Consider the following 54,442-nt stretch of genomic DNA (forward strand, 5'->3'; position numbering starts at 1 on the left):
GTCACTGTCTCTGCACCCAAGGGGGAAATGGAGCTGTCTGGACCCCAAGCCCACCCTGTAAGCAGGGGAGGGCTGTTTCTCTGCCCGACTCCTCTGGCCCCAGCAGCTTTCTGCGTGCTGGTGGCCTGGCCAGCGTGACCCCCTGTCATCATGGTGTGTCATGGCATTTGTCTTTGGCCATCTGTGAAGTCCCTTGGCATGTTGAGTGCTCTGGCCTCCATGCAGCCTGGGGGCAGGTCCTGAGGCTCTCCTTCCCTGCTCATGGCTAGGGCTGGGTCCCCAAGACATTGGCTGCACTGAGCTCTCTTTCTTCTCTGGAAAGTCATGATTGTCCCTGCCCTTGCCCCTGCCTCTGTCCTGTCCACATTGGTGTGAGTGTGTGAGCGAGTGAGCTGGTCCTTTAGGCCTCTGATCAAATTACTGCAGCTTAGCTTGAGTTTCCCAGGAGAGAAAGAAGGGCTCTGTGCAGCTACAGGGGGGTCACCTGTCAGACGGCGAGTGGAGAGAGAGTCCAGGCTTGCCCCTTCTTTCCCTAGATGGAGTGAAGCCACTTGACAGCAGTGCGGGCAAGGCGACCCGCCTGTAAGTCAGGGCCTGAGCTTCCACCTGTGTGGCCACCTGTCCTGCTGGCAACTTGCCAGCATGACAGCTCCATCCTCGAGGTGTATGTCACGAGCTGAGGAACCCTCTGTCCCCAGGAGCAGCCCGACCTCCTCCCTGTAAGTAGGGCTGGGGAAGTAAGGCTGGGGAGGCTGCAGTGCTGCAGCCGGCTGCTTTAGCCAGCCAGCAGGAACAACCCCTCCCTTGCCCTTTAGCGGGTGCAGGTTGAGGAAGTGCTGTGCTGGAGGGAGGGCGCAGGCCCACCTTCAGTGCTACTTTTCGCTAGGGCAACCTCCCCACAGCCGGGCTCGAGGTCACTCCCTGGGCTCCTGAAGATGTGGTGTTGTGCTGCAGCCAGGAGGGCCAGCCTGTAACTCGGGCATAGGCCGGAGCATCCTGCTCCATGGGGCTTGCTGGGAGTGCAGAGAGAGCAGCAGGAGGTGCTTGGAGGGACCCTCTGTAATCAGGTGGGTATCTCTGGCCCCGGCCTTTCAGGGGCATGGGGCCGAGACGTGTAGGGCTGGGTGAGCCCTCCCTGTTATCGGGGCTGGGGTCCTGGCCCCACCAGCCTTTGGCCGTGCCGCTCCACTGCCTGGCTGCCAAGAGTCATTCCTGTTGCTGTGGGGGAAGGATGAGCTCTTTGGCTCCCTGTGTGTCCACCTGCCTGCCTGTAAGCAGGCTGTGGGTCTGGGTGCCTTGGTGCTCCACTGGCAGCTCGTGCAGGGTGACTGCCCCGTTAGCGGGGTCTAGGTCAGGGTGCCCCCGAATTCGAGAGAAGGAGCCTCCTTTGGCCTTTGGGACCAGGGCTGCCCTGTAACTCAGGGCCTGGCCAGTGCGCTGCAGTCCCAGGCACTCTGCAGTCCAGGCAGTGGCTCGAGCCCCCCGTAAGCAGCCTCTGGCTGCTGCTTTGCATGCCCAGCTCCATTTGCCCAGGGTGCCTGCCTCAGAGCCCAGCCAGCTCCAGCACCGTCTGGAACCCTGCTGTGCGTCACTTTGGTGAGAAAAGCTGATGGCTAGGGGGTGGGCCAGTGCCGGTAGTGCTGTGGGGTAGTGCTCTGGGGGTCGGAGTCCCTCTGTCCTTCAGGCAAAGGAATGACGCTTCCCAGCTCTAACTGTGTCCTCCTTCCTTTGCAGCAGCTGGTGCAGAAGGAAGAGGCATCGTGTGGAACTGCGAGGCAAGAGCGAGCACGACATGTTGTTCATGGGTACCCAATAAAAAGCATTTCCAGACTCTGTCACACATACAGCAACTTGCATACCCCATTTTGCTCTAACTCATGTCAATAAAATTGCACTACACACATTATTGTAACTTTGCAACCACAGTTGCAGTCATGGCAGTCGTGAGGCTGTTGTGTCTTTGTCCTGGGTGCTTCCGAGTGGAACCTCAGGGATCATGAGGTGGTTTCCGGGCAGGAGTTTGGTGACATTGCAGTACTGCAGAAGAGGTCTTATGGTAGATTTTGGTAGTACCGCAGTGTCACCGTGGAGGTTTTATGGGAGGAGATGGTAATACTCCCGTTGAGCAGTATTAGGGCAGTATTTTGGTGGTACCGCAGTGTATTTCGGGGGTGTAAGAGTTGGAGCTGACTGGTATTGCAGGGTCCGTGGTGCTTTTACAGTCTGAATTTGGTGGTATTGCCGTGTCCAAGGGGAGGTTTTCCAGGCAGGGCTTGGTGGCACTGCAGTGTCACCGGGGAGGTTTCACAGTCCAAGTTTGGCAATAATGCGGTGTCCCTAGGGAGGTTTTACAGTCAGGGCTTGGTGGTACTGCAGCGCCACTGCGGAGGTTTTACCGTCCAAGGTTGGTGGTGTTTCAGTGTCGCTGGAGGTGTCACAGCAGGAGGCGGCTGCACAGATACCACCGACACGCAAGACGACTGAGTGGCGCCCCTCCACTCAGCTTCCAGTGGAAATCCCACCCTCTCCCAGCAACCGCAGCGGCCATTGGCTACGGAAGTTCCTGTCCTGCGCTCTGCTCTCATTGGCTGGCAGCACTGGCCACGCCTTCCAGTTTACCCATAAGTGCATTAGACCCGGGAGGCCCAACCCCTTTCCTAGATGCCGCCATTTTGTGGGGGCAGCTTTCACACGGCGGTCACAGCCGCCATGGGACGGGCTGGCCCAGGGTAGCAGAGGGTGCGCCCTACCACCGTGGGGCGCCACGGTGCCCTGCCCGCGGCCGGCTTCCCCCGTCCCGCCCCCTGGGGCCGGATTGACGGGTCGGGAATTGGTGGGGCCGGAGCCGGGCAGGGCGGGGATTGGCGGGAGGGAGCTGGGCGGGGCCGGCTGGGGGCACAGAGCGCGTGCGCGGGGTGGTGGCCGCCTCAGTCGCTGGCGGCGGGGAGCTTGGTACCGGTGTTGCTGCCGCTCCGCCGGCCGGGTAGCGGAGCGCCGGGGCGGGCGACGGGGTCGGGCCGGGGAGCAGCGCTGTCCGCAGGTCGGTCGTGGCGGGAGACCCCGTCCGCGCGGGCGGGGCAGCGCTCTGCTCCCGGGGCCGCGGCTCCGGAGCGGCGGCGGCGGCGGCAGGAGCGGACCCGGCCGGGACTCCCGGGCAAGAACCGAGTGGGGGGAGACCAGAGCCGTGTCCCGGGGCGGGGAGGTGCTGTGCAGGGCCCGCCTTGAAATTTTGGGCCTCGAAAACAATTTCTGTGGGCTGGTTTTGGGTCTCAAAAGCAGGGGCAGAAAAAGACTAAGTCCTGTGTTTTCAGAGCTTGAAAGCAGAGATTGTCTCTCATTTTTCAGGCTGGAAGACTGAGTCTAAGTCCCGTGGTTTTGGGGCTCAAAAACAGGGCAAGTGCTGCATTTCTGAAGCTCGGAAAAAGACTTAAGTCAGTCGTGTATTTTGGGGACTTGGAAACGGAGGCTCAGTTGGCAGTTTTCAGCCCCCAAAATGGAGGCGCGGGGGGGGTGGGTGGAATGGGAGGGCATTGGGGGCAGGGTGTGTGGCCCCCCCCCCACCGGAACTGGGGGTCTGGTCATATTGGTCTCTGAAGTTAGGAAAGCTGGCATGCACAAGGCTGAACTCAATATCTGAGCTAGTCTCTGGGGGTAAAGGTGCTTTTTTCCCCAAGTTTTTAGGCAAGGCTTGTACAACCACCAGAATAGTTATTAAATAAACAATATTTAGACAATGTACAATTATGACAGTAACATTCAAGTTATGACAATGATTGGTTTACAATCTTGCCGAAAGCCCAGGCTGCTTTATTTAGCTTTTAACAAGATGGAGCAGTTAAACCAGAGCTGTAATTGCATGGAGCTTCAGTTAGCTTGTAACAGGAAGGAGCTTCTACAATCCAGAGCTGGAAGCAGCAGGAGTGTCTTTTCTCCAGCATGGGCAGTAGCTGGAGCTAAAATAACTTGGGGCTTCAAATAACCTGAGCTAGAACATCCACTGTCTGGAGCTGAAATTACTTGAAGCACAAGTGTCCATCAGCCAAAGCTGTCACAAGCAGGAGCACCTCGTGTCTGGAGTATCCAGGAGCAGAAGCTGGAGCTGGAATTACCTGAAACTCAGAGAAGCCCAAGCGTCCATCTGTTGGAGCTGCAGTATAGCTGGAGTGTCTATTAGCCAGAAGTGGAGCATCTCATCCCAACTGTGCAATAGTCAGAGCCGCGATTTGGAGCAGGAGATGAAATAACTTGGAGTTTCAAATACCTGGAGCTGTGAGAACCAGGAGCATCTCTTACCCAGAGCGTCCAGTAGCTGGACTGTCAGCTGGAGCTGTAACAAGCCAGGGTGTCTGTTAGCCAGGAGCCATGCAGGTGCAGGGAGGCGAGTCATCCTTCTGTGAGCAGGGAGCCCAGCCTCTTCCCTCAGGGATTCAATCCATACCATATGCCCCCCTCTGTGTGGAGGGTCTCTCCCAGTCCTGTTCGTGAGTGCAGAAGTGAGGTGGGGGTCCTCCCAGCTCTCCTGGGGCAGCCCTGCTGTGAGGGGGTGCAGGGTGTGGGTGAAGTGGCAGCATGAAGCAGCAGAATCTCCTCCCTGTCTGAAGGGGAGAAGAAACAGAGCTCCTGGGTGCACAGCCCCAGAGACCCCACGGGAGATGCCTGTCCCCTCCTCAGCCATAAGAGTCACATTTCTCCCCAGAGGGCAGGCAAGAAAGAGCATCTTGCTCAAATCCCTCTGCTAAGCAGGGTGCATTTCAGCACAGCACAAAACAACAGGGAGCAGCACTGGGGCTATCAATGGGGTGCAGCTGGGTTGGACCCTAGCAGCTCTTGCTCCACCTTCCCTGAGCTTCCTTTGCAGCTCCCAGCCTCCCAAATGTGATGCACAAACTGCCTGGGAGGAGCTTTGGTTGGGGGGGCTGTAGGAGCTCTCTACAGAGCACTGATCATTCTTAGGCGTCACCTGCCCCACGCTTGTGTTTGTACAGTGCAGCAGGAGGCAATGGGGGCAGCCCCCCCCCCACCCCAGCCCAGCCAGCCCTGCTCCAGCAGTCCCTTAGCCCAGCTGCAGGAGCAGCCACAGAGGACCCAGTAACAGACTGGCCAAGAGGGACAAGTGCTGAGCTGGGAGCCCCAGGCATCCCTGATGAGCTCAGCAGGGAGCCGAGACCTCCTTGTGAGCCAGAACACATGAACTGCAATGACAGCAAGCTGACCTTCCAGCAACATCTGCTCTGTGGTGTCCTTCACCCACTTAACATGTCTACACTACAAAGTAAGATGGTACCTACCCAAGACAAGCTGCTCTGCAGAATCGCCCCGGACAGACAGATGCTTGCCAGGGATGCTTGGCTGACTACCCCCTCCATGATGTGGACCATCTGTGACAAGAGGCTTTTCTGTCATTGCTGCTCCTGGCAGCAGTTTGGCAAGTGTCATGCTGATAACACCTCAAATAATACATACAGGTGTGCCTGTAGGTAAGTGATCATAAGTACATACTTGCTTTACTAGTTGTGATTTGTAGTAACTTGTAGTAAATTCACAGAAGCAAAGCCTCTCTATCCTTGTGTACTACAGCATCCTACAAACCAGCTGTAGTGACATTCACACACCTGTGGATCATGTTGCCCACATATGTTGTGGCACTGCCACCTGTGCAGCCAAATCAGCCCTGGCCTGAGGCTCCAACAGGGACACATGCCCTGGAGTTGGCATCACCCAGCTCAGCCTGGTGCAGCCATGCTCACCCCACAGCCCATGCACAGATGATGGGGTCCTCAGCAGGGCCAGCCCTGCACTCAGAAGTTGCTCCCAGAGAAGGGGGAAACCTGCCCAGGGCAGTTCCACATGGCACTTGGCACCAGCCAGCCCAGGGGGAGGCACCCGTGGACCCCTGCAGTGACACCCCATGGAGTGCCCCAGGCCTCCTGCCACCCCACAAGTCCCCACGTGGCCCCCAGCCCGCTGCAGCCTGCACCTGGCCCAGGGACAGGCACCACTGCCCCCAGCAACACTTGGAGTGGTCCCCGCCCTGGTGAGCAGCAACAACCAACACCACCACCCACAGTGGGGTTTTCCTGGGCAACAGCTGGACACAGCCCTGGTGTGTCCTACCCTGCTGGACTCTGCCACAGGCACAGCACCTCCTGCAGCATGACCTCAAGACTCCCGTGTCCTGGCCAGCAGCGAGAGCCCGCTCAACCCTGATTGTGGGACTGTTTGGCCGCTGCTTTGGGCACTCACGAGGCATTGCCTGCAGCTCCTGTGCCCACCAATGTTCCTTGAACAAAGTGAGCACCGGTGCCCCTCACCCAGGCTCGGGGCTGGCTGCTCCTAGCTCCTCACTGCACTGCTGCGGCATTGCCTGCAAGGACAAGAGCCCCATGAGGACCCAGGTCCCTGCGGGGGTCAGAGCTCTGTCCCCGGTCCCAATGCCCCAACCACTGCATGTGTTGGGGGAGAAACAGCCCTGGAGAGGAGACCCCATGAGCAGGGATGGGCAAAGCCATGGGGTCCCAGCAGCCCCTGCCAGGATGGGCCAAGGGGTAGAAGGACCCTAAGCAGGAATGACTGTCAGGGGACCCCATAACAACCATCACAGTGGGAGGGGAGATGGGGGCAGGGGGTCTGCAGGAGCCCCCATGCTGGGGACACAGGGCTCACCTGTCACTGGAAAGGGGGCACCCCAGCACTCATGGGTGGCTTTGAAGACCTTGACCCTAGGTGCTTTCAGCTCATCCATGAGCTCCCAGAGCAGCAGAGCTGTCGCTGAACTGGCCATCTGAAATCCTGCAGCTGCCCGTGCCATGGGGGGAGGCTCAGACCCAGCCCCACGCCCCTGCTCCATGCCTGGTGGGCTGCAGGTGATAGGTATTTGGGTCTAGCAGCCAGGGGCGAGCAGATGTGACCCAGCACACCTGTGGGCCATGCACAGACCAGCACAGTGACATCTGTCTCCGCAGCAGACACACACACTTGTCAGCTCCCAGCTCGGGCTGTCACCATGCCACAACCACCTTCTCCTGCTTCTCTGTGCATGTTTTGAGTGTGCAAACACATGCATACGTGCTGTCAGCAAGTTCACAGCCTCACCCCTTCACGCCAGGGATGTGATGGTGCTGCAGCCACTGCGAAAAATGCAACGGGAGTTGCAGCAGGGAAAACAAAGTGGGTGGGAAAGGAATTTTTGACTAAAACCCACTCCTGTTCTGGAGGTGCCAGGGACAGAAGCACAGATGTGCCAGAGCCTGAGGGTCCTGTGCAGCCCCAGCCCACCACCATTCTGGGCAAAAGCACCTTTTTTCTGTTAAAAGCAACAAAGCTTAAACCAATCTGAGCCAGCGCTCGGCAGCTGCAGAGCAACCCCAGCCCCAGCATTACCTCTTCCCTGTTCTTTGCCATGGCAGGTAATGGATAAACCCCTGCACACCCAAGCCCCAGCGAGGTGCAGATTGTCCCAGCTCTTCCACCACAGTGTATTATACCCAACACCCACAGCTGCAGGGGTTTCACCCCACAGAGAAGCACCGCCCACGCGACAGGCTCCTAATGGGGTTTGTGAGGAGGAAGCCAAGTGGGACTGTGATTCCTACACCATCACCATCGCTCCCCCACTGCTGCCTTCTGTGTCTTGGTGCTGGGGACGGTCCAGGCAGAAATGGGGATGGGTTCAGTGCTCTCGGGCCTCTCCGAGCACAGGGTGATGCTGTCACCAGCTCTGCATGCTGCCGGTGTCCACGGAGAAGCTGAGCTGTCCACAGCAGGCTTGGCTTTTGTTTTGTTTTATCTTGTCACTGAACTTTGTGGGCTGGTCTCATTGCAGTGTGGGTCTGCAAGAGAAAGTCTCCTTTATCTGATAACCTCAGCATTGCTCTGACTGCACAGCATATGAAACTACAATGCTGTCCTCTGGTGCTGCAGGAGGACACAGAGAAACAAATAATAACACACAGGCAGGAAGACAAACTCTGCTGTTTATTGCTGGTGTTACGCAGGGAAGGGGGGGAATGAACCACAATCAAGGCAACCCCCCCCGTGATGCATTTCCCAAGGGCCAGGGCAGCGGTGACTCCTGCTCACAGCGGCTCCACAGGGTGTAGCGAGGACGGTGGCATCTGCAATGGGATGGGAGAGGAGGGTCAGGGAGCAGGGCCATGCCTTGCCACACCATGCACATGTGTGTGTATGCGTGTCTGTCTGTCCCCGTTCGCCCCCCCAGTCCTGCCTCACTGGACCCAGGTGGTGGGCCCTGAGCAGATCCCCCATCCTGCAAGAGGTTCCCAGCAACATTTTGCTGCAGGACAGGTCACTCTTGTCACCTGGCCATTGCTGTTTCAGCACCGCACCAACCCCGTGTCTTAAGTCAACCATCAATGGAAAGGGAGACTCTGGGAACTCACTTGGCTCTGTGCAGCAGTGACTTTATAAACCAGCGCCAGCACGCCCAGCTTACCAGAATATACCCAGCTCCTTCCTCCGGTTGATGTCTCTCTTCAGCTGGCAGAGCGTGCACATGGGGCAGCACATGGTGGAGGCGCAGTCACCCAGAATGGAGCCCTGCGGAGCAAGGGACATTGTATGAATAATCCCTTCCCACATCAGCTTGTAAGCGTTCCTGTTTTTCATCGTCAACACCCCTGGGCAGCTCAACCCTGGCCCCACAGCACACTGCCGCTCATGCCCAGCGAGGACTGGGATGAGGCAGTGTGCGACGGGATTACCTCCGGCTCACAGCAGGGATGCAGACGTGTCCCTGGCTCCCTGCCTGCAGGGCTGCCCATGCAGGTCCCTGCCACTGCTCTTCCCCTCGGGCACCCCTTTCTCCTTCCCTGAGCCGGCACCCCAGCACCCAGCTCATGGCTGTCGCTGCCAGCGGGGCAGGCCCCACGGTTGGTCACTGACAGGGATGTTGTATCTGGTGCGGTAGAGCGTCCTCATGGCCACGCTGGGGCCGCACAGGCAGCACTCGTTCATGTCCCCAGCCACTTGGCACCCCAGGCAGCTGAAGCAGAAGGCTCCACAAATACCTGTGGGGCAGCAAGACATGGGCTTGGCTGAGGAGTGCAAAGAAAGAGGAAAGGGGGGAAAACCGGCTGGGGATGCGGCTGTGGGAGCCATGGCTCTTGACCTCAGATGAGAGCTGCTCTGCCACTGGTACCCACAAAAATGGGGTTTGCAGCAGGGGTGATGCCACAGAAGGAGCGGGGAAAACACCAGAAACACATCGTGACCCAACACCAGGAACGAGGGGTATGTGTGTACTCACACACGCCAAAGTCGGAGCAGCAGTCCAGCAGCCCTGACTGCCACTCGCCTACCCGCGGGGCAGTTGAAAACTGGGGCTGAACTGTTATCACGTGGTGAGAAGCCATTGGCAGCACGGGGTCAGGTCCCTCCAGGCAGTTTGTGGACTGGAAGGAAAAGCCATCAGAGAAAGATGCCGCAGGTGTTTCTGAAGTGGGTGTCTTGCTCAGGCTGCTGCATTCAAAGACAGAGGGCAGCACAGGTCCTGAGGTGTCCCCACTGCCAGGGCACTGCCTGGGCAGTGGGGGGCACAGCTGTGCCAGGAGCTGCTGCTGTCCTTTGCAGCAAAGCTCTCCCCAAAACCAGCCCCCCACCAAAGGCAGCAGAACCTCATCCCCCTGCCTATGCAAGTAAAATGCCTCTGTAAGAAGAGGTCCTTCTGCTTCAGAGCCTCAGTGCTTCAACACTTCAATCCTGTCTTCTCATCCCCAGTTCATCTTTCATCATTATCTGCTTAAAATGGTAATTTTTTTTTATGTTCACAGTGTCCCAAAGCTACTACAGCTCAGTCCTAGTCTTTCCCAAGCTCTCAATAGTCACCTTAATCCTTGCTTTGTTCCCTGAACATCTCAGCCTGTTTGCCTCCCCCTCTCCCTTCCTTCTTCACCTGCTTTCTTAGCAGGCTTCAAGGCAGTGGGTTTTCCTTGTCCATCACCCTAAGCCCAGTCACCAGTTCCCATCCCTCCTCCACTTGCCTATCTGTGCCAGTGCCTCGTCCTCGTCCTCGTCCTCCTCTCCCTGAGTTCCCTGGGGCCACCATGGCCCCTGGAGCTCCACTCCTGCCCATCCTTCACCAGCAAAGGGCTGCAGCCTCTGAGAGCAGCAGCAGAGCTCCTGCCCTGCAGCACCATCCCCAACCTCACCTGACCCATGTAACGACTCCACCTGCACCTCCATCTCCACCTCCAGGTGTGGCCCCTTCCCTCCCCGCTGCCACCTGCAAGGCACAGCACCACCCTCTGCCATTCTCACTTCAGCTTCGGAGCTTTAATTTAAAAAAAAATAAAATAGAGGATGCTCTCATAGGAACTTCCATACAGACACTTCCTGCCCTGTGCCCAAGCTCGGCACCGCTCTGCTAAGCAGCACAGGGCTGAGGTGCAAAGGCTCCCGTGCTCTTACAGCTACAAGGGCGCTCTCCTGCTCCCAACGCACAGCCACACATCCTCAGCAAAGAAATCATCAGCAGGAAAGTAGCCTGAACTTTGGACCCTGTAACTGTGGGCTGCTGCTCCTTTGCCCGGGAAGGGTCCCAGGGCAGCTCCCCAGCGAGGTCCTCTCCAGCTGCCACGTCCCTGCACGGCGCATGGGCATTTCCGTGACGGGCATTACAGGTGTTTAACAGAGCACTTTTAGACAGTTCGTGTCCTGCCTGCCCCTGCCCAGCTTTAACACGTTTGTCCTGCCTGCACAGGCAGCACCGCTTCTTGTCTGGGTGACAGCCGGGGGGGGGGATGCCAGGCAGGGGCAGCATGGGGGTCCCATGCAAGGACAGGGATGCCTAGCAGCAGGCAGGACCGCAGGGACCACAGGGAGAAGTGTGTGCGGGTGCAGCAGCAGGAAAAGGTTTAGGGGCAGGACCCCACCAGCCTCCCATGCCAAAGGAGGTGCTCCCCCACCGCTAGATAACGAGACTAATAGCAGCGCACAATGAAAATGCAGATGGGCAGTGCTCACTGCCACACACACGCTGTGCCTTTTGCAGGCAGGGCTGACCACAAACTTTCCCTTCCTCTCCCCAAGTACCAGCGCACCACATCCCTGCACAGATGGAGGCTGCGGTGCAGAGCAGGCGGCAGCCTGGAGAAGCCTCCACCGCACGCTCATCTACTGAGAGGTGGCCCAGGCCCAGCACACCCAGCACATCACCCCGAGTGCCCCCAAATCTACAGCTCCATGGCACCACCAGCAGTGTTGGAGCGGCTGATGGGAACAAAATGGATCCTGAGGTGCGCGCAGCCACACTTCACCAATAACCAAGGTCATAAAGCAGCATTTTGTTATGTATAGGCACATGTATATGTGCACAAATGAACAATACAGTGCAAAAGTTGACGTCCTTTACCTCTGCTGCCCACTTCTGTTGAGATGCCTGTCAGCAGCACCCGGCATGCTCCGATTTAGCTCTGAAGTAGTTTTCCAGGTAGAAAAACCTCACCTCTGTTTCCACCCTTTCCCTTTCTCCAGCAACACCACTTCAGCCACAAGTAGTTTCCATAGTTTTGTACTGCAGCTCTTGCTGAAGCAAAGCCAAGCCATACGTACCTGCTGAGCCACCCTTGTCCCAGGAGACGCATATCCTTTTCCTGATTCTCATCCTTTATATGCTCTGGGTGCTCCCTGGCGAACGACCTCTGCTGCCTCTGACTAACAAACCAGATACCGGCTTAGGTGCTGCTTTGCACAATTGCAGCTTCCCTGCTGAAGGCAGCCAGCTGCAAGCTTGCTGCAAGCTTGCTGCTGCTTCTGCAGGGCTCCTGCTGCCCCCCCCCCACCTTTCCCCACCCCAGCATCCTGCAGGCCCAGAGCCCTGATGGGACATGCCGCTTTTGGTAGTGGTTTTCAGAGAAGGACAGTTTGCATTCAGGCTCCTGTGCTGCCTTAAGCAATCTGCTGCTGGAGCTGCAGCACCTTTCTTTAATTGAGCCTGACCATCAGCAAGAACTGACCTTAACTCCATTGGGTGACACAGGCAGTGCCTCGAGGTACAGCTAGGAAATCATACCACGCTGTGCTGGGATGAGACAGCAGCATTCTTCTCTCCCCTTCTCCACATTCCTGGCTGTCATGGTTTAACCTCAGTCGGCAACTGAGCACCACACAGCCGCTCGCTCACTCCCCCCCCGCTGGTGGGATGGGGGAGAGAATCGGAAGAGCACAAGTGAGAAAAAACTCATTGGTTGAGATAAAAACAGTTTAATAATTGAAATAAAATAATAACAATAATAATAATAATAATAATATAATATAATAATAATACACAAAGCAAGTGATGCACAGTACAATTGCTCACCACCTGCTGACCGATGCCCAGCCAGTCCCCAAGCAGCAGCCCCCCCGGCCAGCTTTCCCCAGTTTATGTACTGAGCATGACATCACATGGTATGGAATGTCCCTTTGGCCAGTTTGGCTGTGCCCCCTCCCAGCTTCTTGTGCACCTCCGGCCTTCTCAGTCGGTAGAGCACGGGAAGCTGAAAAGTCCTTGACTAGTGTAAGCACTACTTAGCAACAACTAAAACATCGGTGTGTTATCAACATTGTTCTCATCCTAAATCCAAAACAATGGTATGGAATGTCCCTTTGGCCAGTTTGGCTGTGCCCCCTCCCAGCTTCTTGTGCACCTCCAGCCTTCTCAGTCGGTAGAGCATGGGAAACTGAAAAGTCCTTGACTAGTGTAAGCACTAGTTAGCGACAACTAAAACATCGGTGTGTTATCAACATTGTTCTCACCCTAAATCCAAAACACAGCACTGTACCAGCTACTAGGAAGGAAATTAACTCTATCCCTGCCAAAACCAGGACCCTGGCTTTTACCTCTCTTAGGCTAAAAATGCAGTTTTCTGTATTTCCAGGGATCATCCACAGGACCGTCTGGGCCATCTGGGGTTTAAGCAGGTGGGAGTGCTGCTGCACGGACCTACCCCACAGCACTGACAGAGCCTCTACCTGCCCTTTACAAGGTTTGTGGTGAAAGTAAAGGCAGAGGGGAAAAAAGATACCATATTTTCCTTAGAGAGTGAGGCTGGGGGAGATTTGTAGGGATCAAAAATCCTTCAGCGTCTGAGAGTGATGGAGAGAGGGTGGATGTAACCTCTGCCTTTTGGACAGAGAACGTGTTGCTAACAGCCCAGCACAGGCAGGCATGCTCTGCCTGGCTGTGGCTGGGAGGCGGCAGGGTTTGCCCATGGAGAGGACTTGGCCAACCTATGACACAACCAGGTTTTTAATTGCAGGCAGCTGTGAATTCATGCTTAGGATCCATAGGGGAGCATGTCTCTGCAATGCAGGAGATAAGCTGGTGCCAGGCAGCCAAAAATCCCTGTGGCTTTATGTTCAGAAAGGTGGGACTGGCCAGCAGCCCAGGATGGCCACCCGGGCCACCACAGCAGAGACAACTCGGCACTCGGTGGCCTGCAGCCATCACCTGCCTGCAGGAAGCCCCAGCTCTGCCCTGGAGCAGAAGTCACTTTTCCAAATTTTACAACTTGGATGAGCAACACCGACTCCTCCTATGTATTAAATCCTTTCTAAAAGTTGAGTGAATAACAAAATACTAGTGAAAATCTTTCTCTGCAGTGGGTGCAGGGAAATCTCAGCTGCACCAGGAGCTGCTGAGACAGATGGAGCGGGAGAAGGATGGGTGTTCTCAGGCGGTGCAAGAGTGACACACACACAGGCAGGAAGGCAAGTTCTGCTGTTTATTCATGATATTACTCAGGGAAGGGGGAATCAACTGTAGCTAAGGCAAACCCCCGCCGTGGTGCATTTCCCAAGAGCCAGGGCAGCAGCAACTCCTGCCCACAGCAGCTCTGCAGGGCACAGTGAGGACAGCGGCATCTGCAATGGGATGGGAGAGGAGGGTCAGGGAGCGGGAGCCATGCCTCGCCACACCATGTATGTCCCCCCAGTCCTTCCCCCCCCGTCCTGCATGAGGTTCCCAGCAACATTTTGCTGCAGGACAGGTCACTCTTGTCACCTGTCCATGGCCATTTCCCCACTGCAGCAACCCTGTGTCTTACATCAGGCATTGGCAGAAGGAGAGACTCCAGGAAGCTGCTTGGCTGCGTGTGGCAGTGGCTTTATAAACCAGCGCCAGCACGCCCACCTTACCAGAATGCGCCCAGCTTCCTCCTCCGGTTGATGTCTCTCTTAATTTGGCAAACGGAGCACATGGGGCACCACATGGTGATACAGCAGTCAGAGCAAATGGACCCCTGTTAGAAGGAAATTGGTTAGGGACAGAGGCTTCCCAAAAGCCATGTTTCGGCCAAGAAAAGGTTAATCACATTCCACGTCGTGTGCCCTTTGTTTCCTGGCTGGCTGCAGCATCCTGAGTAGCAGACACTAAAAACCGGGGCTGGCAATCCCCCCCACAGTGGAAAGGAAGGAGGGAGTCCTTTCTGCAGTCTGCAGATAGCTACTTATCTTTTGGCTCCCAAGGTTAAGACTGGGCGGGAAAAATGCACACAGAAAGAGATAACTTGGGCAAACTGGACTTGGGCCACCATGCTTTGCACTGGGGACAGCACTAACCCCCGGTGGGAAGAAACCATTTCACATATGTACTGTATGCAGATGTCCACCTTTCTCCTGCATCTGATTATGGATGTTTATCTGTGCAATTGACTTAATCTATTCTTTAGTCTGCCCACAATTATCTCAAATCTTTCCCATCTTTCAAAGACTGGGGATGGTGTGGGGAAGCAGCAGCCGAGGCTCTGCAAGCCGCTGTGGTCAGCAGCACCTGAAGGCAGGACACGTGCCCCCGGTGAAAGGTGCTGCGAAGGAGCTATGTCCAATTAATGTGCGTTGTTGGACACCAGCCCAGGGATCAGCGCGGCGGAGGGCATCCCAACCCCTGTCCTGTGCTCCCGGCATCATGCAGGGTATGAAAGTGAAAAAAGGGCAAGCCAAGAGTGCTGCGGCCCTGTGCTCATCCCTGATGTGCAGAGCACCTCATCTTTCAGCCTCGCAGCATGGTGAGGGGGTGGGTTAACCACTGACCGGGATGTTGTATCTGGTGCGGTAGAGGGTCCTCATGGCCACACTGCTTCCACACAGGCAGCACTCGTTCATGTCCCCGGCCACTTCGCAGGTGAGGCAGGGGAAGCAGAACATCCCGCAGCAGCCTGGCAGAGGGAGAAATGCAGCAGCGGGTGAGGCTCTGCCAGCCCGCCTGGCACCGCCAGCATCTTGGGAGGAACTGGGAGGACCAGGCTACACGGCTGTAGCTACCGCACCACCAACCCAAGCGGCAGGGGTGAGAAAAGTGTCCCGAGAGGGCGTGGGACCGATCGCAGCATGTTGCTGCTGAGGGCTGAGAGATGGGACCGCCCGAGGCACTCACAGACGCCACAGTCGGTGCAGCAGTCCATCAGCCCTGTCTGCCACATGTTCCTCGAGACAGTGGGCGTGGCCATGCCGTACTGCGGCTGGATTGTCACGACGGATGGGGCGGCCATTCCTAGTTCTCTTCTGAAAGATATGGGAGGGGAATGGGACAGTTAGTGAAAAAACTGCGGTTGCTCTGATCCCCCAACCGAGCTGGTTGCCATTGCTCTTCAGCAGGTGGCCTTTCACCCAGCTCCCTTGCTGCTGCTGGAGGCGATGAAGTATAACCATATCTTACCTGCATTTGTGTCTTTTCAACGTTTTTGCATTTTCTGCCATTTTATCCAGCCTTCAAAATAGCATCAGGCCATTGACGTTCCCCACTCCACCCCAGAAAGGCTTCGCTAGTGCTTAGACACAGTTCACCGATTTCCCTTGTGCCAGGCAGGGCTGGGCAGTGAACCTAGGCTAAAGCCAGTGACTCGGGCATTTTGGTTGTTGAACTTGGCATATTTTACACAAAATTGCTTTGGCATGGGTACAAAGTATGCGGGAAGCAGCCGTGGTCTCGCATTTCCTCGTAACGAAGCCGGGCTCCACACAAGAGAGATATCGGAGAAAACTAGGATCTCAGGTTTCTTGTCGTAGAGAGCCAGAAAGGGAGAAACTCAACGCTATGTCCCAAGTCTGAACCCCAGTCCTTGCCTCCCTGTGGTTAAGCAAGCGAGTAAACCTTGAAAACCAGTAAGCCTCAGGTCTACAGAAAAAAACCCAAAACCAAAAATCTCTGTGCTCCTATTCTCCCAGCCGAGTGAAAGACAGCACAAACCATTCTCAGATAACAATTAAAAGCAAGTTTTGCCCTGAGGCCAAGTTCTTCTAGCTATGCACAAATAGAAGAAAGGGGAAGGGGAAAAAAAAAAAAGATAAACTGCCTGCTGGCTTGGGTTTTTTTTCGCTTGTTTCCGCCCCCCCCCCTCCTTCCAAATAGCAGCGTGGCAACGGCAGAACCATGCTTCTGGGTGATCAGGCTCCTCCCCGCGCAGCTCCTGAGCTCAGAAGCCAGAACAGAAACTGAGATGAAGTGTGCGATGCTGCAGGGGGGCACCATCCCTCTCCACCCTTTGGGGCAATGCACGCTCCTCCAGAAATCCCACTCCTGGCTTCACCTGGCAGCACATGCCAGCCTGCAAGCCCGGCGCGAGTGCAGCCAGAGGCAGTATCGGGTATGTGTCCAGAGGGAAACTGAGTGAGCATTGCCTCCGAGCGCTCCCCTCTGCCGACCCACAGCCATACTACCGACACATGGTAAATCTCTCTACTTTCTACACTTTTACAAATGCACAGTATTCTGCATACGAGTATCATTCACATACTTTCTTTTCTCTTAGCTGCAAATGTTAATGAAGAGATTGCAACATTAAGATGCTCTTATCACCAATCACATGCCCCACTGAAAAGGACAGCAAATACACAGGGAGACCAGGCAGCAACATACAAAACTGACCGACATCCAAGCTTCTGGCAGGACAGCAGCTACATCCAGCATATCCTTAGAGCCCACCAGAAAACACATACAGCTAAGCAGCCTTGCTAAGAGGAATTTGGGCTTGAGCATCCACGCAGACAAGAGAGAGCCCAATTTAAACAGAGAGCAAAGTACCAGCCAGATTCCTTTAACACAGTTATAAAATTCTGGTAGTAGGAGAAAGCAGCAAAAAAGAAGTAACCTCTCCATAATCCAGCTTTTGTGCATAGCTTTTTAAAAGCCTCCCCCCTTCCCCAAGTAGGATTTGCCATATAGTTTGCTTTATATTATGTGCTGAGCGGGGGGGGGGGGGAATCTCTACTTTTGCACTATTTTCCTACTCTTCCCAGGCTAACAAGTTTTTACTATTTTCATGCTTTAAGAGAACCAACCTTCTGGTGAGCTGTCTCTGTCAGTGCAGGCTTCCTTGCCAGCCGGGGTCCTGTGCAGAGAGGTTCGGGGGAAGATGAAACTAAAACTTTCTCACTCTTGGAGGCTTTTATTGGCAGCCTTGCAGTGAGCAAGTATAATGGTGGGAGGTAACTGGAGGGGGAGGTCAGGAGCTGTGCCCTGTTTATATGACTACAGGCTTAACACACATGCAGAGCACAACCTTTTTTTTTTTTCCTTCTTTTCCCAGAAATAAATCATAGACTGCTATTCATCTTTTAAAAAAATGGTTGCATGTATATCATCTTATTCCCATAATTCTGTGTACATGTGGTTGTTGTTTTGGGGAGAACAGCTCTGAATGATGTGCATTCGTTGGGATAGACATTTTTCTAACATTTTTCCCCAAAGAAAAAGCATACTTCTCGGACCCCAGACCAGGCTAAATGAAGAGCACCTCAGGATGCTTCACTCTGAGCTTTTCCCTTTCCTCAAGGAAAAGGCTTCGGACAAAGGGGTTGTGCAGATCTGCTTGCTTTCACAACCAGGCTTGGGCGACGGCAGGTGGGCAGCGTGGTGGCAAAAGGGGGCAGTGGCAGGGGCTCCTGGGTGGCCGAAATGTCCCTGCGGCAACCAGAGCAGCCCCTGCCCCAGCCTGCTGACGCAGGGGGCAGAACAGGACACTCTCAGTCAAAGCCAGCAACAGCTAAACCCATCTGCATCAGGGGGTGGCTCCCTGTGGGTCAGCACCCTGTGCCATGACACTGTGATGGGGGGAAGCCCCAGCCCCGACTGAACTCCTCCACCTTCATTCAGCCCCATATACGGAGGCAGCAGGACACGATGGTACCTTTGCTTTTAATCCTCTCCTCCATCTGCAGCAAGTGTGCTCCCTGCTCCTTCTTAGGGATGCATTTGGGTTTTCATTTCTGAATTAGTAAATACACCCCACGTGAAGGTTTTCTATAAAAATTAGTCTGAGTCCCTAAGTGCCTGTCACAAAGCACATAGCCCAGCTATTGTAAAATTAACTGAGTTCTTACACGCATCCGTTTCCCTCTATGTGATACTAATATTTACTATTTCTTCATTAACATGCCCCAAATATTTAACTGCTCATGCCCTGTGCAAGTCACTGAAAGTTTTGGATGCACTTCCACATTTCGTAGAGAAGCTGTGACACCAGGACAGCAGTTTTTGTTTCCCAGCATGATGTACAGAATGTGCAGAGAGCAGAGAGTGGGTCTGAGCGGCTGCTTGCCCAGGAGCAACGCAAGTTCAAAGCATCCCACGTGAAGTATTGATGGGGTGTTCCCCTTGTCTCTCACCATCGACAAGAACAGGGGAAGGAGAAGTTTGGGTTAAACTGCAACTTACCAGCTTTGCCGGGATTTATGGTGCATTAAGTGGAGCCTTTTACCAATAGTGCTGCCGAGATGAGTGAGCTGTGCCCTGAAATGCTCCCCTTGGCTTTCAACAGCTCCAAAGTTTAACTGCGGCCGTCCCTGCTTTATGACAGGGCTGCCTGGCTGACCCCTGGCTGGATTGTACACTTTTTTTTTTTCAAAAACATTGCAAGAAGCTGCGGGAACTGAAGTTTGCAAAAAGTTGTAGTTGAGCAGATGCTTTCTAGAAGAGGAGACACCTGACATCCCACCAGCTGGCTAGACTAGGCTTATGCAAAATGCCAGCTAGCCTAGGAGTCTGCTGGAGAGGGAGGGAAATGGGAAGCTGAAATGCACGGTTGGTATGGGAGGTAACACATTAAAAAAAAAGCTCATCAAGCAAAGCTGAGAGCGAACATCCACACAGTGCTGTGGCTATGAAGCTCAGAGCGCCAGTGCTTGTAGGGCTGTGGAAGGGCTGCCTAGGGAAGGTGAGGGCCAGCAACAGCTTTCAGTCCTGGCCCCTTTCGTGTGGGAGCAGTCACTGGACTGCAAGCTGCTGGAACCCCTTGTGCCACAAACACCCAAACACAAGGTCCAGCACACAGCGGGGAGCTCACGGCTGGGGCCAAGGGCCTGCTGCAGCAGCTCACAGCCACAGCGTGTCAGACCCAAAGGAAAGTAGTAGAAGTGGTTTCACAGCCATCTGCAGTCGCATGCTAGCTTGGGCAAAGGTTTGTCACAAGATGCTTCACGCAGCCTGGCTGAACTTCTGCTTCCTGCACTCGTCGTCTGTTATTTCTCACCGTCCTTTCAATGGTGCCACTCTTCCTCTGGGTCACTCAGATTTACAGGACAAAGCCCTCTGGGAATCAAACTTCATCTCAGGAGCTTACGAGATAAAAAACAACTAAGGTAAAAATCAACAATCAGATCAACCCCCTTGTAACAGACTAGTCCAACTTGTTAATTTTGTAACCTGCTACTTCATTAATTCCCTAACTTACAAATTCACTGACTCACACCCACACACAAGCAGAAGCGCTACCAGAGGGTGCGAGTGCGGGTCTTCCTGTCCCCATCCCCATCCACACATGGTGGTGGGAAGCAGAAGAACCTCAGCAGTCTGGCTGCTCTTGGGCCAGCTCGAGGCTTTTTTGGGTAAGCTGATCTGTGTCTACCTTCCAGCTTGGACATGTGCTCTGTGGCCTCCCAAGAGTTTTATCCCAAGCTGCCAGCTGCTGCCACCACACTGCAGGGGACGATGGACCTTACCTTCTCCTGTCCCTTGTGTTTGGCATACATGATGCCCTTGCTTTAACCTGACAGCGCTGCTCCCAGCATACATGAGGAGCAGCACGTTAGCCCAACACCTAAGCAGGAGCTGAGTGAACAGCCACACGTGATGCGTCACGAAGTTAATCCAACATTAACCAAGGTATTGGCAGAATGACATCCAACACACTTTGCAACAGAATTTGACATGCGACAAGTACTTTTTAAATTTATTAATGTTACTTAGTAGAATAAGTTGTACTGTTGATGAAAAAGGGCCTTTACTACTTAATAACAAAGATGCTTTTTAAGACAGATGGGAGAAGGCAATCTGAGAGAGAGTTGGACTGGGAGAGATGATGTGCAAGAGGGGGAAGCTGTGCAGCTCCGCAACTGCTGCGTGCACGTGACAACAAGTCCTCTTCAGAGGAGAGCTTTGCTCACTTTCAGTTCAATGGCAGTCTCGTTTCTCCCCTCCATGTGCATGTGATGCCTCTTGTATATGACTGGATTTCTTCTGTGTGATTTCATCCACCCAGCACCCAACATGCTCACCCCAATAGCCTCTCATGGTAGCTCCCTATGTGTTTAACCTCCAGTTTTCTGAAGTACCTTCTGACTTACCTTGGCGTAAATAGCACTGAGCAGCTCAAACTCTTGAAGGCAACTTTTTGGTCCCCCGCAGCATTGCCCCCGATTTCTTGAACAAGGTCTGAAGACAGCAGATACAACAGTCGCCACCTTTGCACCCGTTCCATGGCAGATGGCTTCCTTGTACGGCTGTCCCAAGATCTCAGAGGACCCCTGACAGCACAGCAGCTCACGACTGGGCTGAGAGACACAGGAAGGAGTAAGAGGACACTCTCCCCATCCTACCCAGTGTACGAGAAAAAACAGGTGACTGGTCCCTGGGTTGCGCTGGCAGCAGGCCAGCTGTGGGGAGCACCCTCACCAGATGAAGACCCAACAAGGGATGAACCTGCAGGTGCCAGAGCCCTGCTTGGGGTTGAGCAACTGGGTCTTTATCACCTGTCACCTGGGAGAGGAGGTACGCACTGCGACACCAGACCGTCAGCCTCTCCTTTACCCCGCTGAGAGCAACCTCAGCCCCATCCGCTTCACAGACAACCTGCGCTTACACAGCCTTGGCTTTCTGCCCTCGGTCTTCACCCCAAGCAGGAACGAGACAGGAGACCTCCCAGCCCCTCCATCTGAAAGATATGGTCAGTGCGACACCCTTTCCAGTGACCTGTCAAATCTTCCATTTAGTGCATTACTGCATCCACTGTGTGGTGTCATTGTCGGAGATGGAGTGAGACTGCACTTCACTCTGTAAGAGAGAAGCAACAATACACTTTATTGATAGAAAACAGTGAGTTAACAAAGTTCAATGGTAAATGTGACAGTGGTTTAACAAGATTCGATGGCAAGGTACGCTTAGATTATTTACTGCATAGAGGACAGGGTCAGACAAAACTGTCAGGGAGACCCTCTCGTTGAGTCATGAGGTTCAGAAAGGACCCCCTTGCTTTCTAAACTCCTTCTCAGAGAGGAGTCTAGGTGCGGCTGGATCCAATCCTAGTCCCAGACTTAGTCAACAGTTTATGTCTAAAGGATTATATATGCACAATTAATCCTTTATATCACTTAGCTAAGATTTCAAAGTTTAGCATGCTTAGCATCCGCTTACTGAGGATCTGTTGCGGCAAGGAATCTCTCAACCTCGAGGAGTAACCTTGAGAGGCGTCCCTACTCAAGGGGAGATTCCGCTGTGCAGCCTGCTGCCGTGCAGGAGAGCTCAACGGGTCCTGGGCTGTCCACTATTTATAGAGTAACATGATTGACTTACAGTCGTACTTGTGTACCAGCAAGACGTTTGGGGCACTGGTCCAGACAGCCCTTGGCTACTGTGTTGCCATCCGTCCCCAAAGTCCAGCATAAGCTGGATGCAGCCATCACGACCTCCGCTGATGGTCACTGCTTACGTGGGGAGGGGGCAAGCACGCCGCCACAGTCATGCACGCAGAAGTGGAGGGGAAAAAAAAAGCATCATGCCAACACTAAGCAAATAAATTCTTTAAGGTCCCTTCCAACCAGTGCTTAAATAAAGCACAACAGTAATGCAGGTATTGCCAAAAAAAACCCATTATGGTGTACATAAAATCTGTGCTTTCCTTCATTTTTCTCTCAAGTACTTTTATTTCCATTTATCTATATCCTGAAAAAGTGGTTAATAGCATGACAGCATTTGGGGGAAAATAAGCTCTGATGAAGCTTGAAAATCTGTTTTACAAATATTTGGCCATGCTACAGCATGACAGCCAACACAAAATGCACACAGGTCTTTCTATTAGGCAGCCACCTAATGCTGTTGAAGTTTCTCCACAAAACGGTCCCCTCAGGCTATGCATGTACTCTTGCCTGCAGGGTTAACTTGGAGATAAAATTATTTCCCTTCAATATACTTTTCATTCAGAGATGATCAATACTTTGATGCCAGTCCAGGAAAAAAACCAAGGTGCTGTGGAATGGGCGTGCAGTTGCTTTCCCTCCCCGCCTTCACAGCTTGTTACAGGCTTGGTTCTGCTTTTTATGCAGTTGAAGCAACATATTTTATATCAGATATTTCTCCTCATTACTCTACCTGTCATAGCCAAGAAGCTCTGCAATTTGGAGGAATTGTGTTCTGCTGGTGTAAACATTCGGGGGTGGGTTTTGTCTTTTTTTTTTTTTCATTAGGGCAGAGACTTCCGCTCACTCTTCCAGAAATCAAAGCTGTATTTTTAAAAGTTTTGAACTTGGCATTTGAACACTGTTTTTTGTTGTTGGTTTTGTTTTGGTTTTTTTTAATTGTATTAGACCTCTTCCTGCTTAGCTCAGACAAAACCACGTGTGTACAACTGCCTGGCTGGGGGTAGGAGGGTGGTGGTTTTTAAATACCACCATCCAGGAAGTAAAGTGCTGTAAAACCGATGAGGATTTTTACAATTTCCTTTGTAATTCTGGTACTGTATCTAGCACACACTGTGTTAAAATTTGCTGTGGCCTTTTGCCTCGGTCACAAACTACAGGGAGGCATTGCAGGAAACTTGCTTCTCCAGTATGCCAGGAGCCTTCAGCTAGTACCGAAACTTCACATTATCCATGACCGGTCAACATCCACATTTTTTCTTGTCAGCTTTGTTTTGAAGCTTAAATGGATCTTCTCTCCTGGTATTTGCACTGTGATGTGTTTAGAAACAAATTAATGGCCCTTTCCCTGCTTTCACCAAAAGGAAAAAACAAAGAAGTGCCCACAAAATACATTCTCCCACTTCTGTTTACCACACCAGTCCTCATCACAACGGTTGTGCTTTCAGTGTCTTCCTTGAATACTGGCTAACCACAACGCCGTGCTGGCACAGGTGACCTTAGTTTTCAGCCGGCTTTTTAGTGACTTCAGCCCACAGGATGCTCTGATCTTTCCACGCGCTGACCCACCTTTCTGACTTTGAGTCGAGCTCCCTTTGTGTTCCCACATCATGCTACCAGTGGCTGGTGCTATGCCTGACCTCCTGACGGGGTGACCCCCTGCAGCTGGACTGCCTTCCAGCCACACTGGCTGTCCCATGCCCTCCGGCCCATGCTGTTTGCACACCACAGTTCCTGAGCTAGGTATGAGCAGCGCATACCTTCCTGAAATTAGAGGGAGGGAAAAATCTGATCCCCTTGCATTAACGAGACCATATTTACCAAGAAATACACGAATTGCAAAATCCAGGCACAATTCCCCTTGGATGACCCTATGGCCGAGTCCCTCCCCCTGGCAAAGGTGAGTGTGAAAGCTCCCATGTGCCACTGGCCCAAGCGGGCTTCTGAGTCAAAGATCCAGCCCCACTACAAAGGGCTGCCGATGCCTTGGCAACCCCTCCTCATATCCCCGCGGGAACTAGCACCCCTGCCTACGAACGGCTACTCCTGAACAAAGAGCTGGCGTTGCTTTGATACACCTTTCTACAAAGTACAATGGGAGCACACAAAGGAAAGCGTTTGTGTTGGTTAGAGTTTTCTGTTTTGCTGAGGAAGTGCCAGTGTTTCACATCTGCCTTTGCAAGGCACATTTGACCTTCCTGCTGCCTCCAAAAGCATTTGTTATCTCAATGTCCTGTGGAGGAACATTTTGAAAAGGAAGGGGAGGAGAAATGCAACATTTGACACTGGAGGAGAAACTTCTAGAGGACACTGTTTATTTGTGCAAAAGCACGCTAGCTAATAATGAAGCTGCTGCTTAGAGATAGGTGTATTTGAGAATTGTTTAACAGACTGTATCTAAATACAGCGGAGAGTGTCTTCGTGAAGATTTGGTATGGAATAGCTTGGGAATGGAAGGAGAAGAGAAGATATGCACATATACCTGCCAGCAGATACAAACAGGGCTTTAGCCAGGAAGTAGTTCAGCCTTTGTCTCTCTTGCACTTAAAAAGTTATTTCTTATTTCTGTGTATTAATCATAAAATGCTCATGCAAATAACACTCTTGGTATTACAGCCTAGAACCTAAACCTTTCTTCATTTTTCAGGCAATGAACCTAAAATATAGCTATGGCTTATCTTTGTAAAATGCATTTTGAGATGAATTTGGAAAACCCCCACAGAAAACATGCAATGATTTTCAAGTTTAGGACACGAGGACTGTTTTGAAACTTGAATTTCTACTCTATTTAGCTACACCTTCTTCTTCCTCTCAGTACAAGACAGACACTTGCTTGTGACCAGTTGTCATCGGACAAAGGACACCAGTAGGTTCAAAGGAACTACAAAATGTGAGCTCTTCCCCAATCTAAGCTACTTAAAGACACTTTAATATGTTAAAAACGGATTAATAACTTTTGCCACAACCTCTCTAAGGTAATATTACAAGTATTAAGAAACTGATCCATACAAATTACATCGTAAGACTTTTTTATTAGTAGTAAATGCCTTATAACCAAAGTTCAACACGAAGTTGGATGCATCCAATGCTCCCTCTACAAAATGCAACTTTGTCACAGAATTGTTCAGAAACTTATTATTCTTCATTTTTAAACTGCTTTTCTTCAACTAAATACTTCCTCCACCCCAAAATTATAAACCCTATTTAAGAACAATTTCTGTGTAAGGACCAAGGAGGCCCTAAAAGCAGTTACGCTTCCTAACATTTTCACGTATTTCTATCTTATATGCAGTCAGGCTGAAAAATCTGCTCTAATTTGCTCAAAATATATTTGACATCACTTGTTTAAATAGTAAAAGAAAAAACAAGTTTACAAGGTGTACATTAAAAACAGTAAGTGTTCAGAACCCACAGAAGTCTGTTCCAGCCCCAAATAGGATCTTCTGTGACCAAAGCCATTGACTCATTATACGCTTTCTCATTTCCCTGCAACAGGAACTTCTTCGCCTGTGCAGCATCATCGGTAATGCAAAACTACAGTTAGCAAACCCTGAACGCATGGCTCTGGACGGCAATGTCTCTCAGACATATCGGTTTAAATAACCTTAAAATATGATACCCATCCTCAGAGCTAGAGCAGTACGCAGCCGTATTTTTGGTGCGACTGCATGCACAGTTGTGCCCCACCACTCAAGGAGCAGAGCAGACATCAGGAAAGGTTGTTGGAATACCATAACGAGTTTGGCAACTAAACGCTCTGCATCACTGAACCACAGCCCCACGTGCAGGCATCTGCAAGCCACCTGTGGAGAACAGCGCGCTTGCATTGCCTACCAGTATGTAAACCGAGACAAACTCCACCGTATCATTTTCCCAGAACAGGCGTGTCCATTGCTCCTTCCACAGAAATTAATTCCAGAACGCGCCACACAAGCTCTTTAACACCATGAGTCAAAGAAAAGCGTAACTACCGTGCAAATCATGTAACTGAGAGAGCATAAACCCGTTGAAAACATGAATGGTTTGGAGCAGTGTAATTGTTATCCTGCAGTTGCTATTTTTATTGTTTATGGGCAGCCTCCTATAAACAAGTTCTTCCTGTAAGACTAGAAATAAAACCAGTAGGCATAAGTCAAAATGAATAGAATTAAAAAATAAAAATAAGAAAATGAGGATCACTTTGCATGATGAATTCGTAGCTCAGGGTCAACCACCAGTCACGCACACTTGGCAATAGCTCAGGGCTGCTCTGTTTTTAAGTCAGTAGTCTGTGTTCAAATCATTCTTGATGAACGAGCTCAGCTCACTCTATGCAGGCAACTTTGCAGAAGCCTGTTCTTTTCACACGAAGAACCACTGCCAGCAATCTCAGCAAGAGCAAAAGGTGATTTAAAATACTTCTCTGTTGACTTCTTATTCTGGACCTCACACACTCGCAGAGTCCTGGCTGCTTCTAGGCATCTCAGGATAAAAACTGTTATTGCAATTCTTTCACGCAACAAGCTCCAACTCAAACTGAAAATTATTCAAGTAATAAATAAGAACACCAAACATGTCCAGCCAGATTTTATTTACATCCTGAAATTACTTTGCATTTTCCAATGTGCCGTCACTAAGAGACATCTGTTGCATGTAAAATCTTGGGCTCACAGTCTTGAGAGGTTGACAGAAGTTTGCTTGTACTACACAGGACCAGCAGAGCAGCTTCACTTGTTGAAGCTTCTATGGAGGTTGAAGTCATTTAAGGATAATCTCAACTTACATTGTAGGATAATCTCATTTGCATGTTTTTAGAAACAAGAATGGTTTCACCAGCTTTTATAAATAAACAGTATAAAGCAGCTATAGTTATGTTAAATGTGTTTTCCTTCTTACAGTACTTACATTTTAGCTGGACTAAAATATCAGTATTTATAGTAATTTCAACTACTTGTTTTCTAAAGGCTCTTCTACATTTTTTGAGTCTTTTTGTTTCCACAGATTTCCAAGCACAATCCCTATGAAGAGCAGAACTCCTACGGTACGATTTGAAGCAAATTTCTTCCAACAGTCTTCAGGTTTGTCTATGTCCAAAGTGTAAATCTGCAAAAGCACAGTATAACATTCTAGCATTATTATTCCACAGACTCATACACATTTGACACATCACAAAAAGACACAAAAAGGTCTGTAACTTCAAAAACTGAATCTCAAATTCTGAAGTCTACCCTTGCCTCCACAAGAAACAGGAATACTCTGCTTACAAAGGATTTTTAGCATAACTGGCATCTATGTTTACTTGACAGATTTATTCAACATACAGCAGAAAAGTCAAGGATCACATACGAACACGATTCCTGGACCCTCTCAATGAAGGACCGTATAAACAGCCTGGATACTGGTGTGTCTGGTTTGATATTTTAAAATGTAAAAATATCTGGGCATGTAAATAAGTCTTTTTGAGATTTTCCTTGGTAGGTAGCCACCTAATTGTTCAATGGGAACTTTAAATAAAAATACCCCCCCCCCCCCCCCCCAAACCTGCCTGCATCTTTAAATCTCTGCTGCAAGGTGTTGCTCCGTGTTTCAGTAGAGACAAGGCACTGGAGAGCCAGCAGTGAACCAAGCTAACTGGAATGCACCGGAAGGTGCCCAGCCCTGCCTCGCCACACAGGGCTGGTTTAGTCCAGTCACTCTTAGCCATGTCCGTTCAACCCTCTTGCAAAGAAGAACCAGGACACCTGCAACAACAGCTAGAAGCAAGGCTTGCCCAGCTTGGCAACTGTCTGCTGTGAGTCACAACTAAGGATAATAAAAACTACACAGTGCAGCAAGAGCAAAGTTACTGAAAAACATTCCTGGAAACAAAAGTTGGTGCAAAAGTCTTTAGAAGGATGACAAGAGGAAATGTTAAGCAGAACAAGTGAAAGAATTAACAGAGAAGTACCCCCCAAAACCTCAAACCTTGCAATTCAGCCTCTGAAGAAGTCAAAACAGAAAGTATCCAACTAAAAGAAGTGAAACCTTCCCTGGGAAACCTGTTCCTCTGCTATTTGCGGTTGTACAGAGGCGACAGGGCTGGGTTCTGATCAAATAATCTGAAACGTTGTCCACAAGCTTCTAAAACGTGGTGTTATCAACACTCTTGAAAACCTCTCAGCCCCTCAAGCACAGGGGACTGAAAACACTGAAATGACAAATAAAACCCAAAAGCAGCCAAGCCATGAGATATACCATCAGAAATGCAAACCAAATAAAATATGTTATTTTTCTATCAGTGAACTTCTTGCGTGGGATAGAAATTTGACATCTTCATGACCCAAATTCCTCTGTCTCAGGCACAAATTCAATGAATTAAGGAAAATCTACCTGTGGCTTACTAAATGCGCCTTACTCAGCTTTCTAAACTCAGTTAGTTAAGCACACATTCAGAAATATTGAACAAGAAGATAAGCATGAGAATGTTTAGGCAGAACTAATATTAAAATAATCACTCAAAAAGAAGCTACTCTGTGGTACATAGAACAATGCTGCTTTTGTGACTTTGACAATCTACACAACCGTTGTGCGCTCTTCACCACTTACATTCAATAGGTCTGCATTCTCACTTATTTATAAGAACCCTCCCTGCAGGCAAGTAATTTCCATTTGTGCCAAAACTACAATGTAAGGCCTCTCTGATAATTCAAACTGTAAATGATTATGCAGCGGAACGTAGTATTCTTTCCCTCATAGATTTCCAAGCACAATTGCTATGAAAAGCAGTGGCTGACAAGTACCAGACTACATCACCACAAGAATTCTTTTACTCACAGGTATGTTTAATATCCATCGCCTGCATCAGCTCCCCCCATTAAAGTGTAACCTAAGTCTAATGTGCTTTAAAAAGTTTCACGATAACCACAAACTTAACTTCTCAGACTGTTGACGGTTTTACTACTTGCAACGCACAAACCTCATTGCTATCACTCACCTATCAAGACCAGCAATTAATTTTCATATAGACTGACTTGTCACTACAAGACTGTGCAATGCATTTGTTGGGATTCAGAAAGAACAGGGTAACAAGATCCTATCTGCTTCCTTTACTGACAAAGCTAATTTCTTTCTTTCTGTTATTCATTAAAATTTATAAACTAATACAACTACAAGACTGAACTGGATTGTTCTCTGCTATAAAAAGAACTGTGAATTAGAACTGACAATTACCATAAAATTATAGTAGTAACATCTGCTACAGGTGGTAGTGAACAAGCCATAGAAAATTTTGTTATACTGTCAGATCCCAGATGAAGCTCCAGACCACACTACAGAATAATTATTTAGATGTAGAATTAACCATCTCTGAGAGACAGAACATGCAACTTTCATTTTCATATAGCTACTGTACAGCATGTTATTAAAAAAAAAAAGCCTGCGTGTGTCCTTGATGCTGTAGACCATATAATCTTTTAAAGTAAGTGAACGATCATAATATACATCAATTGCAGTCTCAGATCATATGTGCCAGACATAGCAAGAACTGTATCAGAACAGTAAAAACTGCACAATCTTGCAGGATATTGAGGTGGATCTAGCTGCAGCTGCTACTGGAAGCGAGAAGAAAACCGTTCCCTTGAGATCACAGCTTAACGCGAGGCAGTTCTTTTGGTTAGGAACATATTGAAAACCAATGCTCTACAGTCTGTGGACACTGGAAGTCTCTTCAAACAAAAGGTCTGCAAAAGGTACTTAAGAGAAGCAAGCTTATTGTCAGAAGACTTCAGTTCTCTTTACAGGAATTGGGTTTTTTTAGGTAGTTGGCGAATTGATGGGGGTTGAAAAGCACTCTGATTTCTTATCAAGAACTTCCACATGGAAAAAGTATAAATAAATCCATCAAACCTGGTGCGCTAGGTGAGCCCCTGTGGCAGCCACCATTGAGTAATACGGGAATGTCTGGTTACAATTCATTCCTGCCACACACAAACTCAGGAGCATTGCAAGGCTGAAGCCACTGAGCCACTGCTTCGTATCCTCCTTGAACTGTAATGCTGTTGACTTCACACCGATAATGATGTCGTCCCTCTTATCCTAGAAGAAAGGATGAATTAGCAAAAAACCCACAATCCAACTGCCACTTCATAAGGAAAATAAAAAGGGGGGCCTTGCTTAAGTTTCCAACGCTTATTAGGAACCCAATTTAAGTGCATTTGTAGGTCCCTGCATTAAAATTTAAATTAGAAGGTTGGTCCTTAGAGCTGCTTTAGCAGCCAAGAGCTAATACCAACGTCAAAGTTATTTACACAATGCAAATGCACAAGCACACAAACTGCATTATACCTCCAGCTTTCTACCTGATATGTAAAACATTTACAAACAGCAATAAAGGTCCAAGGGCTGGGGTTTCTTTGGTGCTGTTTTAGCTCAGCTGAGGGTGAAGAACTGCAACAGATTAGTACTGCTCTTTGACAACAAAGTTGTAAATTAAACACACAAACATACACAGCTATCTAAAATTTCCCACTGTTACTCTACCTGATGTGCGTAAATGGTATCGTATACCAGCGTCCACATTACTCCAGCTAAGTACAAGGGCAAACACACAGACCACTCACATGACCCTTTGATGGCAGACCAGCCAAGAAGAGCTCCCCAATTAAATGTAAATCCTAAAAACATAAAGAGAGTAAAAAAAAGAAAAAAAGTTACAAGATTGCCAGGAGCAATCTAAATTACATGTATAGAATTAAGTATTTGTTCAAGTGCACAAAAAGCTGCTGATATGATATACAATACTGGCATCTCTATTTTTCTACCATTTATTTTCACTCAGGTAATAAACACAAGTAATTTGACATTAAGTACTCTGGACATACAAGGAGAAATATGTATATCCACACATTTTTCCCCAATTTAAATTTGACTTCACTAGCATAGGGAAACATTTGCACAGAACTATTCCAGTGTACCCAAACAACGGGTCTAAAGTTAAAACACAAACAACGGGTCTAAAGTTAAAACACTTAAATGTCAGTATAATAAAAGTTGTCAGTATAACCGACTGCAAAAGAGTGCACAGCAGCCAACTATGGTACTTCAAGGCCGAAAATGACAATTTTGGTTGAAAAAGCTGAAGGCAGCTGGAATGTGAAGGCCAAGATACAAAGATATGTTTTAGTAGCTGAACGTGAAATACAACCACCATCAGTTTCTGCACAGGAGTTATTTTAGAGGCTGAAGACTGAAATGCAGGACAAATGCATGTTTAAGAAAGGTTTCGAGATAACCCCGAAACTAAAGCTGATTCTCAAATGACAAATATTTACTTTCTCCCTCCCTTTCTCCCTCCCCTCACCCTGTCAAAATAAGGAGCTGATTTTTAACAAAAAAAACCCAAACCCAAACATCAACTCTTATAGGTGTTATAAATTGTTTAAGAAGCTTCTGGCACAGCAGAACTTTGTCTATAAGGTATTTTTATTTTAATATAAAGTTATAAAAAAATGAGATCGCTGAAGTTCAATTACTAATTTGTAAAACACCCCAAAAACCACACCTGAAGAAAAAAATAGTAAAAATATTTCCAGCTCACCCAAAACTAACTGTGGCCAATATGTTATTCTCTTCATCAGAGGGTAGGTGATCACAAGAGACAAAGAGGCTGCTCCCAGAACGATACTGTAAAAATCATAGAATCATAGAATAGTTTGGGTTGGAAGGGACCTCTAAAGGTCATCTAGTCCAACCCCCCTGCTGTGGGCAGGGACATCTTCAACTAAATCAGATTGCTCAGAGCCCCGTCCAACCTGACCTTGAATGTTTCCAGGGATGGAAACTCTTGGTAAACGTACCAAGAGGTTTATTGTTTGCCAGTCCGAAGATCACAAGATATAGTGGAGCATTACAGGAGCTGTACATAGTACTGAACTAATTCTTTTACTTTCAAATACAATTCCATGACTAATAACCTCCTCCCTCTGCCCCCAACATCTTTTCTGCTGAAAATCTCTGTGCTTAACTCTGGACCTGGAATGAAATTTTAAAAAACAAAAGATAACTTATACGTCACCTATAGTAATTCAGACACATAAGCACACAAAGTGCCAAGCTAAGCTGTCCCCCAAGAAAAATGAAGGAGTGAAAAGTGGAGATATCTCCAGCTGCCAGGGGCCTACTTGCTGTCCTCGCAACCTAAAAATGGAAAGAATAATGTTAATACGAAATCCAACATAACACATTCTAATGTATCTTAAAACTAAAAGTCACGCCATTGGTATATAAGCGGAAAAATAAACAGAAACAGGTCACAGAATGTATGAGACGGGGTTCCTTCAACGATACAAACCTAGCATATCATCACGGACACGAGCTGTATTTCTAAGCAGCAGCGCTTATCATAGAAGCATGCAAGCTTTAAAAACTACAGCAGAAATAACGTGCCACTTGTGTGCAATGAGACTGATTAGAAACAGTGTAGACATCTTGTATATGAACTTTATTAGCTTAGGAAAAAAAAAAATCAGACTTAAAAAGTTGTGAGCTAACTATCCCACTTTCGAGCAGCACTTCTGTGCTTACATGCTTTAAAGTGATTGCCATGTAAAATATTGTAAAGATGCAGGGCTTCTCTAGCACACATAACCATTGTTAATAACAGTGAAAGGACAATTACTTTAATCCTAGTCGGGATACAATGGAGTTTAGAAACTCTGTCTGGAACAAGAAATCATACAAGGCAAACTGAAGGAAGAAACAACTATCAGAAAAAAGTTAAACTGAAATGTATGGTGAGTTACTTGCCAAAGGTGACCATTGCCAAAAAAAAAAAACAAACCCAGACAAAAGTTTTGCATGTTGATGAAAGTGGTGTAAAGTCTATTCGAAGAGGTTCATAAGCCAACTTTTTACAGAATACTATGTATGTATAAAGTGTTCTGCATATGCTTTAATAACGTGAATTTAAATGAACTCTTAGTTTGTTCTCCTCCCCCAATCAGGTTATGTTAAATGTCAAATACCACTTTTGCAGTTTGAACATGCACTTAACATATTTGTGACCAATTCCACTGCACATCGTAACCCAACATGGGATGTTTCATTTAAAGAAAAGGAAAGAAAACATTTACCAAATAATCAGTAACATAAAATCTAAAACCCCAAACCACCGTCACCAACACAAGTCAACATCCTGCTACTGACTCGGCCTCTATCGCACTTGTTTTGAAGATGTCTTTTTAAAGTATGTAATAAAGAGCTGCGATGGGAATTTTTAAAACTTTACATCCAACCACATCACATTAATGCATAAATGAATTTATTATATTGAAAATTCCATCTTACTAATCACACACCCCACCCTGTCAAATATTTTTAGTATATGTAGTTGTTAATAACCTCTGAACCCTAAACCATCCCAAGCTGCCACAAAACTTGTACTGATTCATCGCCTTCCCAATAGCACAAATACAACAGTGCTTAAGAAGAACTTCACATATCGGATCGGCTCATTATCTTGCCTCTTGCCAGCACCGAAACCCAAAACCAGAGGAACAATATAGGAACAGAAAACAGGACAAGCAGTGACACATCACCAGGCTACTCCCCTCCAAGCCAGCAACTGTGCACATTTCAGCATCTGACACTGGGCACTGCCTTTTGCTTATTTACCTCTTCTGAACAAAAGGGCGATGAAAAATACAACATAATAGAAGAGGATTAGCTCAGGGTTGGGCATGATATTCTTAACAGCCATTCTCATGAAGAAATTAACAATACTCAAGGAAACCCTGCTCCTGAAAATTAAAAAAAAAAAAAAAAAAAAAAGTGGTTCTTGGGTAGATCATAACTAGCAAGTGTAGCAAAAAAGTGTTATTTTCTTCTGTCATGCAAAACAAAGTTGAAAAATAAGCTTGTTCAAGTACTACCTACAGCTGACAAGAACATATATTTTATTTTACACAGAGGTAAGTACTCTAGAAGACTTATTACAGTCCTAGACAGAGAAATGTTATACAAAATAAAATGATTTCTACTATTCTAGGAGGAAACGCAGACAAGTTAATTGCATGCGTCTCAGATAGAAACACAGAGGAATTTCTGAACCTGGAGCCCTCTGCCTGCACTCAGCAAGGAATCAGTGGTGACGCTGGAAATGAGCAGACATGTACTTGGTTAATTAACCAGCAATTCACTTCCCTAGGTCTCTGCAAGCGCACGGGGGTTTCGCCACCTGTTTGTCATAGTCACGATCCCACATGTCATTGATCGTGCAGCCGGCTCCGCGCATGAGCACCGCTCCGACGCCGAACAGGGACAGCATGTGCCAGTCCGGGAGGCAGCCCGGCTCGGCCGCCAAGCCGATGCTCCAGGTGCACGGCAGGTACAGCAGCCACGTCCCTGAGAGATGACAAAATCCGCGGGTGGGGTGAGGGGGGAAACGAGGAGCGGGGGGCCGCGGGGCAGGACGGCAGCTCGCTGCTGAGAACGGCGCTGCCGAGCAGACACGCGCTTCTTCGGCAAAACCGGCTGCCGGAAGAGAGCGCGTGCGGCCGGGGAGGGGCGCTACGGCCACCGGCACGGGACCCCCGCCCTCCCCGCCACTCCCCGGCCGCCCCTCGGGGCCGGCACCAGCGGCGCCCCCCGGCCCGCAGCGGCCGCCGCAGCCCCGCGCGTCGCCATGGCTACGGCCCCGCCCCGCTCACCGGTGGGCTGGTGCAGCCGCATGAGGCGCAGGTAGGGCTGCAGCGGGCCCGGCGCGGCGCGCACCAGCTCGGCCGCCGAAAAGCTGAGCGGCCGCGGGGGTCCCGGCGGCGCGGAGGGGCGGCGCAGCGGCGGGGCAGCGGCGGCGGCAAGGGGCAGGCGGAGGCAGGGGGCGCCCCGACAGAGCCGCGCCAGGAGGGCCGCCATCTTGCTGCCGCGCCGGCGCGCTTCCGGCGTGGCCGTGGCACGCGGCGCCGCGCATGCGCAGCGCCCCCGTCCTCCCCGTCCGAAGGAGGGGGGCCGGGGGCCTGGCGTCCCAGCCTCCGGGTCCCGGGGGCGTGTGCCGCCTGGTGCCTCACTCCCCGGAATCGAATCTGCGGGTTAGGCTGGGCGGAGCCCGCCCCAGCGGCTCTGGAGCAGCCGTTTCCCCGTAGGTCGCGGGGCCCGGCAGGTACCAGCAGGAATCGGTCTGCCGTGGTGCTGGCGCAGGTACGGAGGACGGCAGGCGAGTCTCCTGGCATGGGATGTGAGGGAGGCTGGAGCTTCGCCTGCCGTCGGCTTTGAGCAGCGAATGCTGACAGAGCACCCGAGGGGGACCGATGGCAAAACAACAGAATGCACAGATTTAGTAACTTCTGTAATCTTTAGTTACAGTACCTCAGCACCTCACTAAAAGTATGCGTGCTGGTTTTACTACTAAATTTCTTCAAGGTCTTCCATGCTATTTGTTGAAATCCCATAGGTGACTGTGTATCATCAAACATATCAAGATATATGTGTTCATGCGTCAGCATATGTCTCATCTCCCAAACCTCTCCAGACTGTAGTTAATAAAAATTTCTGATTTTATATATGGCCTTTGGATCTCTGTCCTCGTTCACTCAGTTCTCCCACCATCTTACATGAGTTATTGCATAAACCGGGGAGGTAGGAGAGCTTCGGACAAAGCCATAAAAGCTTTGCGTTGCATGGCATGGTTTCAGTGATAAAATGTCCCCAGATTTGCTGCTGAAAGATTTCTTGGAGAATTCGGTGTCCATGTAGTGTATAACTTCCGTCTCATTCCACACTTCCTTCGGCTTGAACAACTGACACACTGACAAAAACAAGGGAAACCATTTTGAACTTCAATTTCCCAAAATGTTGACTACCAGGAGAAAGTAAAAAACCAATGTGATGGAGAAGTGACTTTCACATTTTTCCATTCACTGTTTTAATGAGCAGTTCTCCACAGCAGTGAAACGATTTGCACAGGACCATGAAACAAACAGTTGCTCAACTCTGATGAAAGTGGTTTTTTTTTCTGAAATTTTTTTTTTTGTGACCTTGGCTCTTTCACACTGGCAAGGTCAGTCATTGTGGACTTTATTCAGGTACAGACAAGTGCCCGAGGCGTGTTTGAACAGTGCATCCTGGAGAGCAGCGAGCAAGTCCTGGCAATGCGCGCCCACAGCCTTTGTGCCTGCTGTGTCCATAGGAACTCCGATACTCACCGGGTGGGCGCAGACACTGTGGGCGGGGCTTTTTTATGTGTGATGTGGAAAACAAACCCTAGACCGTCTGCAGACAATTTTTAAGGAGCTCATGAAAGTAAAGCAGAAAAGCAAACTTCTTGTCACTAGGTTTATATTCACTATAAGGTGGCCTGGCCCCTCGCTGAAAAAAAATCTAGGGAATAGTACACTTCAGACTTTGAAAAAGCACCAAAACCTGTTAAGGCCCCATTTTCTTGTTTGACTCAAATCTGAGTTGATGGTCAAATTGCCCCTGTTTCTAAGGAGATTATCAGTTTCCTTATTTTCACATACGTTAAATGATCTCCTATATAAAGGTTTCATAGTGCAATTTACTCCACCTTCCAGGAACTGATTTACAGTAAATCCAAGGTGGGTAATCCAAGCTCGAGAGTCAAAAATGCAAAAGTAAATTGGAACGTGTGTGAGGTATAATCGTTGTTCCCGGACTCAGATAAGTGTGTGTATATATGTTTTTTGACATTCAAGATTGAAACCCCAAGGTTTACAACATTCACATGGGAAAAAAGCCCTTGAGATAAGGTGCCCGTGGGGCAGGCGTTGCTGCTGCAGATGGGTCCTGCGAGGGCGATGTTCGCCTCTGGTTCTGACCGTACCTGTCTTGGTGTACTGGGATCCAGTGTCTCGTTTCCTATGCTCCTGTCCCTCCTGCTTTGTTTGTACAGACCTAACAGTAGCTATCAGCTTAATATACACCACTTTGTAAAGAGAAGTCATCTGGGTGTGTGTAGAGCTTTTTAAGTTGAAAGCAGTTACGTGAGCTGTAAATCATACCTCTCCCCACCCTGCCGTGTGAAGAACCAGGCCGTGTGCTCAGAGAAGGAGGTGTGGCTGGGAGGTAAAGCCAGAGCAGCTGTCATTTGCGCACCCGGACATGCCTGTACCCCTCCCAGTAGTTCCTGCGTGCTGATCATCAGCCCGTGTATTGTGTCCGAGTTAGACAGCGGGGTGGAGGGCTTCTGAACTGGTGGTCAGCTATAATTGCAACACACCAACCTGGATATGATTTCTTTCATTTTTACTTACTTGGGTACTCTTATTGGGAATCACACAAAGCACAGATGATGTATGACCAAATGTAGGGAGTTTCGCAGTATCACTATGCCAATAAGCAGTCTTAAAAAAAAGGAAGATTGCCAAAAGCTGGTATAATTCGCTTTAATTAAAATCTTCAAATACAAAAGTCACAAGCATTGGAATAAACAGAACTATTAGAAAAGTTCTAAAAAGAAGCTACCAGGCAAACAATAACTTTGATGTCTTAGTTGTAACATATTATTAGTATAATCATAATATATTATTACCTTTATGTTGACTGTATGTAAGACTTTCCACTCCATTTTACTCTCTCTTTACTTCTTGTATTGAACTTGGACAATGTAAACAAACTTAGCCTTCCTTATTCTCATTTCTGATCTATATTACCCCCTGATACATAACCCTTCACAGAATGCATCTGCGCTGTGGATGCAAACACTCCTTTGACACACTGAACTTAAATATAATTTTTTATTGTGCAATTTTTAATCACAGCTTCAAAAGTTTTTAAAGCCTTGTCATTAAAAAATGTCCCCTCCCCCCCTGCCCTGCGTTGAAACCCCATGTAGCTGGTAGCATCCTTTTAAAGCTTAAAAAGGGAAATACAGTGGTGTGGTGTTGTTTTCCCCTGCTGTGCTCAAAATATCATAAGGCATTGACAGTGGCATGGGTTATATATCTTCAAGAAAAGTAGATGCAAACAAACATGTGCGGGAGACCACAGATATTCTCCAAGGTGTTTTGCTACCCTGCAGACCGGCAGCCCGCGTGCCAGAGGAAAGTGGCCGGTGGCACACCGAACTGCAGCAGGGTGCGCGTGGGGAAGGCATGGCTGGGGAGAAAAGCCACTGCTGACACAGATTTCTGGCCAAAATGGCTGTTTCCCCAGTGGGAGGGATGTCAGCCTGGCCGGGCAGGTTTGTCCCCAGAATGCTCTAAGGCCACTGAAGTCCCTCTGATGGTTGAGGGGTGGGTGGTTTGCTCAGTCTCTTTACTCTCCTGTCTCCTCGAGAACAGAAGAGACCTGAGCGAGTTAGGGAGCGTAAAGCAGAGCTTCTCCTGCAGATAGGTTCAGGGAAGTCCTTTCCAGCTGAACCACCTGCGGGGTGGTGAAGGTTGAGTCGTGAGCCCTCACCGTACAGCCCACTGGCCACGGAGGGTTTGCCGGGGCGCCTGGGGGTTCCTCTCCTTTCCTCTCAGGGACGAAGTGCGTGATGACAGAGGTAGACCACCCTGGCAGGAACAGCCTGCATTTTGTGTGTCAAAAACTCGCCTTTGGAAAGCATGTGGCCACAGCTCCATCTTGTGACTGAACTCTCCTAGCTTGGGAAAAATGTGCGGTGCTGCCCCAAATCCCATGAAGGACCTGGTTTCTTGGCAAGGCGTTTTCCCCTGTAGGCACCCCAACCTTGGTTTGCTTTGCATGTCCCCACCTTCCACCCCGAGATGCCCTCAGCAACTGCAACCCCTCCTTGGGCTTCCCCACACAGTGCAGGCAAAATCACAGCTGTACAGCTAAAATAAAACACCTGCTCATCCTTCCTGAAGGCAAGCTTTTGAAGGAACTGCTTTAAGAGCTGTGCTTGCAGAAATTAGAAGGAGAGGGGAGGTTGCAGTTCCTGGCTGGCAGTGCCTCCAGTGCAGCGTGAGAAGCTGACACAGCTCCGCGCATGGCATGGAGAAGGGCTCCAGGCTCGAGCACAGCAACCCAGGCTGGACTGAGAGCAAATCCAGCCCCTGCCTGGGCTAGCTCTACCTGGATAATTCTCCCGGGAGCTTAATGAGCATCTTTCACGTACTCAGCGGGACCTCATGTCTTCCCCAGCCCACAGATCATACCAGTGCCACCACATTTGCATCCCTTGCCAGAATTAAATCTCATGGTAGAAACGTGAATTTCTAGGATTAAACTTCCCTACTAGCCAAGTGCTTTACATTTATCCTGCACGCGTGTATTAACCATTTAAATGCAAGCAATAGCTTTGGCATTTTTGATAACATAAAAGCCGTAAGAGAAGGCTGGAAGGCCAAGTACACTGCCGGGACCAAGGGGTTTTTCGATAAGCTCTGGCAGCATTTTGTCATCCACCATCCGTAGCACACGGCCATTTAGCTCAATAGACCTGGAGAGGGACAGAGAGATTGTTTGGGCAGCTGTGCTCTGTTTGCCATCGAGCACAAACAGCTCTGGACCTGAGTGTAAACATAAACTCAGCCCAAAGACAAACTAAACTTCCCTTGAGGGTTTATGAGTGTACACACACAGAGCATCTGCTGCACTCCCTCTGCAAGGACTCCTTTTAGAGTCGTAGCACAAGCAAGTTGAAAAGTACATGTTTCTTACTCTTCTAGTGAGGTTAACAGCAGAACAGGCTTTGAAAAGTACAAATTTTAATTGGTTTTTCTCCTGCAAATATTAAGATATCTTCTATGCCCACAGAGCAGATCCTTCCCATGCCGATGCATTAGTGGTAACAACAAAAGAAACCATACAAAGCCTGAACACGATGCTGTAAACCGGGAGCCAGCACCTGGGAAAGCAATATACCTGTGCTTGTGCAAAAGAAAAAGGACTTTAGCAGCCGGTCCAGATCCCTGAAGCTTGCTAGGAAAAAGCTTCCCAATTAACATCAAACAAGTGTCCTTGTACCTTAGCAAGCTTTCAGCAGCCTGATTTTAGGAGACCTGATTTAACAGAAGTCAGACCTTGCTGAAAAAAACCCCAGATGACTGAATGGTAACCTCTTCCTCCCTGCCCCTTGCAAATGGAACAAGGTGAGGTTTTAGAGGCCATCTAACTCTACTGACAATCCTTTCTACAGAGACAGGAGGAACTGCACACTTACCTGGAAAGTATATTCTCTTTGCCACGAGGCAGTAAGAGGTACTGATCCACGTGCTTGCTTGATAAGTAATTCGGTAGCTGCAAATGTTGGGTAACGTTGTAGAGGTTTAAGGCAAACAGCGTCACGTCCCCTTCTCTGTACTTTGGGCTGTAAGGCAAGAGAAGATGATGGCGGGGATCAGGAGAGAAAGAGGTTTCACAGAAATAACGTGCATCCTTGCACTGTCCCGAATTGCTTTTGTTGGCCTGGGGGTGGCTGTGGGCTCGGTTTCTGGGATATTTTGCCCTTTCTGGAGGCTTACTGGAGGGTGTTCGTGCAGTGGAGGTAGACACGGAGCTTCCTCTCGTCAGCTCCCACCAGGCTGACCTGCAGCACCTTGGTACCCACCAGCTTCTTGTAGAGCAGCGAGAGCCAGTAGTCCTGGGAGGCACAAAAACAGACGTAAGCACTTCTGTACATGCCAGGTACTCCACACGGTGCTTAATGTAACGTTCATGTTTCTGGTAATTTTTGGGGGAGGGTTCCCCATAATTTTTTGCTTTAGCAAGTTTTTCACCATATGTATTTAAATTCCCACTAACAGCATAGCTAAAGAGAAAACCCTGCCTCCAAGCTGCACAGCAGCTGTGTTTACATTACCTTAGAGTAATTTTCCCCTTCACATGCAAATCTCGGAGCTCCTTCTGTGGGGGAGAGACTGTTTGCATTTTGGAAACGCCCTTCCGCAGGGTACAGAGCACCTCAGGGCTGAATCCGCGGGGGATGAGCTGCCCCTCCTGCAGGAAAGCCTGTGCCCAATCCACAAGCGCAATGCCGGGATGAAGCCCCCGCAACTTTTATGCCCTTCACTAACATCGTGCTTTTGAACAGGCCTCAGGATTAATTTCTGAACGCCAGCCAAGAGTAAATCCTCTGAAACCCCAGGACAATGCCCAAGAGCAGGGGTGATGCCCAGTGCAGACTCATTTTTTCCAGGTCTGCATTTTCTTGCATCTTGACCGCTACTTTTCATCTATGAAGTCTGTGACCGTACCAAAGAGAGCACGAGGTCTGTGCAAATGTGTTTGGGGAGTAGGAGGCTGCAGGCAGGATGCATTTTGCAGCATCACTTCTTTGAGTGCAGCCCCAGGGGAGGATGTGCTCCAGCTGGCGGGTTTCAGAGAGCTTCTCCCAGCTCATCTGTCTGTCTGTCTTTGAGGTTTTCCTAGAAGGAAAACTGTCCTGTTTCTTTCCTGACTCACCATGAGCCCGGGGAAGTGACTTTTCCTATCAGCCTGCATGCTCAGCCCCTTTGCAAGGAGGTGCAGCCTTCTGACACTGCTGTGCTTCTTCATTTCCATGCTAACTAAAACTGATGGACTGGGTTTGGATTTCCCTGCCTCTAAAGCATTATTAGCTTGATTATCATCTGTACTGTCTGTAGGTGAGGAACAAGGCACATCCTTTCAGTCCAAATTAAATCTGTTTTAAATGAGGGAATAAAAAGCCCAAAGCACCAAGCCTGACAATGCAGCCCCTGGCATAGGGACCAGCTGAACAGGCAGGACAGAAAAACCCGGTATGCTGGGTTTCTTCTCATATGGTCTCTATAACCTGTGAAAATCACAGCTTGGAAGCAGAAAAATGAGAGGAAAGCTAAAAAGAAAGACGCTATCCTCTCAACCCAAGGTAAGTGCTACTAGCACAAAGAAACATGCTGTACATGCAAGAACAACGTATAGTTCAAATAATGATGTTTCATCACAGCAGAATGCTATTTCCTAATAAATCAAACTATAATAAATGCATGTTTTCATTTAATTCTCCTTCAGCCACTACTGAAGGCTAAATATGCTCATGACCTAAGAAATGCTTGAGTCTTGACTTCATGTTGTTTGGTTTTCACTTGGGATATAATTTATTATAATACCTTGTATCACTTCTGTTTAAAAGCTACTCATCACCCAGCTGAGGAGTACTCAAACCAAAACAGTCCATCCAGAAAAGCCTTGTGAATTCCAGAAGCGTCTGCATACAAATCAGACCATCATGTCCCAGAAATCAGTCTCTGCTGTGCTGACGACTAGCTGCATCCCTGCAGTTGCCGTAAATATCTTGTATCTATATATATATAATACATGAACCCATAATGAAACATGAGCTAACTTCAGCTGCAAAGATAACTGCGACTATCCTACAAAATCTGCCGCTATCCTGCGTTGTTAAAATAGCTGACTTGTATCTCCACATCCAGTGTTGCCTGTGCAGAAATACATGCAGCATTCAGATGGTGTTAGCGGGGTTGCATACATACCGGCAAAGGCTCAAAGTTGGCATCCACCAGGTGATAGGTCCCTGCCCCAAAGAAAACCTGTCTCATCACCACGTCAATCCCCTGCCTGGCTGAAAGTCCGAGTTTGTCCAACCACCTGCCAAAAAATGAGGCAAACAACATGCAGATGAAATTGCTGACCTCAACTGTACACCATTGCCCCTCTCCAACCAGCTCGGGAAATAGGAAAGCAAGAATTATGGCATGATGCTGACTTCCTTAATATCACACAACTAATTTCAATTCAAGTCTTGCATTGATTACCTTAAAAAATAATTTCAGACCACCTCTGGAGGTCTGAGTTGGTGGGAACAGTTCCTCCACTCCCCTGTTCGCAGGCGGTGGAAACCAGGAGCGGCAGCAGATGCTCCTGAACTAGCCAAGGGCCTGAAGGCTCAGAGAAGTCATCACACCAACAACAAGGTTGCCTGCCATTACCAGGCTTTGACTTGCTGGCCCACCAGGCCCTGATGAAAAGATCATGATGCCTTATAGGAGGGAAAAAAAATACATTGCAACCATGTTTTTTTAATTTTCTAAGTGTGAACCTCATGAGGTTTAACAAGGCCAAGTGCAAGGTCCTGCACCTGGGTCGGGGCAACCCCCAGTATCGATACAGGCTGGGGGGTGAAGGGATTGAGAGCAGCCCTGCCGAGAAGGACTTGGGGGTACTGCTGGATGAAAAGCTGGACATGAGCCAGCAACATGCACTCGCAGCCCAGAAGGCCAACCATCTCCTGGGCTGCATCAAAAGAAGCGTGGCCAGCAGGTTGAGGGAGGTGATTCTGCCCCTCTATTCTGCTCTGGTGAGACCCCACCTGGAGTACTGCGTCCAGCTGTGGAGCCCTCAGCATAAGAAAGACACGGACCTGTTGGAGCAGGTCCAGAAGAGGGCCACAAAAATGATCAGGGGGATGGAACACCTCTCCTATGAAGAAAGGCTGAGAGAGTTGGGGTTGTTTGGCCTAGAGAAGAGAAGGCTTCAGGAAGACCTTATTGCAGCCTATCAGTACTTCAAGGGGGCTTATAAAAAAGATGGCGGCAGACTTTTTAGCAGGGCCTGTTGTGACAGGACAAGGGGGAATGGCGTTAAACTAAAGGAAGAAATTTTTTACGCTGAGGGTGGTGAAGCACTGGAACAGGTTGCCGAGAGAGGTGGTGGATGCCCCATCCCTGGAAACATTCAAGGTCAGGTTGGACGGGGCTCTGAGCAACCTGATCTAGTTGAAGATGTCCCTGCCCACGGCGGGGGGGTTAGACTAGATGACCTTCAGAGGTCCCTTCCAACCCAAACTATTCTATGATTCTATGATAAGTGTGAACCGCACATTCCCATGCAATTTTATCTCCCTAAATCTACAAACTGATCAAAGTGCTAAGAAAAGCCTGAATTCTTTTATTTCAACAAAATGCTACAATTGAAGTCCTTGGAGAAAATTATTTTCATGACTAAATTTCCCTTTGGTTAGTTATTTCACCATGGTCAAAGGATGACATTGGGAAAGGACACCCATCTCGTGAATGACTTTCCATCCTCACAAAAGGACGGAGCTAGCATTGCAGATTCGAGGGCAGAAATACAACTTTCTCATGCTTCTCATCCCCCATTTCCCATAGGAATCTGCTATTACCTGGGCCTACATCAAACCTCAGGCACAAGGGAAGCACACAGGGAGCGGTGGGAGGGTTACGATCCTCAACCCACCCATTGCCTGTACTCCCTGGGAAGCCTGAGTGAGTTCCTCCTGCGGGGCAGGTAGACAACCCCCTTCAGCTGATAAAATGTGTAATTTCCCCACACCTGTGACATGGTACTCACATAAAGCCAGCAACATAAGTGTTGGACAGCCTGGGAGCTCCCCCTCCATAGGCAGAACTTGTCTCTCCTAGCCAGACCTTCTTGTTGGGCACGGTCCCACCAACAATCTGGCCGGTGTGGCGTAGGGAAGAAGAGAAAGAGACAACAGTTAAGTTTTTTGGCTACTGAAATAATGGGCAAACAAAATTTTGTGCTTTAGCCAAATGCCTACGTATGACATTTGAATTTAAGGGATAACACCAACTGAGGTGGGATGTCACAGGAATTTTGATCAAAAGGACTAGAAGCAGATTTACTTCCCCCCTGCAAAATCACATCTACACACGTAGAACAAGGCAAACACCACTAAAAGCCAGGTCCTGTAAGTCTTCTTGTGCTAGGCAGTGGGGTACTCTAAGTTATACTGTTCTCAGGATCTCAAAATACAAAGACATCAGGGCAGGGAGGGGTATGACCATAAATTACATCACTGAGTAATGACTACATCGATAAGTGAGAACGTTGTAGGTTTGTGATGTATCTGGCACCATGCTTGCTGCATGGCAAACTATTAGAGCTGTATTACTAGTATTGTTAATTTTTTTTTTAATTTACAATGACAGCAGCACCCAAGCTTTGAGGACCCCTGTTTACTGCTAGTGAGAAATTGTACTTTATTCCGGATTCTCTGCTAACCCCCTGGAAACTGAACATGGGAATGACTGAACAGGACAAGGCACCTCCAGGACTTCGTGTACAGCTGCGACAAAGGTATCCAGCACTTCAGGGCTCAAGAAATCCTCCCTCGTTGCACTTCGTCCATTCACATAGTAACTGGAAATAGAAAAAAAAAACCCACAGCCAAAATTAAGCAAAAATACCACCACTGGTACAAAACACTACTGAAAGTACTCAGTTGCTTGATACATTTATCCACAGCACTATTTTTCTGTCCAGTTCTTTTTCTTTTTTTTTTTTTTTCCAAATTGCGTAGGTATGTTGTTTGTATTTAAGGGACTATCAGGTATAATTACCTCAATGGAGGCAGGATATCACAGAAACTACGATCAACAGAAGTAATATGGGGTTTTTTGCCTCTATTCATTTAGAATGAGGAAAACATCACTGAATAAGAGCCCGCTTCTGTAAATCTTCTCTTGCTGAGGAGTCTGACACTCGTATGTGATTACTTGCTTTATTGTATCAAGTCATATGTTAAAAATATCAGATCCCAGCTTCTGTCTCTCTGGTTAGGGTTAGGGTTAGGGTAACCCTAACCTAACCCTAACCCTACCTCCAGATGGTATTTTGGCCATCTGGAGGGGAACGGGATGGAGGCATCCCTACGGGATGAAGGTTGCCTTCCACTATGAGCAGAAGAGCTTTTAAGTCTGGTTTGTCCGAATAAAGAACAGGAAATTGGGATCCCTGTGATTTTTGCATTTCATCACACTATCACTCAGTCCTACCAGAAGTAGCTGAAGTCTTCCAGCCACGAGAGGAAGCTAAAACCTGATAATCCTAAATTAGTAAAGAAAATAACACATGCCCATTTAAAGCAAAGGCAGCCACAGGGCAAGAACAGCCCAGGAAGGGGAGAGGACACATTTTATGCCTTGCTAGCAGCTCAAAATACATAGATAAGTCATATACGTATACATATATATAATATAAGCATGTACATCTTTTCCCACTGTTACCTGACTGCTGCATGTCACTATGCTGTATTTGACTCCGGAAAGAAAACCACCTTCACATGGAAATCACTTTGAAACACGTGGAGTTCATGGCAGGTGCCCTGGGGCCAACTTACCCCACTGCCCACCTGAGCACTTTAAAACTACATCTCTAAGCCACGGCACAAAAGCGAAGGGCTGGGACTGTGCTGGTGCTGTTTGCACTGCGGGTGGGATCTGAGGGCGTTACCCACATACAGCCCAAACTGACTTGGAGAGCAAACGTAAGGGAGCAGGAGAAGCTGCTAGCACTTCTCTATGGGTAAGGGTCAGCCAGACTTGCAGGGCTTTTCATTTATATTGAACAGACATAAATAGAGAAAAAAGGCAGCATGTAACACATCAGCTAACAAGGCTTCTGCTGCATTTTTTACAAGGAGTTGGGTCATCAATGACTCCCTGAATTTACTTTTAGGGAGTGAAGCTTTCACTCAAGCAGATTCAGCCTTTCTAATGCCAAGGAGAGCACCAATGTCAGGGGTACTGACTCCGTTTCAAAGTCCAGCCACCCATGGGTTGTTTAAAACCTTACATTAAAAACCTTCTGCTCTTGCAGAAGTTCAGCAGAGGCATCTCTGCCGAGTAGGTCCGAGCTACCTTCTTTTCCTTTTATACGACACCCCCTTCTTCTCATGGGAAAGTGCATATTATTTGCAAGGGTTGGCAACTTGGAGCTTTGAGACAACTGGGACTGCTGCTCAGATCTCACTAGCTTTTGGTACATGTTGAAACATGGCATATGCAAAAAGGCTCAACCGCTGCAGAAACTCTCCTTGTGTGTGGGAGAGCCATATAGCCTACCCCCTTGCACACTTCTGAGAAATAAAGCTGCCATGCCATCTTTTTCTCCACATCCCACTTCAGTTTTTCTCAGTGCACAAATTTAGCAAGCAAAGTGACCGTCTTGCACACGTTGCATTCCCCGCTGCTGTGCCTATGTTACAAACCCCTGCCACTGCTTTTGGGTCTCTGCACCAAGTAGTCTCCTTGGAGACCTTCTGCATTTCTGTAATGTGCTCCCTCAATTCATCTCTTATTCTGAGCAGAGGAGTTTGCAGAGAGGCACCTGAGGAACTGCTGAAAGGGGTATTTCACCCCCTCCTTCCTGTTGAGATGTTCAAATTGACATTTTGTAAGGAAAACAGGCAATAAGCAGAGTGACAGTGGTATCTGAGTGATACTTACTGGTGCCACGTGACAGAGTCGATCACCTTCCCTCCTGATTTCAGGAAGCTGCAACCAGAGGGGATGCAGTGGAGAGCAGGGGGTTAGCGGGTACATGTGACAGGTGACGGGTTGCAGCCCCCCATGGGCGAACTGCCACACACAGCCCTCCCCTCTCCCCCTGACTGGCGGTAGTGATGGTGAACTGCTTTGGGGCCACGCTTGTGATGGCTTTTAAATGGACTTTGGGCAGCCTGGCTGCCTCAGCGGGGTGCTGGGAGGATGAATTAATGCTTGTGTAACACGTGGAGATTTCTAGGGTGAAAAGCCCTTGTTAACACAGCACTAGAGCCAGCACTCAATTGAAAAGTGTGTGGATCACTGAAGTACTGCTAGCGTCTTAGTTTCAACTGGCTGACTATTTAAGCCTTGAGCTCATCTCATGCATGCAGGTAAGATTTCAGTCATCCCCAGTCAAGGGAAAAAAAATTCCATGTTTCAGATTTAAGGAAAAATGCAGGAAATTAGTTCTCAGATAGACTGGATGTATCCATTTGTACATCCTTACTATTGATTTGGAGCAGAAAATCCTTAAAACCCTGCCCCGATGCCTCCTCATGCCCCCTGCATCTGGGTGCAGATGAGCCACCGCTATCCACACTTGCCCACCCCGGGGAATGCTGCCAGGGCCCCACACCCCTACCTTCTCAGCAGTTTGTGTGTGTGCTTTCGGGGCTGCCCGACATCGGGACCGTAGAGCTTCGCATGCCGGTAGAGGGTATAGTTACTCAGAAGTTGGCGTAAGTGAATAAAATCTTGCCCCAGCTGGAAGCCATCGATGTAGATGCCAGATTTCTTCCTGAAGCTATTGGGCTCTGGGGAAGACACGCGTGCATCAGCACCCTGCTCTAGTTTTGGGGCACAAAATAGGGCAGCTCGTTCTACATGGGAAGTACATAGATCACGTGATCTGGCACGGTACAGGTGAGATATTTGAAAGCGATGAGCATGAAACCGCAAGCCCGGGTGATGTGGCGTGCTGCTCTCCAGCACTCTGTCCCAGCCAGTCCCCATAGGTGACATCCTGCACCTCATGGGGCATCATTCACCTCATCTCAGAGCCTTGGTAGGAGCAGCAAAATCATCTCAATTTGCTCATTCATTGGGCCTTCTGTGAAATCCCTCCTCAAAAATTAGGACCTTAATGTTTCCCAGTAAAACATCACCTTGCCTTTATGGGCCGTCATCCAAAACATCCAAAATTACCAGCCCATACTCTGTGGTGGTACCTTTCCAGGTGACCGTTGGCCTGGCCCACAAACAGGCTTAGCACTTACCATTCCCGAGCTCCCAAGAGATGTTGTACCTCTGCGAGGTACAGTAGTCCAGCAGTGCCCGGGCGTTCGAGCTGTCCCACTGCAAGCCATCTTTCCGCAGCAAGGCGTTGAGCCCAAAGATCAGGTGAAACCCTGAGCAGTTTGCAAAGCTGTAGAGAATATCCAGGGTATTTCCTACACGGAGGAGAAAGGGGGGATGTTTATCTCAAGGTTACGACATGCTAGTTGAGCTCCAGCCAAGCGACAATCTTTACTGCCTGTATTTATTTAGCCTGGTGCTGCAAATGTGCCAAGCTCTCCCAGCTGGACAAAAGAGCCCAGACCTTACTACACACCATCCTGCAAGGTGTTGAGATCATCCCAACTCCTGCAGCAGCCGAATACTATTAAATACAAGGTGGCAGACAGTAGAAAGAGATTTCTTAGAAACATTTCACCCCTTTAGAAAAATATTAATTTTCAGTGGTTTCAGCTCCTAACAGCCTATGGCCCTTTTACCGCAGAGCAGAGATTTGCAGCCCCCTGGTTAATAAACCCTAGCAGAAAAATCTGTCGAAGTCTTACTTGTAATGGTGGTGTTTTTGTGCTTTTTCCAGTTATGCTCTGCAAGAATCAGCTTCTCCTGGCTGGGCCACTGGGCCAGCAGTAACTTCTCAACAGCAGCAAATGCAGGCCTCGAGCCACAAGCCTCTGTAGGGCAGAAGAAGGATGATAGCAATTAAGTCCTCATCTTCACGGCCAGGGTCCAGCATGCAAAGGGCTGCATCCCTCAGGAGGAAGCACAACTACTTGGTGCCAGGCTGAGACCCAGTCGTGCACTTCTGTGAAACGCACCCCTACCTTCACAATGTTAACCACATAGAAAAAGAGGACTGGCTTGATGCATAAATATGTATTTTATATATAAAACATATATTTCCCAATTTAAGGTGATGGAGATGGGGGGGTGGGGGAAGACTGACCTGTGCTTCTGGAGGCTGGTATCATGGCGGTCACACCCCAATAAACTATTAGCTGGAGCACCATCCGGAAACCCTCATTCCAACGAGCTGACAAAGCATGGGCTGCAGTGCCCGAGGAGCAGATAAGCCACCCCGGCGTGCAGCGGTATGGCAGGGTTCATGGCCTGCCTTGCTGTGGGCAGATATGGGGCAACGCTTCCTGCGCTGCCCATCTTGTGCAGGGAAAAGCGCTGACTGCTTCGTGCGGCAGCAACACTGGCAGGAGTCATAAGACACTTTTTCTTCAAAGCTCATGCTTTTTCTCGGCATGCAAACCAGGAACAAGCCATAACCAGAGAAGGAGGCATGAGCCGGAGTCACAGTTACCCAGAGAGGAGGCGGCTGCTCAGCAAAGCAGTACAGGGGGAAAAGTACCACTTAGCTTCAAAACCGAGCATCACCGGTTGTACAGTGATGTATGATTGCACTGTTGTGCTATGTACCACAGGAACAGATGGGAATTTTTTAATCTGAAACACCTCTAGAAGGTTTTATGTGCTTTTGCTAAGTTTAAAGAGGAAATGGACTTTAATGCAGTGGGAAACCTCGTGCACCAGGACCAAGCTCGAGCAGTTGGCAGTGATCCGGTGGGTTTGCACTTGCCCTGTCAAAGCGACAGGAGGGCAAGGCTGCGCCCCCAAGCCTAGCTCTGGCTTTGGCCAAGATAGAGAAAACGGACGCTCTGTTCTATCAGATTATTTCTTCCATCCATTACTTAATTTTCGTGATGAAACCACAACTTCTGAGCTGACCTTGACCGCCTCCCAGGCAGCGGGGCAGCTCCCAAGGCTGCTGCGGGGAGCACAGGGTGGCAAAGGGAGAGTCCCAGCAGACGCTGGGGTGGACACGAGGTGTTCCGCACCCTTCATCATTTTCCCAATGGCTGGCATTGCTCCTCCCATGGACCATGCTGAAGGTCCATGGATCTCCTCTCCATGGAGGAGAGCAATGGTGACCCTGTGGAGGTCCCCCAGCGCTGCCGCCATGCCCCTGTGGCATTCCCAGCCTGCATCAAAGCCACCTCCTAAACCCAGGATGGTTTCGAGTCTAACATGTTGATGCCCGTTTTACCTTGCTGGGCCTGAAGTTCCCAGAGGATTTTTTCTTCCGAAGTTGAATCCTTGTTGGGATCAAAGATGAGAAAATCTGTCTCGGTGCCACCGAACCTCAGGAAGCCTGGGGACAGGGCCATTGCCAGGGCACGCAGTTTGGGGTTGCTGAGGAAGGGATGTCAAGAAACAGAGGAAACACTATATTCGTGCAGACTATGGGTTCGGTGTAGGGCCTAAACATGGCAAATGCTCAGAGGGACGCGCTGTGGTAGGTGACCTGGGGCTATCTAGTAGCCTCAGGGCACTCCTGACCCCTCGCTGGCCCTGTGCCCCAGCCCTCTACACTGTGCAACATAGATGCTGCCGGACAAGTGGGCCAGGAGAGCATCGGCGAGGCAGCAAGGGGGAGACGTGCCCCAGGGATCAAATCCTGGGGGCAAAGTAAGGCAATACTTCAAAACAGGTATTTTTTTGTCCTAAGCATCCTTCTCCCCTATAATTTTTTTGTTTTGTTTATACAAAACTAACACACCAGTCTCGTGAGAAGGCGGACGTAAAACTAACTTTAGACCATCAGTCCCAATTTCCATCAATGACAGCCAAAGCAATTGCTTTTGTATCCAAGAGAGATTAAGAGTCCACACTAGGACAAGCGTTAGCTTTAACGAAGCAGGTTTATAAAATAGCATAAGGTCTGCCTCTGCGACTTGCGCATACCCCATGCAGGATATGCAGCACCGACACCCGGCGTTCACTGGGGGAAACCGTGAGACATTGGAGGATGCCGGGTGCACAAGCACTATCTCCTCGGTGGTGACACACAGCAGATTAGAGGCCACCAAGTACTTCCTGCTCCCCATAGTGGCGAGGCTGGCCCCAGACTGAACCCCAAGGTGTGTGGCTGGGGCTGGCGGTTGGAAACCTCAGCACTTTCCAATAAAGCTGATGTCATCTTTCTCCCCACCTTGGTGAGGAGGGAAAGATGAAAGTGGTGAGAAGAGGGAAATCAGGACTGGAGAAATAGTGTGGGGCTGAAAAATGGGATCAGACAGATGAAAAGGAAAGAATTAAGATAGCTTCCAAAAAAAGTAGACTCAAAAGGAATAGAGTACAAAAAATAATAGAGCAAAAGCAGGGAAAAAGCGAGAGAGAGGTCAGAGCCGAAAGAACAGGCAGGGAACACCATCACTTGGCAGTCCAGAGTTGCTCAGTGTTACCCAAGGGGGAAAAAAGGCTTCATTTTTAGGATCTCTTGGTTCAGCTTTGATGGTGACAGACCTTCCTCAGCATTTATTTGACTTTATGTTGACAGTGCCCCGGCAAACATCTGCAAAGCTGCCCGAGGACTCAGATGATTTCTATCTCATGGAGCAGCAGAGTTAGCAGCCCCCGGCCCCGCCACACGTAACCCCTCTGCTCGGCAGTTTCCTTCTCCTTTTCTTGTGCTCGCAAAGCGGCTCCTCTCCCAAGTTTATCCCCGTGCTGCTTCCAGCGAGTACCACCCGAGCTGCGCATTCCCTCCCTCCACCCGGCCCTACCGCTCCATTCCCCAAGCACAAGCGAAACGGCGCAGCTCGCACCCACGGCAGGTACCGCGTTGCTGCCCCGGGAGGATGAAATTAGTGAATCCCGAAGCAGAAAGGATCCAGCAGCCTCGCCCCGCCCCAGCTCCAGGGATGAGGTCTCCCTGTTCCCCCCAGCTCGCTCCCCTGCCCTGCCCCTCCGGAGCACGCCGGGCAGCAGTGCCTTTGCCCGGCTCCCCGCCGGGATGCCTGGGCTCCCTTCCCCGCGGCTGCAGACCTCTCTGCCTGCCGGGGACCTCTCCTCCCCGCTCCAGGGGACCCCTCTGCCGCCCCCCCGCCAGGGCCCTTTCTCCTTTGGCCAAAGGGGGAGGGAGGCGGCTCACCTGAGCAAGGCGACATAGCGCGGGTCCCGGGCCAGGCTGGCGTCCAGGGTGAGGGAGAGGAAAGCCGGGCTCACCTCCCCGCGGGGGCTGCCCCGCAGCCCCATCCGCAGCACCGCCGCCCGCCGCCCCTCCGCCAGCGGCAGCAGCAGCAGCGGCAGCAGCATCGGCAGCAGCATCCTCCGCCTCCGGCCCGCAGCACCGCCGGCGGCACCACCTCCGCGGAGGACGGGCCCGGCCCAGGGGCGGGGGTGCAGCCCTCCGCTCCCCGCCGGGAAGGACAGGGGTGTCGTGAGCAGCCAGCGCCGAGACCCTCCTTACCCTCTGAAGGGGGCTTCAGGCTGCAATAGCATCCTTGAAGCGCAAGCCTGCTCTTTGAGCCTCCCCACTGTGCGGTGTCTCAAATCAGCGCTAAGACACCTGAAGCCCAGGGTTACTCTCCCAACAGCCTCAACAGTTACAAAATTAATCTGGGTTTCAAGCTGGTTCCTTGCCTGCTCAGACCTTTCCAGCATCACAGCACACTGCCGCCGACCAGCCAACTTCTACAGCTTTCCGCCTTGCCTGTGCGACCCTGGGCAGCTGCGTGCAAAAACAGCAGGCTGCAAAATTGCTACACACTGAACGCTGCTGCTCAAGGGGTGAGATGTCAGCCTGACACCCCAGCCACGGGCCTCCACTGCAGGAAACTGAGCCAGAGCAGCACACAGCAAGCCTGTGGTAAGTGCCACTTGGCGAGCCTGCCGCTTCAGGCTGAAACCCACCTTTCCCGCGCTGCAACACTGTTGCAACAAGGGTATTAATTACAGCCAACATGCAAACTGGAACTGCTGTTACAAAAAAGACTCAAGCACGCTCTGGGTCTACCCCCCGGGGTGCTCACTGCAGAGTCCAGCCTGTGCCGAAACTCCTTCTTCTTAGGGAACAGCTAGCCTTGCCAGGGAGCCCTGTCGGGAAACAGCCGGCTGCAGCCACGGGGTGGGTATTGCTTCATATGCACACTATTGAAACATTTGCAGAGTTCTTAAACAATTACACTTAACATCACCATTACATTTCCCATCTGCATCAGTTCATCCTGAAGCATCCGTGTTTCTTACTATGTTTGTTTTCAAAATGGTCTCCTGCTGGAACACATTGCAAATTGTCCAATCCTTATCTGTTACTTTATTTGGGTGCAGCACTTCCCACGCTCACCGAAGTCGGGGCATTAATCAGCGTGGCTCAAGCGCTTGCCTGCCTGGCCCTTCCTGTTCCTGCTTGCTCTACGTTTTTGTGCTATTAAGTAACTCGCCACCAGAACGAGAAGAACTAGACCAAATTAACTCTGTTTTTGATAAACACATCCCATGGCTCCACCGGAAAGGAAACATCAGTGACACTCCCGAGTGTCTCAGTATGTTAGTCAATGTAACACTTCCCATTTCAGGGGTACACCACCAATTATATGCCTACGCCCGCAGGAAGGACTGAGGTGACTATCTGCCAGAGGAATAATTTATCTATCAGCAGGTGACTGGAGCACCACACAAACTACCCAGCCCCACGAGTCAACCAAGGATTTAAGAATGCAGCTCAGTACATGACAAATCATTGCTGCAAACTAGGTTAAGGTCATTACTACAGATACAGAAAATGTTAATAGCCATCAGGTGAGATGCAGCCTGCACACGATTTTTTTCTGTTGGAATTCACTACTTCTCCCTTAATTTCCTCAGTGTGCTTTGGAGAGAGGCGCTTTGAGTCACTTGCCACTATGCTGTATTTCTCACAGCAGAGGCACAAGGTATGTATTTCAAATGGTCAATCCTACATTTTCGATTCAACTGCTGTTTGCAGATGTGGGTATGAAAGGTCTAGCACATGTTAAAGCTTTTAGCAGCCCGCAAAACCTTGTAGCTGGAAAATAATGTCTTCCAGCATTACTACCTGGAAGACCTACAGGTATTAAATGGGAATCAGTAGCTTTTGCCTGGGCATTTTTCACATTGTGTTATACCCATTTTTAAATATTGCAAAGTAGGGGACATCAATACAGAGGTATTTGGACTTTCATGGAAATTAAGGCAGAATTTGAGTGATGCCCTGTGAGCTACAAGGGGAGGGCGTAAAAGCCAGGACTAGGCTTAAACCCACTTGGGTGTTGTTTGAAGCCAGCTCCATACCAGCACCCCATCCCGCTTCCTCACTCCACAGAAAGCCTAGCCCCTGCCTTGTG

At 49.5% G+C, this 54,442-nt stretch overlaps 4 protein-coding genes across 5 annotated transcripts; all 4 read right to left on the bottom strand.

The window, feature by feature from the left end:
- Positions 1–8,448: 8,448 nt before the first annotated feature.
- Positions 8,449–9,371, bottom strand: LOC143160112 (placenta-specific gene 8 protein-like). The gene is made up of 3 exons (XM_076337657.1): positions 9,266–9,371; positions 8,902–9,026; positions 8,449–8,556 (listed from the first exon to the last, which is right to left on the bottom strand). The coding sequence occupies exons 1-3, from the start codon at positions 9,369–9,371 to the stop codon at positions 8,449–8,451; spliced, it is 339 nt and encodes a 112-aa protein (XP_076193772.1).
- Positions 9,372–13,707: 4,336 nt separating this feature from the next.
- On the bottom strand, positions 13,708–17,391 carry LOC143160113 (placenta-specific gene 8 protein-like). 2 transcript variants are annotated; one of them, XM_076337659.1, is made up of 5 exons: positions 17,275–17,388; positions 15,371–15,498; positions 15,028–15,152; positions 14,134–14,237; positions 13,708–13,860 (listed from the first exon to the last, which is right to left on the bottom strand). In XM_076337659.1, coding segments are annotated over exons 2-5 (345 nt in total). In that variant the 5' UTR covers positions 15,486–15,498; positions 17,275–17,388; the 3' UTR covers positions 13,708–13,859. The 2 variants fall into 2 exon arrangements, with proteins under 2 accessions (XP_076193774.1, XP_076193773.1); XM_076337658.1 differs by lacking the exon at positions 13,708–13,860 and having other exon boundaries at positions 14,130–14,237; positions 17,275–17,391.
- A 7,464-nt stretch (positions 17,392–24,855) lies between these two features.
- Positions 24,856–34,710, bottom strand: COQ2 (coenzyme Q2, polyprenyltransferase). The gene is made up of 7 exons (XM_076337056.1): positions 34,506–34,710; positions 34,034–34,200; positions 31,874–31,995; positions 31,397–31,482; positions 30,340–30,473; positions 29,707–29,895; positions 24,856–26,925 (listed from the first exon to the last, which is right to left on the bottom strand). The coding sequence occupies exons 1-7, from the start codon at positions 34,708–34,710 to the stop codon at positions 26,770–26,772; spliced, it is 1,059 nt and encodes a 352-aa protein (XP_076193171.1). The 3' UTR covers positions 24,856–26,769.
- A 2,476-nt stretch (positions 34,711–37,186) lies between these two features.
- Positions 37,187–52,403, bottom strand: HPSE (heparanase). Its single transcript, XM_076337055.1, has 12 exons — positions 52,228–52,403; positions 50,341–50,486; positions 48,833–48,958; positions 48,269–48,442; positions 47,635–47,806; positions 46,953–47,000; positions 44,772–44,865; positions 44,053–44,159; positions 42,216–42,330; positions 40,224–40,342; positions 39,923–40,069; positions 37,187–39,199 (listed from the first exon to the last, which is right to left on the bottom strand). The coding sequence occupies exons 1-12, from the start codon at positions 52,401–52,403 to the stop codon at positions 39,040–39,042; spliced, it is 1,584 nt and encodes a 527-aa protein (XP_076193170.1). The 3' UTR covers positions 37,187–39,039.
- Between the last annotated feature and the right edge of the window lie 2,039 nt (positions 52,404–54,442).

This window comes from Aptenodytes patagonicus, chromosome 4, assembly GCF_965638725.1.
Source record: "Aptenodytes patagonicus chromosome 4, bAptPat1.pri.cur, whole genome shotgun sequence".
Lineage (NCBI taxonomy): Eukaryota > Metazoa > Chordata > Aves > Sphenisciformes > Spheniscidae > Aptenodytes > Aptenodytes patagonicus.

What these genes read in the sequence shown, in the direction of transcription:
- LOC143160112 (XM_076337657.1), bottom strand. Translation starts at nt 9,371, where the DNA reads ATGGCTTCTCACCACGTGATAACAGTTCAGCCCCAGTTTTCAACTGCC. An exon ending in CTGCTCCGACTTTGGCGTGT is followed by an intron (nt 9,027 to 9,265) that starts GTGAGTACACAC and finishes GCTGCCCCACAG; the next exon opens with GTATTTGTGGAGCCTTCTGC. An exon ending in GCACCAGATACAACATCCCT is followed by an intron (nt 8,557 to 8,901) that starts GTCAGTGACCAA and finishes CTTGCTCCGCAG; the next exon opens with GGCTCCATTCTGGGTGACTG.
- LOC143160113 (XM_076337658.1), bottom strand. Translation starts at nt 15,485, where the DNA reads ATGGCCGCCCCATCCGTCGTGACAATCCAGCCGCAGTACGGCATGGCC. An exon ending in CTGCACCGACTGTGGCGTCT is followed by an intron (nt 15,153 to 15,370) that starts GTGAGTGCCTCG and finishes TCCCTCTGCCAG; the next exon opens with GCTGCTGCGGGATGTTCTGC. An exon ending in GCACCAGATACAACATCCCG is followed by an intron (nt 14,238 to 15,027) that starts GTCAGTGGTTAA and finishes TCCTTCTAACAG; the next exon opens with GGGTCCATTTGCTCTGACTG.
- COQ2 (XM_076337056.1), bottom strand. Translation starts at nt 34,710, where the DNA reads ATGGCGGCCCTCCTGGCGCGGCTCTGTCGGGGCGCCCCCTGCCTCCGC. An exon ending in GCGGCTGCACCAGCCCACCG is followed by an intron (nt 34,201 to 34,505) that starts GTGAGCGGGGCG and finishes GTCATCTCTCAG; the next exon opens with GGACGTGGCTGCTGTACCTG. An exon ending in ATCGTGACTATGACAAACAG is followed by an intron (nt 31,996 to 34,033) that starts GTGGCGAAACCC and finishes TTCCATTTTTAG; the next exon opens with GTTGCGAGGACAGCAAGTAG.
- HPSE (XM_076337055.1), bottom strand. Translation starts at nt 52,403, where the DNA reads ATGCTGCTGCCGATGCTGCTGCCGCTGCTGCTGCTGCCGCTGGCGGAG. An exon ending in ACACACAAACTGCTGAGAAG is followed by an intron (nt 47,001 to 47,634) that starts GTAGGGGTGTGG and finishes CTCTGGTTGCAG; the next exon opens with CTTCCTGAAATCAGGAGGGA. An exon ending in GACTCTGTCACGTGGCACCA is followed by an intron (nt 44,866 to 46,952) that starts GTAAGTATCACT and finishes TTCTATTTCCAG; the next exon opens with TTACTATGTGAATGGACGAA.